This window comes from Magnolia sinica, chromosome 19 (assembly GCF_029962835.1).
Source record: "Magnolia sinica isolate HGM2019 chromosome 19, MsV1, whole genome shotgun sequence".
Taxonomy (NCBI): domain Eukaryota; kingdom Viridiplantae; phylum Streptophyta; class Magnoliopsida; order Magnoliales; family Magnoliaceae; genus Magnolia; species Magnolia sinica.
Window position 1 is genome coordinate 3,847,515 of NC_080591.1, and position 72,089 is coordinate 3,919,603.

The following is a 72,089-nucleotide window of genomic DNA, read 5'->3' on the forward strand; positions in this document are numbered from 1 at the left end:
CCCAAATTTTGTATGGCCCTTCATCAGGCCATGGAGCACCTATCCTATAAGTTTCATGGCCAGAGGGCCACCAAAATTGCCCCGATTCTCCGAACAAGCTCTAGACCGCTCGTTGGCGGGCCACCAGTTCCAAAACTATAGAATAATGTCCGTCTCATTGGGCTTGATGTCCATCGCAGGAATCGGACCTGGGTACTATCCAGAACCGGTCGACTTGAGCCGAAGGACGAGTGCATGAGAAGTGCAAATACCTTAAAGGAAGGAGTTAGAACTTAAGTGAATTGAGTCGTCTACTCTTATGCAAAGTTGAGGATTTCGGACCGTCGGTTTGCGACCAAACTTTACTCGTGGAGTAAGGATATTTCCCTGCTCATATCTGTATAGCCGCGGCCCTAATCGACTATCGGTGACCGTTGAACAAACTTTTAATCATATCTGTCGATCGACGCGTCCAAATGGCGGGCCGATCATATACATACGTAGATCATCATTAGGGTCAATTATCCAATGGTGGGTGTCGACTCCTATGCCCCATAGTGGGCCTTAGAGCTTAGAAGGACCCTCTCATAGGTCTAGTATAGTAAAAACCTAGCACTTGGGGCCATTTGCATCAAATCTGGCATTATAAAAGGGCCTCATTTGGGGCACCCCTCTCCCCATACGAATTTGCTCTAGAGAAAAGAAAGAGAGAAAGAGGAAAAAAGAGGAGAAAGAGAGAACGAGAGAAGGAAGAAGGGAGAGAAAGGTGGGCCCAAGGGAGGTAAGATTTAGAAACCCCTTTTTTCTTTCCTCAAGAAATCTCATATCCACAAATACAAGCGATTTTAATCCGATTGGGGAGGTAAGCACCCATCCTTTTTGTAATCCTTTGTGTTGAACTAGAATTTGTATGAAATCCTAACATGTAAGTGCATTGTCTTAGGATTCCAGCCTATCAACATCGAGTTCGGCGCTTCTAGGTCATTTTTCAAGATCTCAACGATCCATAGGTGCGGACTATTATCCTTAGGTGGCCTAGCACCAATTTTAATATAAGCTTAATGATTTTGTTGGTTAGGTATGATGTATTGAAGAATCTAGAGGAAACCTAGGAATGACATGTTGTTGGAATTGTATGAATTGTATGTTTATTTCTCTTTGATGTTAATCTTGTCTCTCTCATGATCTAGTATATGGATGATTACATGCTCATGTTTGGTTGATTTCTTTTTCTCATATGTATTGCTTCATATTGTGTATGATTCATTTGCTCTTATGTATTTGATCCCTTGAGGTGTAGGAAGTGCTTAACTTCCTCACCAACCCACACCACACACATACACCTTATTCATGATATTAATAGTTTGCTTGCTAGAGAAATTTGAATTGTATGTTAAACTACACAAAAATCAGATTTTGACTGCTAACTGAGGGGAATCTTGTAAAATCACTAGGCTCATTGCATAGATCCGCTTCTTCCACCCTAAATTCATATATGGCATGTTGAATAACTCATTCCAGTTGGTGAGATATGCGCGTCGAAAGACCTCGACAACCCGAGGAGCTAGAGGCCCGCGTTGCCCCACCGAAATTTTCTCGAATTTAGGTCGACTTCAAAAATTCATATCTCCTTCGTTACAACTCCGATTTAGGTGATTCAAAAGCCAAATTGAAGCTTGATGAGTCTAGTTTTATATAAAAATAAGAAAAAAATAAAATAAAAATTATAATATAGTTAAATTTAAGATATTCTGTCGACTATTTAAATTTTATTAATTTAGGATAGCTGTTGCTCTTAGAATTTTAATAATTTATTTACGAATTCAAATGAGATGAAATTTTATGAGATGGCTTTAAACTCAATGATGGAAAATTATCATAAAAATTTTAAAATAATTCAATTACAAGAAACCTTGCAAGAAACGGTGGCATCGTGCAATCTTACAAAAAAAAAAAAAAAAAATCATTAGTTTCAGATAAAGGTCACTTCTAGAATTTTAATATATTTTTTTCTACAACTTGAAATGAAATAAATTTTGTAGAGTGAGTTTAACCTTAATAAGAAACTATTTTTTTAAAAAAATCTATTACTAAATATATAAAAAATGTTATAATGGCCCCCGCCCAAGCGGCCAAGGGGTGGCCCTTTTTGTGTTTTAAACATGTGTGGGGTCACTTGAAGACCCCTCTCCCAGCCCTTCTCTTCCTCATTCCAAAAACCACAACCCATTTCTCTCAAATCCCTCTCCTCATCCATGAATCCATCCCAACAACCCTTCATCAACCTTCCAATTCTTCACAAATCTTCACCAAACCCCTCTTTCTCTTCTCAAATTAGGACTAACATCCGAAGGCATCTAATAGACGAGTTGGATGATACTTACATGTCATGGTGGGCCACACATAGGTTTAAAAAAGGCCGGTACTTATCATACATGCATGCTTGTTTTAAAAGACCCTGTAGACCTTCCTATATTAACTAATAAATAGTTTTCTTAGGTCTGATTTGGGTCCTGTCTAGGTTGAGTTCATTATAATATTTGATAAGATGAAACCAAATGTGGTGACTTGTAATTCATTGATTGATGGATGGTGTGAGTTGGGTAAGACAGAAGTTGCATCGGACATTTTGCTGTTAATGGGTGAGAAGGGTATTTTGCCGAATGAGGTTAATTATACTTCGTTGATTAAAGCCTACTGTAAAGAAAGTGAGATTTAATAAATACACACACACACATGATATAGCTCGTTTGACTCTATCGCCTAATTTGCTTGCTCGGCTTTACCATTTGAGGTGTGCATGTAATAGTTGTGTTGGATTTAGTACTGGATGAGACCATGTCAAGATGCGAGTGTAGTCAATGCGAGGCTCCGCCATAGCCAGCTCCTGGATCCTAGTGTCATATCTCAGGTACTTCCCTAAGTGCAGACTATGAAGCATTCGCACATACTCTCATTGCGAATGAGTCAGCCTACCACCATAGTGTAGTCACGCTATTTTGGAGAGGAGAGTAACATAAGAGAGCCTTTAAGGTAAGCGAATTTGTTACACTAGAACTCAAGAATGTGGTCTATGTGGTTAGTTATAAATGAAGACCTGTTTTCCTTATGTAGACTTAAGATTCTTTTAGCTGCCTTAAACGGATAGTTAAGATAAGGCTTACGATATCATCTTGTGGCTGAGAAAACTTTAGAAACTATCTAGATAATCCTACGTAGTTTCTACAATACACTCTAGAATTTTCTATACACGTAGGAACCTCTTAACCTACAAAATGTGCCAAAATGCCTAATTTCATGGAATAGCCTCCTTGAAATTTCTGGTATATCCATAACATCAGTTAACAGATGAAGATTGATGCCCTGTGGGTTGCCAATGAACCAAGTGTATTTTTTTCCATATTTGAGTTTTAGTATTTTGTTTCTTTTTAGAAAGTACTTCTAACCATGATAGAAATCATCTTGTATGATTAAATTAGATTATTTTTAGTATATTTTTCTACTTCAAATAGTTTCTAGTACTGTTGAACTTTGACTCTTGAATAGGGTTGAGTTTGATTGTTTAATTCTTTCTAAGTTCATATTCGATGCAGACTTCACTAAAATATTGTAAGTTTTCTTATTTTCTTATGTAATCAAGATTCATACCACATTGAGGAGATGATGTTCTTCCTCTTTTCATTCCCGCGGCCTTTCTAGGGTCACCATCCCTTCTAAACCCTAGAGAGAACTCTCCCATTCTAGATCTACTTCAAACCCATCTCCAAAAACCCATCTCAAACCCCATTCACAAATCCAACACTAAACCCATTTCATTTTTTCCAAAAACATTCTCATCAACAATCCATTTCCTTGCCGAGGGAAGTGGCATTCCTAGCAACTGTTGCCTCCTTCTTCTCCATTTCGGTAATTCTTTCCCTCATAGGGAAGAAGCACCCCCACTCTCGTCTGACCTAAAAGAATAGAAGCTTAACACACGAATAATTAGTAGTTTGTTTTGAGTCAGTTAGGACAACTACCATGTATATTGAAGATAATCAAAACTCCTGCTTGATTTGTCTGCTTTTTTTTTCTTTACGTTTAGAGTATCTAGTAATACATGTAAATCCATACTGTAGGATATAACTGGCCATACTAATGGCATTTTGAATTCAATATGAATGTATGGATTGTTTTGGAATTTTCTTATCGTCTTGTGAATGCTTGTATGAATAATTGCTTTACTAGCGTTATTAGCACTCTAAACCTCCCGAATACCTTAGAACTTTCGATTCTTTAAAAATAAATCAATAAATAAATAAATTGTAGTAAACCATCAAGGTGAAAAAGTTCTAAGAGGGGTAGACTAAAATGAGCCAGACTAGCATAAATAGTATACATCCTACCACGCATATAAACTTGAAATTAATAAAACTTAGGCAAATGAAATAATAAAATCATTACTTATTACCCCTAGGAAATTTTGGGGACAAAATTATTTTTAAGGGGGTAAGATTGTAACGTCCTAGATTTTCACTGTTTTGAATTTTCAAAAATTCTTGAAATTTTTTTATGTAATTAACTTATATTATCACTTACTGACCATTAGCACTAAATGTTAGTTTATACATGGGTGGTACTAGTAAAGAACCACACAAGTCCGATTAATCAACCGTTAGGAAGCCAACGAATCCGCCCGATCACTTGAACATCAAGTTTAGCACCATGATTTACTCACATAGGACCCAAATTCTAACCGAACCATCACTAACTAATCAAAACAATTATAACTAAATTAAATTAGACAAAGATTAGCCCAATTGATTAGGCCGGATGGGTCTTGATAGAACCGTGCGGGCCTCCAAGTCGATGGCCGTTTACACTGCTGACGCTGGCTATATCGCAACACGGGAAGGTCAAAAATTATAAAAATTTAGGGAGCATAGATCTCACCGGGCTTGGGGACCATCGTAGACCACGGACCCAGTGGACACCCAGTAGAATCCAGACTTACCAATGTAACCCACCAATGCCAGAATTGGAATCTATCACTGGTAAATAAAATTGGGTTGTCAAGTATTTTAGCCGTCGAATTTCTTTCAAATTTACGATAACGGTCTAATGTATTTGTCTACGCCACCCACAAAATCTGGGTCCCGATCGTGGCATGGTGACCGTTGATCGCGAATCGGACCCGTGCGACCAAACCCCATATCCAATCGTCCTTAAATTTTGCATGGCCCTTCATCGGGCCATGGAGCACATATCTTATAAGTTTCATGGCCAGAGGGCCACCAGAACTACCCCGATTCTCCAAATAAGCTCTAGAACGTTCGTTAGTGGGCCACTAGTTCCAAAACTATAGAATAATGTTCATCTTACTGGGCTTGACGCCCAACGCAGGAGTCGGACCGGGGTATTGTCCAGAACCGCTCAACTTGAGCCGAAGGACAAGTACATGAGAAGTGCAAATATCCTAAAGGAATGAGTTGGAACTTAAGTGAATTAAGTCGTCCACTCTTATGCAAAGTTGAGGATTTCGGACCGTCGGTTTGCGACCAAACTTTACCCGTGGAGTAAGGATATTTTCCTGCTCATATCCGTATAGCCGCGGCCCTGATCGACTATCGGTGACCGTTGAACAGACTTTTAATTATATCTGTCGATCGGTGCGTCCAAATGGCGGGCCGATCATATACCTACGTAGATCATCATTAGGACCAATTATCCAACGGTGGGTGTCGACTCCTACGCCCCATAGTGGGCTCTAGAGCTTAGAAAGACCTTCTCATAGGTCTAGTATAGTAAAAACCTAGCACCTGGGGCCATTTGCACCAAATCTGGCATTATAAAAGGGCCTCATTTGGGGCACCCCTCTCCCCATACGAATTTGCCCTAGAGAAAAGAAAGAGAGAAAGAGAGAAAGAGGAGAAAAGAGGAGAAAGAGAGAAGGAGAGAAGGAAGAAGGGAGAGAAAGGTGGGCCCAAGGGAGGTGAGATTTAGAAACCCCTCTTCCCTTTCCTCAAGAAATCCCACATCCACAAATACAAGCGATTTTAATCCGATTGGGGAGGTAAGCACCCATCCTTTTTGTAATCCTTTGTGTTGAGCTAGGATTTGTATGAAATCCTAACATGCAAGTGCATTGTCTTAGGATTTCGGCCGATCAACATCGAGTTCGGTGCTTTTAGGTCGTTTTTCAAGATCTCAACAATCCATAGGTGCGGACTATTGTTCTTAGGTGGCCTAGCACCAATTTTAGTATGAGTTTAATGATTTTGCTTGCTTAGATGATGCATTTGGAGAATCTAGAGGAACCTAGGGATGACATGTTGTTGGAATTGTATGAATTGTATGTTTATTTCTCTTTGATGTTAATCTTGCCTCTCTCATGATCTAGTGTATGGATGATTACATGCTCATGTTTGGTTGATTTCTTTTTCTCATATGTGTTGCTTCATATTGTGTATGATTCATTTGCTCTTATGTATTTGATCCCTTGAGGTGTAGGAAGTGCTTAACTTCCTCACCAACCCACACCACACACATACACCTTATTCATGATATTAATAGTTTGCTTGCTAGAGAAATTTGAATTGTATGTTGAGCAACATGAGAACATGGTGTTGAATATACTTGATGTTACATTGGTAGTTGGCATGCTATGAGTCACTATTCCTACCCTTGGGTTGGTCAGGAACATGAGGAGAGCGAAGGTGGTTCCGTTGGTAGGACCACCTTGAGGCTAAACCCATGGGTTTGGGCGAGTACGTGTGGGCGGCAGTAGTTAGGCTACATGGGTCGCTTGTACCCGATGTCGTTCCGCCACATACTTGCCTGGGCTCGTGCGGTTTAGTCCACTGGCTGACCCACCTGGTTTGTTAACCTTGTTTGCTCACATATGTATGAAAATTGGAACACCCTACCACCGTTGTAGCCCATCGATACCGGATGAAATATTGATCCACAGACTCGTGAGTCGGGCATGGTGGAATGGGATACTATGTCCGAGCTGTCGGCCTACGCTGGGGTAACGCGTCTCCTCGTAGTGACCACGAGCGATCCCACATTCAGCACCCCCATGTGCTTGAAGTCGGGGATGGGGGAAACCCGACTGGGTCAAGGATCGCGGGTTCTCGGCCTCACACATTGGGGGGCCTTGGCCTCGCAATTAGTTTAAGGCATTTGATATGTGGGTGTATCAGATTCTCAAATCTGCTGGATGAATGGACTTAACTAAGAACCCGGTTAACATCATCATTGTACGACATTAGCTAGGTTGGCGACTCGGCAATCGAGGTCGTGAGGGAGTGTTGACATATGAGATCGTTAGACGGAGCTCTGAGGGAGAGTTGTGGTGAGGGCATACATCATATCATCCACCATACATGTGCATTAATAAAATTAGTTAGGTATTTGTGAATGATTGCTTTTCATTAAATTTCTATTATAATTGATGCTTGTTGCAACTTAAGACTAATAGTACCCACCGAGTTGATCACTCACTCCCACTGGGACGGTGTTTTAAAACAACAACCAGACTCGCCCATAGATGCGGTGATGTAGATTACGTGGAGCCTAGTGATGCGAGTCTCGAGGAGGAGGACGAGTTCCCTTGCTTCCAATTGATGAGCGGGACCTCGTCGGATCAGTAGATGGGTCGTTGGATAGCTGCGCAGGCTCTGCTTTATTCTTTTTGGGCATGCCATTTTTTGTGATTTTGTTGGGCGTCACCTTGTGTGCCCGTTTATATTCTTTTGGACATATATATATAGGTATAGTTGATTTTCTTCCATTTAGACTTGTGTGGTTGTGCTTCATGTTTAAAATTCCAAAATGCGCATTTAGATTGGATTAATCGCATATTAATGAAAATCGTTATAAGTGATAACTCGGGAGTCGAGCGTATGCACAACCTCCGATTTTCAGGGCTGACGTCCAGCCGTCCCGTCCGTCCTTGTCTGCATCTAATCGAGTAAGGGTCGGGGTCCAACAGTGGTCGGGGTCCGTCCGTCCATGGTCGCTGCCCATTGATGGTCCGCTGCCCCCTGGTGGTCGCTGTCCGTTGATGGCCCAACTGATGTATCGAATGGATCTGATGCATATTTGTCCACACATGGTGACTATTTAGCTAGTACAATCCATCATTTCTATATACCTTGCAATTCAGGCCATTGTAGTCCTGATTTCTCTCTTCCTTCTTCTCTCCACGTTGTTACACGCACATCTCTTAGTTTACTTAAACAGTTTCAGGATAAAAATGATTTATTCAAACTCTTTGGGCTGGTAAGTTGTACAACTGGTGCATCTTTTAATGTAGATTTCATGCACAAGCTTTTGGCTTTGCGAGTTTGATTGAATCACTTGCAGCTCTTCCTTTTGGCTATAAATAAGCTACCACCAAAAGCCTTACATGTTGCAGAAACAACCAATAGCATTCCTTGTTGTGGAAAAGGAGCCAAATAATGGGCGAAAGCAAATTTCTCTTGTCCACTGGAAGAAGGTAAGCATCTTGAACTTATGTCCATCAGGGTCTCTGGGATAACTTTTGGACATGAGCCTAGCCATAAGACAGATCCAAAATTCAAGTGGGCCACACAATAGGAAAAGTCATGAGCCAGCAAAACTAATGGACAGTGTGAATGTCACAAGTACATCATGGCAGGCCCATATAGCTACCATCTTCTGGAACATCTAGTAGGCAGGTGTGCTGGCAATTCACATTTATTATTGTCCAAAATTTAGAGCAGCTTAAAAAGAAAGAAAACAAAAAAAAGTTGAATAACATGGTTGAAACTTTCTTGAGAGCACAAAAGTTTTGCAACAGGACCCTATTTGTTAAATTTCCTTGGAACATGTTAGATGGAATATAAGTATCAAGGTATGCTACTGGATGGTATTAACGATTTGTGTTTCCATCTCTACCATTTCATATGATGTGGCCTACTTGAGCTATGCATCTCCCTTATGGATGTTTGGGTGACCTCATTCAATCCATGCCATCCTCTTTCCATTTGGGTCGACACATATAAAGGCGTAGAAGTCATTGCCACTAACTAATACTTTTCGTTCTAAAAGTTACAGGATTCAAAAGAAAAGAGTCAATGGCAGCAAAATCAGTATATAAACAAAGGTGCATTTGTTGTATAGAAATCGGTGTTACCTACTTACCCAGTTACCCTAACTGCGTGGGGCCCAAATTGATGTATTTGCTGCATATCAGCACTGGCCATCTTTTTTTCCATATCATTTTAGGATAAGATACCAAAATTCAAAAAAACTCAAATATCAGGTGAACATTCCACTAAAAACAGTGATGAATGACCATTAAAAACCATTTGTAGGCCACAGGAAAACTACCGATTCGAACCTTGCAAAATTCGATCCGACACGGTTTTCCTGACAAGTCGGACTCGGATCGGTTCAGACCAGCACATATTTGGGTCTGTCCGAGTCAGCTGACTTAGACTCAGTCCCGGTTTTGTCCGAGTTCAGGTTGGGACATGTAAAATCCGGACCTGGTCGGGTTGGGCCAAATTCGAGTATGACTCGGTCCGATGCTCAACTCTACTTATGAATAGATGGGATGGAAAATAAATGTCATGGTGGGCCCTACAAAACTTTTAACGGTGAAAATCAATTTCCCGTTGCTATGTGGTGTGGTCCAGTTCATCTTTAGATATGATTTTTTTTTTTTTTTTTTGATAATGCTCCCAAATGATCTCGAAATATGGATGAACGTTGTGTATATAATAAATACGTAGCCGTGGGGCCATGTAACTTTGATATCTTCGAGCACCACCGATACGCTTGAAGGAAAAAGCAGGGGCATTTTCTAACCTTTTGGCAGGCTATCCGCACAGCTGGGGCTTATTTTCTTGCAAAGTAAAATAAGGTGGGCTTGGTCTCATAAATGGACCATAAATGGGTCGTACAGTCGCAAATTTCTCCGGTATAATTGTCATATAACTGAGCGTAGGCACGTGCAAATAACGGAGTGAAAGAAAAATCAACGGTTGTACAGTGAGAAAGTGAAGAAAATGATGGATATATAGGAATGTCTGATGGATTTTATTTTGAAACATGGTCCACCCAACGTGGGAGCCGCTAGATCATGTGTGGTCAAGATTGACACATCAATCTGCCATGTGTGCTATGGACGGATAACTCTACAGTATTCCAGTTCTGGAAGCTCTACCGTGCAAATGGTGGGTTCCGCCTGATCTAGACTAATCAAACGAGTCCTGATGCTCGCAGCTGCACGAAAACAACGGACGGTTCAGATAAACTCGCCAACTGTTCACATTTGCGTGCCCGTGGCTGGCTAACTTCTAAAGGGCCCATTTTGATCTGGGCCACTGGAGTTGAGACCATCCGTGGTTTGGACTTTGGATGGTACAGATGTTGGGCTACAGAGATGCTAAGGAGGTGGGCCCCATGATGCCTGCCCAAGCTTCTCACCTGCTTCTGGCCCATTTGAACTGATCACACGCAGCAGCCGTATCACAACTTTCTGTACTATGCAAAATTTCCTTCTCAGATGCCACTTTTGTAGGAGATTAGTACTGTCAAGAGGTAGGCCCTACCATGAAGATCACCCCTCTAGAAAATCAGGATGATCCCGCACAATAAGTGGGCCACAGCTATATGTTGAGTAAGACCGTCGGTTGTCCATTGATTCCATGTTCTGTCCCACCTGATGAGTTTAATGGTCTGATTTTTGTTCCAGGTGATCTTCATGGCAAGGCCTACAATTTTAATGGTACTGATGAGATGATTCTGTGCCACAAGTTGCGATCCCTAGCTTGTATACCACCAGTTCTCCTGCCCCTCATTGTAATGACCCAAACTGTTGATCTACAAGGTTTCTCTGCAGAGTGCCATCATGAGAAAATCTCTCCCATCAGGGATCTCTCACCGCAAGCTGGGGTAAAAATAATTTCTGGTCAATGAGATTTTCGTCGTGATGCAGATATAGACCTTCTAAACGAACGGTCAGGATCACTATGTTCTGGGCCAAGGGGATGAGTAGACTGGGTAAGTCTCGAGGTAGTTTTCCAACTTAGAATTCATTTTCATTAAATGGTGGCAACTCATCCATCATAGACGTGGCCCATTTACTATAGTCCGGTACGATGATAATGAATCCAGTGGATGGGACCCAAAAAGTACTTTTGTGTGTTACAGAAACCTCATGGGGTCTTCAAGATATGGTATGGGCCACACATTCTCCGCATGGTATGGGCCACCCACGCAGTCTGATACTGCTGGTCTAGTCCAAGTCAACCTTAGCCTCTGTGGTACTCAGATATCATGAGTTAACTCCAACTCGAGCAAGTTGAGTCGATTCAGCTCCGACTCAGGTTAACCTTGGCTTGACTTAGGACTGAACAAGTTAGTTCATGTGGTCCATTTATTTAAAAATGATTTTTATATGCTCCTTCCCAATGCAACATGAATGGATTTTAATTTCAAAATGCATTGCCAATGTACCATGATAAAATTCACATGGCCGTATAAATGACATTTTATGTCGTTAGCTCAGTTTCATGAACTCTCTTGTCTATTCTCTTCTAAATATTGAAACTAGGGCTATCAATGGGATGTGTCTGGGTTCTCCTTGGCCAAGATTTTGAACCATTCCACCCAATCCCATTCAAAATTTTGCATTTGCTCTACTAGTTCTAACCCGTTTACTAGTTCTCAGTTTTCACATGATAATTATGATAACGATTTCATTGATTATCCTTCTCTTTTATTGAGATAGATTTAATTATTATTATTATTATTTCCATACATGTAAATGTAATTTTCTCATGGCATGATTCGTTGTCCTGTATATGATGTCCATCTCTACAAAAACTCCATAATTAACAATAAAGCAATATACTCGAAAAGTTGAGATTAATTTCTAGGCACATTTTAGAGCATTTACAATCCATTACAATATATTTCTCTAGAAGTCTACATTACTATATGAATATGTAGACATTTATTCCTTGGACAAATCCAAATATCATGGTAACTTTATCCCCTCTAGAACACTTTTACAATATTATAAAACAACCCCTTATAACAAAAGACATAATGCCATGCCTGAAAGCGAATTTCAAAAATATCCTTATAACAAAAGATCTATATACCCATGCATAAAAGAGAATTGCGAAGATGCAACTCAAGTTAGCACAATATTCCAATATTGAAAGTTACTTTCCAACCGATATGAAAATAATCACAGGTGTAACATCAATTGACATCCTTGCAGAAGTTTGTTGTTTGTTCTCTACAGGACAAAGCACTTGCTTGGGGGAGATATGATATGGCAGCGATAGTAGATTGAGAATAAGGTCGAGCACCAATGAGAGAGTTACAACCATATCTTAAACATAAACACTACCATAAATGAAAAAATCATAAAAGATGAGAAAAGTGCACTATTGATAATAACTTTCTCCTTTCATTGGTCTATTTTAATTCTCTCCCCCTCTTTGACCAAGTCAATAAAAACTTGATATTTCTGACTTAGTCTTATATTCGACTTTAGTTGTGATTGATTGGGGCCATTTCTTCCATTTGTGCGAGTAATTAGAGCGTGCAAATATGATATTATAGTCATTTGATCTAATTGCTATTATGATGTAGGATGTGGCACAAATGCATTCTTACTATGGTTGGATCAAAAGAAAGTTAAATAGAAGTGGAAGTATTCTGTTAAATTCAAGCCTAGTCTTACAAAGAGCATGCATAACGTAACTATGCCCCATGCTATCCGGCTTGAAGAAATTCATTCCAAATGAAGAAATTATCATTTAAAGTGTGAAGCATAAATCGACTATAACTTTTGATCCAGGCATTATTACGGGATGCACAACTTATTGATCTTTGTATAGCGAGCCATCTGAGGTCAACCAACCCATGTAGTGGGTCGGGTTGCATCCGTTTCTAGACAAAACACATACTTCATGTTCAAAATTGTAATTTTTAGAAGAAAAAAATTATTATTTTTAGTTATTTCAATTTTTGTCGTATCTACTTATTTTTATAGTTTTAGGATTTTCTTCTTTTTTAAAAGAAATTGTTTATAATAATTTTGAGAATTCTTAGGTAAAGTTTATTTAATGTTTTTATTTTCGACAAATTTAGTCTTTATGTAGATTTTTATTATTATTTTGGATAATTTTGAATTAGGACTTGATTTTTTTTGTTATTTTAGATAATTTTGAATTAGGGCTTGAATTTTCTTTATTAGTGTTGTAATCGAGAAAACTATATAAACATTATTCAGTAAAACTATATAATTTTTTTATGGATTCCAAAACTTTCTTTATATTCATAAGGTTTTACTCACTTGAGAAAGACAGTGATCCTCCTCATTGCTTTTCACGCTCTTCCCTATCCCATATTAGGGAGAACAATAACTTGAAAAACCCACTTATGCTCATTAAAAGATCCAACACATCTAGGGAACACCAGTCCGCGGCATCTACCTCTGATGATCAATACTCACGGTCATTTGAAATCCAACGGTTTGGATTGTTTTATAGGCCATGTTCCATCAAGAGTGGGCCTGATAGTCTGGATTGAAGTACATGTTTGCCACGTGTATTTTTGTACGTGCGAGTGTATGATCAATATTTGGGGTGGAGAAGTTCCTAGAGGAACGCATGACTCGCATGCAATGACATTGGCTACGTACTTTTCTGTCTTTCTCGAAAATCCAACGGCTTAAACACAACACTTCCATGGAAATCTTGCAACAGTGTAAAGATCAACTACAGATTATTCATCTAGAAAGGGACATGATTTACTCGATCATAACAACAAGAAACTGTAGCTTTGAATGCCTTTGTTCCAAAGACCAAGACCCAAAAGTTTCAAAAAAGGAAAAGCACACGTAAAAGAAACAAAACATCAGATGAGTAAGCTATTTATCTCTTCAATCATCTCATAGAAGCCTCTTCTCTAAACATGAATTTTAAAAAAAAGTTCAAAACATCTCTGAAATGGGTGGACGAGATCAGCCAATGAGTAACGCACGCAGTGATACTAGAGATGGAAGTTATTTAACCCCAATCCAAACCGTTCAAATCGTGGGCCGCACTGTTTCTGGGTCATAACCAAAATTTTGTACTGAATGGGTTACTTTAAAGGTCCAGTCGGTGGCTAGCAAATGGACGGGTTAAAATGAATAACAGTTAACGGTCTAAATACGACAAAATGTCTGTCGATCAAAGGTCATGATCGTCCAATCAATTTTGACGCTTTGGATTGAGGTACACGTATGCCACGCCTACAATGTTTGTGTGCATTTGCATTGATCAACGGTGCTCATTCTTCACCAAAGTATAGTGAACAACTTCCCATGCAGTAGAGACTAGAGAGTAAGATCCGTCCATCTCCACCACTCTAGACTAATGGGTTAGTCGTGGAAGGTCCATAGCCGTTCATCACACCTGACCATGATCCTAGTCGAGTCATCGGGTACCCGAATGTATCCTTTCCAACTTCAGAGCAACCCTGGTCCTGCCAATCAAGTGATAAGAGCTTGTTGCTTGGCTTCATTTCCATTGCATTTGAATCATCATTTCCTCCAAACGGGTGCAACAGTCTCTCTCCGTTTTCCATATACGAACTATGGGTCCCATCCATGGAAAACCCAAATGGAGAAGTTAGCCCATGAAGGCTAGATGGGTTGAACCCATGGCCTACTTCTCCTAAACCACCCAAATGGCTCGACTCACTGCTTCCCATGAAAGAGAAATTCCTAGTATTTCCTAATATCGCGTCGAACTTATTCTCCGTGAATTCGACATTTCTATGGCTCCCCAGCATTGAATCATATTTGCATTCTGCAAAATTAGGGTTTCCTAGCATAGTGTTGATATGTGCCACTTGGGGCCCACTAAAAGAGAGGTGGAGATCAGGTGCAGACATGTGGGAGATATCCAGATGTTGGTTGGGAGATTGATCTGTTGGTTTCTTCGTAGCTGTCTTCTTGTTCTTCCTGCAACCGCCTCCAACTGGCACATTACGGAGGGACCCACCTTTAGTCCAGTACCTTCTACAGGTCTTGCAGAAGTATCTTGGCTGAGAGAGACTGTAGTTGTTGTAGTAACAGAATTTGGTGTGTGTAGAATCACAACGGGGACACTTGAGAGCTTGATCATGTTGGGGCCTTAGCCTCCTCTCTAGCATGGGCCTTGGGCATGTGATCATTTCACCGGATGGTGAAGATGAAGAATCCATTCTCCGCTCCTCGTCGACAACGCCCTGGATTGAATGAACAAATTATTGGAATAAGAGTGTTAGAATCAGCACCATATGTGATTAGACAAGGAATGTCTTTTCAGACGTCGATCCAAGTGCAAGTGGGCCATGTTTACAGGTCACAAAGTTCGAGTATGTAAAAAGGTTACAGTCACAAATGTTCTATGTAATTGTACTTGTAGAAAATGACGAGTCTCGAATTTTAACTTAAGCTGAAGGTTTTTAAAGTACTGTTATAACCTCATAACAGCTAATTGAGAAAGTTCTCTCTCTCTCTCTCTCTCTCTCTCTCTCTCTCTCTCTCTCTCTCTCTCTCTCTCTCTCTTTAAATTTTAATGTGCCAGGTTTCAAAAATCTAGACCGTTCATCAAACTCGTCATAACGAAAAACACATCCTGGTGAAACTTGAGGTAATTTGGATACCTGGCGGGCCATGATCTTAAGCTCATTCCAGCAGTTGGTATGCTTTCAAAAGGTATGTCATGAGAGATGCATTAAAATGCATTCCCATTGTCATCCAAACACGACCCGGAAATGTTTTTACCAGACAAAAAATAATGGATGTTTTGATTGCAAGAAATGGTACGTGCCTGGGCATACATTAACATTAAAATGACTCAATTACAGTACTTGCAGTATTTAAATCACAGTCCTAAAATCAGATTGATCAAACAATCCTAACCACTGATTCCTGGACACTTCTTTGTTGAAATTGAGCTTCTGGATGTTTTCATTTTTAACCATCCGGTGACTGCCCAACAATCGAATAGAAATCAAATATGCATAATTTTTTTGTTCCTGATTAAATTGAGACCCATAATTTAATTGGACAGTTTAATTTGAATTATTTATATTCCATGTATATAACTTCTAAGTAATTTATAAGTGCATGGCCATGACACTCTGCCAGAGTATCAGAGGTCTTCTCTTATTTTAAAATCCAGACCAAACCGGCGGGTCAGACCAGTTCAGACCAGTTTGTATTGGGACTGGCCACCAAAATGTGTCAGGTCTGAGTCTTCAAGTGAATGACTGTTTTATTAGAGAGAAACTAATATCAGATTATGCTAATTAGTCTAACAATAGAGGAAGAGCTACATGATCAGTCAAAAGCTCAAACCCACTTCTACTTGAAAACCAAACACTAATAAGATTTCCAGGCCAGACTGTGCAAGATCCGGTTCAATCAGCTGGAATGGCTAAAAGATTAAACAACCCGTAAAACCGGGTCAGGTCTAATCTGGGTTTTAGAGCCCTAGTAATTTTGATGGGTCAGACTCAGTTTCGATGAATGGGCCACCGTTTACAGCCATTGATTGTGGCGCTCTTCCTTTATATAGTAGGCAATACACATAATTTGCAGTGTTGTATTGACTCCAGTAGATAAGAAGGGTGCAACCATCAATTAGATGGGTGTAGATATCAATTCCTTTTTCCAATATAAGATCATATGAGCCCAATCAAATAAGTGAGGTCATGTCCATGTTTCATCAAAGATCAGCAAATTTCTTTACATGATTGGACTTTGGTGCTACCAAAACTAGAAGGAATGGTTGTAACTATCAATAAGGTGGGTGTAAAATAATCACATGAACATAAGGTCTATAATTTCAATAACTAGAATAAAACTTTCTCTTGGGTCTTTCACACCACCACAAACATTTTAAAAAATGTTTGATTTCATTATGCTGTGTTTGGATGCGCAATCGAATTGAATTACAATAAGTAGTTCCATCAATAGCACTGAAAATAGAATACTGATACTTTCAAGTGAAACAAGAGACCACCCAAATTGTGATTTTGTATGCACACAAACACAGGCGAAAGTAATCCAATCGCAATCCAATAGCACGCATCCAAACATGTTGTGAACTGGATTAATGAGACACACACACATATATATGTACCTGTAGCCAATCAGGAGTGTCCATGCAAACTTGGAGAGAAGTGAGGCCCATTCCACAGAACTAAGATGTGTAGAAAGCTACTTTGATCAGCTCTTCAAAAGATATCCATGAACACTTGCAATAGTCACAAGGAAATGAGAAGAAAATGAGAAAATAGGGTGTGTTTGGGAGAATGATAGAGATTTTATAGAAAAAAGGCCAAAGGAGAGAAAGGAGAGATTGTTTAATCAAAGGAAATTGAGTGGTTTGTATGTTAGTGAGGGTGTCAATATGAAGGCCGAAAAAGGTGGCCCAGCAGCACAACAGCAACTGAGGCCTCCGTCGGTGGCTTGTCCTTTGGTGGGTCCCAATATGTTTTTTGGGCCTGGGGTGATCGGCTGGGCTTGGCTGGCTTGGAAAGGTACGGCTTGGATTATATTCTCATATATACGGTAGAGGTGGAAGAACTGGAATATGGTAGAGCTGTCTCTCCACTGTACACGTGGCAGAGTTATTTTCTTTATCGGGTCCACGCATATACTGGCATCAGGATGGATGGTTACATTGTAAAGATGAAACCCATGAGGCAATCCTATCCATTACTTTTAAAACAGTTTATCCAACTGATAATTTGACCGTTAACTGATTCTGTTTCCAACTGTCATTTTAATAGTGAAAGTTCAGACGGACAGATTGTCTAGTAGTTGTAAGTGTTGAGATATAAACCATCCATACAAGGACTGTACAGATGGGCGGATCCGATTTGAAGATCACCCTGCCACGTGTGCTGTAGAGTGATGGCTCTACCATGTTAAGGTTCTTCCACCTCCACCACATCATCTAGACTTCTAGCTGGGGAAACTATATGATGTTTCAGTGAGGACATCAGGATGTAATCCAGCTTTGATTCCTGTACAAGTGGGCGTGGAATGTCAATGATCCAGATCGTTAGTTTGATAGTCCCTCCATTAGATGGATCATGCTCTAGAAATATCCGTGGAAGGGCAATTACAAACATTTGATCTGCACCATTAGAATAGATGGTTGATAATAAAATGCAGAAAGGCCCACATACGATGGAGAGGACTTTCTGCATGCACGTCCAAAGGCAGCATTCCCCAGTAAGGATTGTTATATATCCATCTTGGCGGGAAAACAATATGAAAGTAGTAGTCTGGCAACCATATATAATTACATTAGGGTCCATTATTTAGGTGTGATCGGGACCATTCATCAAGTGGGCACTGTGGATGGAATACAGTCCAAAAGCCACAAACCTTTCTGAGGCCCACCGCGATCTTTATAAGCCATTCAACCGCTGCATGAGGCGATCTCATCTGATGAAGGGAGAAACCAAACATCAGCCTAATCCAACGCTCCTGATGGCCCTCGGAAGATTAATGGTGTGCCCATCCATCCTCATTTTTCCCTGGGTGTGGTCCACTTGAGTTTTGGATCGGTTTGATTTTCTGGATCACATCCTAACATAAGCTTGCGGAAATGATGGGCGGATTGGATATCAGAGGAACATTGCAGTGGGTCCACAAAGATTTTTGTTTCACAGGATACCCCGGAACAACTGTTGTAGGAAATTCAAGTTCGACCATGGGTATCTGTATCATTCCCCACTAGATGAACGCCTTTGATCAGAGATAGTGGGCCTCACGTAAATGAGGATATCTTGCCTGTTTACAATTTAGGGTGCTCCCTCAGGTCACCTGGCCTTTTCCCGTGAGCAGAAGTGCCGAGTACGGGAATCGGCTCGGATCGGTGCGAGGGGCCCGCGCGAGCCGCTCAGCCGTGCGATGTGATTCGCCGGACACGTGTCAACAATCACGGCGCTGCGACATGACAGAGTGGGAATATTTGGGTCCTTGAAAAAGAGGAGTTAACCGAAAGAGCACTCCAGGTGGGCCCCACACCCCCTGATCGAGAGGACATTCTTACTCGCCTCGCGCAAGCAAAGGATAGATTCCCGCGTGGACTGAAAGACCCTCCCATTCCCTCTATTCAGTACGGACGACACGTGCCCCTTTGCCTTCCGATATTCGGGGCCCCGACCCGACAATCGCGTAGTCTCAGTACCAACATTTCAGGTGGTTAGCCGCTTATCTCAACCGCACACGCGCTCCTGTCCCTTGCTTGGATCCGTCCATTTGCTACTTTCACTTTGGGAAATGGTAATACGGAGAGATATTGTGGCCCCTGAAACTGACGTTATCTATCTTGTTTGCTTTTGGGTGGGCCACTGTGCCGCCTGTACGATGGTGTGTCTCGTGTTGTGGTGTCTGTCTTTAGCGTACGGAGGAATGCTAGTTTAGGACTTCAAGCGCTAAACACAAACACAACATACGTGCCAATATGGAAAATATGTGCCGGATCTCGGACGTTCATACGACAGTCCCCATGATGAACGTTCCTTAGCCTAAAAAATCTGCAGGTCCGTTTATCAGGTGGACCACATTTTAAAGAAGAAATGGGCCGTCAGAAAATTGATAACCAGCGGTGTGAGTTACCGTTCAAATGTTAGCCACCGCATGAAAAGTTGGGCTGCGGAAAAGGTGCACCGCAGGAAAATCAATATGAACATCTCGGATCTCTCACACATGTGCCATACCAGTACTTGTGGTGAGTTTGTGCTGGGCGCTTGAAGTTTGGGGCATCTGGTACCGTTCCTCTTTTATTTCATAGAGGTGCAGTTGTACGCTGCCGTCGTATGCTGTGCACAACGAAAGTACCACTTGCATGTGTCCACGGCGGAGGCCATCGTCTATCTGGTGGCCCACCCTGATGGACCACGTGGAAAAAACTGCACCAACAAGACAATTCATCCGTCCAATTAATGGTGTGCGAATGGATGGCTAGAAACAACTGGTGTTATACAGTGCTGGTCCCGACAAAGACGTACATTTGCTTCGTGTTTATTCCGTGATCTAAAAAGTCGATATGATAGGCCCCACCATGTGTACCACATGCACCAAGGTTCTTTCAAAATGGAAAGATCCCAGCCATTGATATTTGGACTCTTTTTTTTTTTTTTTTTTTTATTGAACCTGGACAGTTACTGTAATATTCTCTCTCGACGAACGTTGGCTACCTATTGAAGGATTAGGATTTTTCCCACCTGGGACATCCTTTGTCCATGTACTGTGTCAGATCAACGGTCTGGTTCATTGGACCATGGACTACAGTGGCACAAACAGGAAAATATACCAAAGTATTACATGCATTCTTTGTTGTCAGAAAGCCTTCAATCAACAATTTTTTGGGTTGCTCGACCGGTCGTGGCCTTTGCTCGACCGGTCAAGGGAGCTGCATGACTAGTCATAGCCCGCTCGACTCAAAATCTAATGAGCTCAGTTTTTTAGTATCCGGAATACTCAATCGGTCGAGGGGATTGCACGGCCATCCTTCGACTGGTCGAGATTACGCATATTCGAGTCCGGATCTTGTATGAACTGTGGAAATCTGATGCGGTTTCACAAGGGTGCGAAAGAGAAGTTTTCTAAAACTATAAATAGAGGTCCCTAAGGCTATTCTAATATATTCTAAAGCTTTCTAAAGGGGTTCTAGGGTTATCAAAGGGTGTATCAAGGGTAAGATTTGAGGTTATTTGAGTTAGGTAAGTCCTATCTCTTGTAATTTTCTTTTCATAGTGGATTTCTATCGCTTTGTGCCGTGGTTTTTTTTCCGCAAAGGTTTTCCACGTTAAATCTTTGTGTTCTCATTTGATTGCTTGTCGTTATTGGATTACTGTCCTAGATCTAGATCTGTGTGATTCCGCAGCACAAATCCCCAACATTCTTGGGTAGATATACATCACGAATAATAAGTTTGCTGATTCCACATGTTCTGTGGGAGCGTTGGAAGAATACAGGGGAAGACAAAACATGAAGTGAAAATGGCTAAATAGAAGCTAAAAGAATCCAATTAAAATAAAATACAAGAGGCATGAGGATGATGAATGAGAAAACTCTTGATAGTAATGATTTAGCCTCTATCCGTTATGTCTCATGGATGAGGTCTTTTATAATGTTTTGAGAGAAAACTGCAGTTAGTTTGTGGGTGAAGTTAGAGAACATTTATATAAAGAAGTCCTCAGAAAATCGCTACACTTGACGCGTGGTATAGCTTCAAAATGGCGGATGGTGGAGATACAAGGCTCACATCAGCAACTTTAATAAATTAGTTTGTAAATTGCTAGATATGGAGGAAGTGATGAAAGATGGAGAACAAGCATGTATGTTGCTGAATTCTCTTCCGGCGTCATATGAGTCATTTAAAGACATTATGTGCAGTGCGAATAAAACTCTGAGTGTCGACACTGTTATCTCAGCCCTTCAAGGGAAGGCTATGGGAAAGCTTAACGTCTTCTGAGGCACTATTTATGAGGCATAAAAATTCTGAGCAAGGTATAGGTTCTTTAGGTTATAGATCTAAATCTAAGGGCAAGGGCAAAGGAAAGGTAAAGTGCTGGAATTGTGGGAAAGAAGGACATGTGAAGAAGGATTGTGAAAATCCTAAATCGAAGAGAGAAGATTCTGAGGCTTTTTATAGAGATCAATCTTTGCCACATCGATGGATCGAGTAGATGTGATGGTGATGTTTTTCTCGTGTCTACCGGCCATACGATAATTGTAAGGACGGGTGGATCCTTGACACAGGGGCATCTTTTCACATGATTCCTCATCGGAGTTGGTTCACAAGCTACAGTGCGATGGTGGACCGGTATTTATGGGCAATGACATTGCCTGTAATGTTGTGGTTGTTGTTAATGCGCATCGAGATGTTTGATGGGGTGGAGCGTACTTTGGTCGTTGTGAGACACATTTTATTTGAAGCAGAATTCGATTTCTCTTAGTGTGCTTGAGGCAAAAAGATGCAAGTATACAGGTATTGATAGTGCTCTTAAAGTATCTAAGGGGGCATGGGTAATCATGAAAGCGCAACGACTCGGTAACATGTACTGGTTAATCGAGAGCACTGACAGACGCACTCAACCAATGAGTGTAGCGGATTTCAAACTTGCACATGTGTGGCATGCGGGTATGACCACATGGTTGACCGAGGCAAGAAGGCTAAGACGCGGGACAGGAAACAGAGTGGAGCGGCCACATGAGAAGAATCACATGACATGATCGTAAGATATCGGCGAGGTACATTGATGACTCCAATATCGCGGGGATTCATCTTCTATTCAGATGACTCTAGTTGAGCTTAGTGCTGAGAAGTGAAATGTGACTATGGGCGATGTGATAGATTTATTATACCAGATCGACATATGGGAGCGGGTGGAGCTTAGTGAGCCAGAGAGCGGTTGAATGTAGGTGGATCTTCATGAAGATACAACATAGATACAGCAAGGTTGATAGCGAAGGATTATGCTCGAGAGAAGAGATTGACTTCTCAGATATATTCGCGCCAACGGTATAACAATTGTCTATTAGATCCATGATTGTTCATTTGGTTAACCAATGTGATCTTGAGTTAGAAGGATGGATGTGGAGTTTACACTTCAAGGAAAATTGAAAGAGCGGTCTACATGAAGCAACCAGTAGTTTGAAGTTAAAAGGCGAGAAAAGACTTTGCAGAGGTCGTGGTTCGACTTGTCAGGCATTGGTTTGATTCCTTCATGGTGAGTCGGAATTGATGACATGTAGATCGTCAATTATGACATGTATGCATGTACTAAAGACTCGGTTAAGTGAGACATTCAGGATGAAGGATTGGAGGGCTCTGCAAAGATGGTTCTCGGCGTTGAGACTAAAAGAGGAGTAGGCTTTGGTAATCACGGGAGGAATACCTTATGTGTAGGTATTAATCAAGTATCTGATGGCCAGGTAAAGCCGAAGAGCGTTTCCTATACATCTCTCCTTAAGTTTTCCTCAGGACATGTCTCAAAACAGATGAGGAAAAACAGAATATCTAATGAGCCTTATTCAAATGCGGTTGATAGTGTATGCCATAGTTTGGATTAGATCAGTTATTTCACGGGCTTGATATTGTGAGCAAGTACCCCAACAAACACTATTGGGTAGCGGTGAGATGGTAAGAAGACTACGTATTTCCTTTTGAGAAGACATGACCAAAGGTAGTTGAGTACGTGGATTTTGATCCGGCAGACATGCTCACATAAATCGTTCCTGCAGAGAAGTTCAAGTTCTGTGTAACTTCTTAGGGCTTAGCGATGGCGTAAAAGAAGGACGAAGTGTGCACGAGAAGCGTTAATTGAAGCTATGATATAATGCAGAGATAAGAGAAGATGGCAGCAAGATACATGGTTGAAGATTGAAGGCATGGTGGAGATTGTTGACAGATGCCTTAAATCTGCACTGCTCGACTGGTCGAGAGCCTGGCTCAACCGGTCAAGTGTGCTCGACCGGTCGTGGCCTTTGCTCGACCGGTCAAGGGAGCTGCATGACTAGTCATAGCCCGCTCGACTCAAAATCTAATGAGCTCAGTTTTTTAGTATCCGGAATACTCAATCGGTCGAGGGGATTGCACGGCCATCCTTCGACTGGTCGAGATTACGCATATTCGAGTCCGGATCTTGTATGAACTGTGGAAATCTGATGCGGTTTCACAAGGGTGCGAAAGAGAAGTTTTCTAAAACTATAAATAGAGGTCCCTAAGGCTATTCTAATATATTCTAAAGCTTTCTAAAGGGGTTCTAGGGTTATCAAAGGGTGTATCAAGGGTAAGATTTGAGGTTATTTGAGTTAGGTAAGTCCTATCTCTTGTAATTTTCTTTTCATAGTGGATTTCTATCGCTTTGTGCCGTGGTTTTTTTTCCGCAAAGGTTTTCCACGTTAAATCTTTGTGTTCTCATTTGATTGCTTGTCGTTATTGGATTACTGTCCTAGATCTAGATCTGTGTGATTCCGCAGCACAAATCCCCAACATTCCTGGGTAGATGGACATCACGATTAATAAGTTTGCTGATTCCACATGTTATGTGGGGGCGTTGGAAGAATACTGGGGAAGACAAAACATGAAGTGAAAATGGCTAAATAGAAGCGGAAAGAATCCAATTAAAATAAAATACAAGAGGCATGAGGATTTACATAATTCATATGCCAACTCCCGGGGCGGTAAAATAAAGCTTTCTTCCTCTTTAGAGACAAAAGAAATAAAAATACATGACTTATTTATCTCTCACCCATATAAGATATACTAAACAAGAAATACTGTAAAAAATGAACTAATCAAATTGAACTACCCATCTTTACTTACTAACTTCTTTATATGAATTAACTATATGAAAGTGCATATCACAAAGTATAGAAGTATGCTTCATCATACATGATCATATATATGGCCGTACACGTAAAGCGATGGGGAGAAAAGAAGGAAAGAAAGAGGATCCTTGCTCTTGCATGCTCGGGTAGTAGACTCTCAAGAGTTTCAACACTCCGTCAAGGGTTTGAGTATCCATAGGTGGTGAAATCCCACTAAGGCATGAATGTATGGGGGTGTGTGCGCGTGTGTTTAAAAAAAAAAAAAAGGAAAGAAAGAGATATCTCTCACCAGGAAAGAAACATGTCTTGGTGAGAGACTCACCAACACAACATTGTCCGCATCAACACATGAGCTCATGTGTCATAATAACACATGTGAGATCAAAGCTTTCCATCAGATGATCTACGCTTTGTAAATTTCATGGCGTAAAAAATCAGGCCCTTTCTCATATCAGGTGGACTATTACATATATCAAAATAAATGGATGGCCAGAATAAAAAGGGATCAAAGGACCAAAGGCCCCTTAATATTAACTTAATATTAACTTATGGGATTGCCTGACATTGTTATTAATTATTTTTGTTAAAACTGACAATTTTAAAAATTGATACCTCCGTCATGAATGCATGGAAAATACAAGGTACTTCTTTATTTGTGAGTCACCAATAACAATATATAAAAGGAAATATAGAAAAATCTCATATATAAAATTATCTATACATATATATCTTATACTTTTTAAGTTTTTGAAACTGAAGAATGAATATCAATCATGCTCAAGTTGAAACGTGTATGAAAAATATGACGAGATTAACACAGTCAATACATGATCGAACTTTCGTCGCCCATTGAATCATCACTTTAAATAGTAGGTCATCCCAACTCACAACCATCAAACGGCCATTCACATGTACAACACTATATAATAGGTAACATGCGAAGCCATACATGCTTATATAATACATGATTGAAGTACATCCACAACTAGCAATGGTCTAATAAGAAGGAAAAGATGAATGTAAAAGAAAAAGCTTGATTGTTGTTTCAGAAATGTTGTAAAATGAGAGTGATAGGAAAAAGATGGTGCTCGACAGCAAACAAAAGACTTGATTAACCAGTGGAAGACGTGCTGACATGGTTTGGTTTTAGCACATCAGAGCCGTGAAACTGGGCCCACCATGTAGATTACATAACCCAAAGATTAGGTTTGTCTGGTAAATAGGCAGCCACATATGTTGTTTTATGTGGGCTCTAGGGTAGCTATTTCAAGCTTTAATTCAACGGTGCACACCTCATGAGTTAGATGGTTTTATTTTAAGAATACAATGAGGTACTTCTCAGTACACATGGTCTTATTTACAGAAAACTCACATCTCACACACATGTTTCATATTTGCACATGTGCCCTAGAATTAGCAAACCTCATAGAAACGCTCCTATCAACGGTCCACGTTTAAATGGAGGAAAAGATCTCCGGTCCGACGCACGGATCACCATATGATGAAAGCGAGTCCCATGTGCTGGATGAGCAGACACCCACAGTGAAACATGGGGCACACATGACATGATCCACGCCATTATTTTCCAAGCGGGGTTCACAACCATGCCCAGCAGCCGACCGGGTGATCCACTTCACAAGTTCATGTCTCCCCACTTTATATAATCTTTGTTCGTTTCTTATATTCTCCATTTGAGTGTGAATGGAAGAAGCAAATAGTCTTTGGCTTTTTTGTGTCATTGCAAGTTGCAACCGAAATGCGTCTTTTCATTCGTCAAACCATATTATTTTATATGTGTTTGCTTGGCACGCCTCATATTGTAATGTTTTGGAATTGGAATTTTGGATTTTTTATGACATGGAGACGAATTCATTGAAAGAGAGATCTATTTAGGAAGATCATCCCTCCTAACTTAGGATCTTTCAATATCTATTTATTTAATATGCTTTAGTGGGAGTAAGTAGGTGTACAAAATGTGCTATGTGGGCACCTTTTCAAATGGTGGTGACTGTTATGACGAAGGTAATGATAGTGTTGAAATAATCGGAGATCGAGACCATTAAATTTCACTTAAACAAAGATGGGAATGTTGTGAGATTGTCGATTGCATAGAAGAGTGTTATACAATGAGCATCTTTCTTTGTTTTTTTTTTCCTCATGTTTTCTCTTCTTTTCTCTGTTGTCTTTTACAATAAGTTTTTAATCTCCTTTTATAAACTCTGATCCACCAACTCAACGGTCAGATTAGCAATTTTGCGCAAGGTGAAATGGCCTTCTGATTTGGGAAATATTAATCTTCTTCTTAATCTCGATTTTAACAATTTAAAAACAATTTTGAAGATCTGGAACTCAGCTGGATCAACCAATGAGTCAAGATTCCGACCAGTTGACTCGATGGCCGGATATTCTTTTTAGTTTTCACCAAATCTACTATATTTTTAGCTAAAAGTAAGAAGTTAAAATTACATACACAGTGGGGTTGCCGTGAATATAGAAGAGAAGAAGTTGTCGTGATTCACATTTAAGTGGTTTTTCTACCATGGCCTATACTTCATAGGGCTCACCAGATGGATGATGTAGCTAGTTTAGTGGACCATTGTTCTTTTACTCTGAGGTGAGTGCCAATAAAATAAAGATACCTTCCTTGGCACAAATAAAAAAATACCTCAATTGGTAGGGTAGCTGAGCAGAAAAATCAAATGGATGACTATTTGTATAAAGAGATTTTGATTACATGCCTTTCAAGACGTGCAGTACCATGCACCTTTGAATGGCTTTGAATGGAGTGAATAAAAAATTGCATTGTGGGTATATTTAAAAAAAAAAAAAGAAAATGAAAAAGGAGAAGGAGAAAACAGGATTTAGGAAGGACTAAAAGATTACTTTTATAAGGATTAAAATCTAATTAAGTAATGATTGATAAGGAATTTCTTTTAAAAGTAAAACTTAAAAATACTTTAATAAAAGCAAAGAAAATCAATCAACTATTATTATTACTATTATTACTACTTGATTTAACATTTCTCCCCAAAGGATCAAATTGGTTACAGTTTTAATGACTCGCTGGATAGGCCGAGTCGTATAAAAACTTGCTGATTTTTCTAAAACTTGAGTCAAATTTTTATATGGAAATGATGCTACACCAGTGTTTTTGCCTATTTGAGTCAACTCGCACGAGTTGTTAGTTGACTCACCAGTCTTTCAAACAAAGTAAATAGCATTAATAATAATAATAAACTAATTACAAATGTTGAAAAATATTGCCAAGTCTTAATTTAATTAGTTATTAAGAATACTTTAGTTTAGACAAATTAAGAAAGTAGTTAGTTAGAAAAATTTATGTGTAGAGTTGTAATGTTAGTGGAATTCAAACCTAAAGAGCCTTCTTCCATACGAAGGCTTTGTTGGGGATTTGTGCTACGGAATCATATAGATCTAGATCTATGATAACAAGTCAATGGCACCAAGCGAACACAAGAGAACACAAAGTTTTAACGTGGAAAACCCTTGCGGGAAAAAATCACGGCACAAAACGACAGAGATCCACTATGAAAAGAAAGTTGTTAGTTGACTCACCAGTCTTTCAAACAAAGTAAATAACATTAATTAATAATAATAATTAACTAATTACAAATGTTGAAAAATATTGCCAAGTCTTAATTTAATTAGTTATTAAGAATACTTTAGTTTAGACAAATTCAGAAAGTAGTTAGAAAAATTTATTTGTAGAGTTGTAATGTTAGTGGAATTCAAAACTGGAGCCTTCTTCCATATGAAGGCTTTAAGTTTTTTTTTTTTTTTTTTACACATGCACACGCACCCCATGCACACGCTTACACACGCACACACACACCCCACACACGCACACCGTGGGATTCCATATGAAGGCTTTAAGTTGATAAGTACATGACATGTAAAAGCAGCCTCTCTCTCTCTCTCTCTCACACACACACACACACACACACACATTCTTCTCTCCACACTTTTTGATAATCTTATATATATATATATATATATATATATATATAAAATGTTAAAACTCTCATCTCCTTAACAATATTACTTGTATGATTTTCTATATGGTGTTAAAGACTCTTCTTATAATAGCATACTGACTACCTTCTCCATAAGCAACTTATTTTGTTAAATTAACACTATCATAGTATCAGATTTGATTAATAGATCATTTCAAAATGATCGCTTCTTTTAATCTTAATTCCAATTCTCTTCATCTGATCAGATAAATCCTTCACTTTCTATTTTTAAACTATGCCACAGATTTGTTGACTTGCTTAATTACGTTTAATTTCATTCAAAAAACACTTTCCTAATATAGTTTCTCGTACATGGTGACTAAGGTGTCCCACACTTATTTTGCCAAAGTCAATTATGTAACATAAAAAAGTATATTCGATCCATCAAAAATTTAGATAGCATGTATAACATTCTTAATGTAATTCCTTTAATTTGAATGAATCATCTTCTTGTTTAAATTTTTAAAAAAAAAAAAAGCTCCCCTTCGCTCATTACTAGTTTTGAAACTGTACCTTTCAATTTTCATAGTTCTTTGCTTAAAAACTTGAGAAACAATGGTACTTGATATTGACATGATTGAATGCACCAAACACCAAAAAAAAAAAAAAAAAACCTTGCAAATAAGAAACAACACAATGTGAAAGTGGAAAAAAACTCTATCTATATATCTATATATATATATATATATATATATATAGAAGACCAATCTACTCACCAACGTAGTTCTAATACCATGTAGAAAAAGAATAGGCTCTTCTAAAATGATGGATATAAAAGATCAAATAATGTTTTAAAAAATGCGAAGATAAATAATAATGCTTTATTTTCACAAATACATAATTAGACTCATGGAAGTAGAAGATGTTGAAGTTATGCCCACTCTGAATCATATCCAATGACAATAATATTGATGGTATCTAGTAATATTGATGATATTAAACTATGTATCATACTGATGATGGGTCTACTAGAGATAGATTATAATGCCATATTTAATGTGTGGGAGTATCTTAAAAGTATATAGCATAATTAAATGAGAGGTATTCCTCTAATTATCTTTGAAACTTGAGATTATACATAATGGTTATTAATTAAGAAAGAATTATGAGCTATAACCCTTAATAATACCTTGTTATATCATAAACACCTAGTAAATTATAAGATAGACCTATAGTTATTACATTACTATATAGTAATTTTGTGTGAAGAAATTAATATCGAAACAGGATGGTAGGTATCTACCATTGAGTATGACAACAAGTGTCATGCCCCAGATTCGGTAACCGGACTCACAAGGAACCTGATGGTTGGTTTTGGCTGTAACAGCTTTTGTAGTACCTTATTCTCGGCTCCTGAGACAGGTTCTGATCTTGGGATCCTACAAGGAGGATTTCCATAATAGTATAATCATTTTTTATCCGAGCATACCCAAGATCACATCAAGTACATTTAGAAATAATAAAGGATACACATCATAAAATTCACTAAGAATTTAAACTTTTACAAGCTTACATTAGGTTCAAAAGGACATACATAAGGTAATAAGAAAAGAGAGAGAACTCAGCAACACTGGAGTCCTCAAGCTCAGCTCTACTCCACGCTCTGCTGCTATGACGCCTGCCTAGGGTCTTCTGCACGCATCAATTGTGCATAAGCTTATAGAAGCTTAGAGGGTGGTGTAAGTGTGTGACAAAGGTGCACAGAAGAATAACAGGAGGTACATGGAAAGAAACATGCTCAAGAGAATATCACTATCCTTAACAAGGCTTATCATGAATACGATGCAATGAGTACTGGATGTCATAACAAGGCAATGCATGAAGGGATTTACAAAGCTAATGCTAATGCGATGCAAGTAATGCCAGTGCTCATATCCAAACCACATATCAAGTACATTTCCAATCATAAGAAATCACCGAGGTCCATTACATTGCTGAATGGCTACCGCTGTACACACCCCGCACAGTCAAACGAGAGTAAGAAACCTCACTACTCATCTGTGGACAGCTAATCACCAGCAAGGCTCGATGGTAGCGGACCCATTTACGAGCTGGTCAGACTCAGCCTAGCAATGCCTCCTCACACCAGGCAGGTAAGGTCACACCCCTATCCAACCGGTATACGACAGTGGGAGTCGCAGCCTAACAGTATAAGGCCCTCGTGCGCTCATATATTCCACCCGGTCACAGCGTTGGAGCAGATCCCTGGTATCATGAAAGTTTTAAAATTTTCACCCATGGGCATCTTATGCACCCGGTATGCTCAAGTAATATTTTCGGTGTCTACTCATACGATCATCCACCAATATCCCTATGGAGGTGAGGCCCTGATGAACCAAGGGCGGTATCATCATGAAATGCTACGCCAATGCATGAGTCACACACACAGATCATGTATTAGCTGCAGGCACACAATGTACATAAGGGGAGAAACTCCATCCCTCAATGACCACCACACAATGCAATCAATTCATATAGATGTGCATATGGGTCACAAGAATGTAAGTGTGTTTTCTGTGGAATATGGAATCCTCCGTCCTAAGGAGGGTCAAGGTCTAGGCACATAGACAGGTATTTTAAGAAGAAGAGAAGTCTTCTAGTGGGGGCCCAGTAATTTGGGATGGCCCACAAGCTAAGAGAGAGCCATGACCCTAAAGAGGGACGGTCCTAACCAACCCAAGGTGGGCCTTTAACCACCTATAAAGGCCTCTATGTGCTTATCTTAAGGCCACCAAGGAGGACATCCAACCTCAAATGAGTCCTAAAAAGGTAGTCCGCTACGCATATGATAAGAGATCTAAGGTCTAAGCAATATATAGTCTAGTGAGCCATACCCCAAGCCCAAATCATAGGCCATGTAGTGGGCCCTCAAGTGAGGTTTATGCCCCACTATAAGGATCATGGGTTCACTCATTGTGGTGGGCCCAATGGACAGCCCATTTTCCTAACATATGGGAAATCCTTATATTTAACACAAGTAAGTTGGGCCTCACATCTCGGTCCAAGTATGGATTTATTATAGTGGGTAAGCAAGGGCCCAACTATTTGAGTATTTGGCTCACAAGACCCATCACAATGGCGAGGTAAATATAGGACTCAAGGGCCCAACAGGCCTATCAAAAGTTCCAGCCCAACCAAGGCTATAAGGCCCATTAACTAGAAGACTAGCCTGAGAAGAAACCAATTGGAATGGGCCTTTAATCATGCACTAATTAAGCCCAAAAATAAAATTAAAATGATAAGATAACTGACTAATCCATCCTCAAATCTAGTGGGCCATGCTGCTCCAAAATAAACTCTTATGGGTAGCAATATTAGGCCCATTACCAAATTCCAGCCCACCCATTTTCTTAGGTTGGTTGGAATCTAACAATAAAATTATTTTACAGTATATTTAATCCCTAATAGCCCACACACATCACTGTAGATCCCACCAGATAAGAAGGGGGATATACAACACTTACTTTTAAGTAGGCCATGCCGTTGGAATGCAGGTCCAGCAGCCCAATGTAAGGGCGTCCTATGGTGGGAAATCCTATGGGCCTGGGTATTTGGCCCAAAACTGATCCTAATTGTAGGCCACACCACGGTCGGTACAGGTGCCCGATGGTCCTGAAAATTTACAGGGTGGTCCTTCCATGGGTGGGCCACATTTTCACAAAATTTCACAATTTTTGGATAACTAAAAGTATTTTAATTTATTTTTAGAAAATAGTCTGTCCAGAAAATCAGACTAACCTGGACGTCCCAATGTGGTGGGTTAGTCCGGCCCTTGCCACGGTGTGCACAGGGGTCCATTGGCCCTAAAATTTGGTAAGTGGGTCCTACCATAAGTTGAATAAATCTCCACAAAATTTCAGAATTTTTAAATATTTAAAAATATTTTAATTCATTTAAAGAAATCAATCTGTCCTGAAATCGGACTAATCTATACACTATATTATAGTGGGCCGGTCCAGCCACCACCATGGTGTGTACAGACATCAATTGGCCCTAAAATTTTGTAGGTGGGTCCTAACATGAGTAATCTACGTCCTTATAAATTTTCATAATTTTTAGACAACCAAAAATATTTTAATAAATTTCAGAATTCCAACCTATCCAGGGTGGATTGTTGCTGGAATTGTATCTGTCCGTATGTTTCGGACCACATGGAGTGAGCCTGGACCCACCCAAACCCTTGGAAAATTGGGAGAAAAGGTGGACCTACATCTGGATAATAATTGGGGTCCACTGGAGTGGCCCACTTCTTCAAAAAAGTTAGGTGAATATAGTGTTTTTCTCTATACTGTATTGCTGAACTGTCCAGAAATTTCTGGACAGTTAGCCATCTTTGGCCCAACCCATGGGCCTCAAACATGGGAGGTAGGGTATGGGCCCTATACCACATCAAAGTGGGGTCCACACACTACAAAACCCCTAAAGAAATTTGAGATAAAAATGCCTGCAAATAGGTCTAAACAGTAACTCAAAACACACACTCCAACTGAGCATGAAATCTGGACAGCAATATAGGCTATCCATATTTTAGCCCATGCAAATAAATCAAGGGGTCCATAGCCCTGATTTATCATGTGGGGTCCACCCTAATAGGTTCACAAAATTTCAAACCCATCAAAGCTCTCAAGCCTCCATAAAAATCCATTTTAGAGGTCATCTAAACCATGCATGCATAATTAGGCTTGGACGTCCAATCAAGGTGGGCATGGACGTCCCATCTTTCTGGGGGCCTGGGATGTTGCTGACTTACTTTGGTGGACCACACATCATCAGAGAATGTACAGAAGAAGATAAGGGAAAGGAGGGAGAGAAGGAGCAAGATCGGCCATAGGTGGATGGTTCCGCCACTAATGGGCCACTCACAGACAAATCCACACCATCATTATATCATACACTTATATACAAGCCAAGATACATCAAAATAAATTACTGGATGGTAGGGATCCCTTCCCTACATGCATGCAAAGGCCTAGGTAGCCCATGTGATGCAAGAATTAAGAGAAAATCATCATAGTGGGCCATAAAAAATGGCCCACCATGAAATGGATTGTGAAGGATCTAGGCCCTTGGCCTTCATCGTAGGAGCCATGTAGGGCCTCCACCATGGATTGGTGGGCCCTACATGCTTCCATGCATATAGAAGAAGAAGAGAAGAAAGTGAAGAAGAAAAAGAGATGAAGAATGTTGATGAATCACCCACTTGTAAGCTTATCCTCCTTCTTCCACACTTGGGTTCTATAGCTCCAATGGTGAAGTTTTAATGGTTGGGATGAGAGAGAGAGAGAGAGAGAGAGAGAGAGAGAGAGAGACCATAATGGGTTTGTAAGAGAATCCATCATTACCATAAGGAGGAGTTTACAAAGTTATAAGATAGACTAGGCCTCTTGGTGGTGTTTGTGGTTGGTAGTGTTAGTTATGGATCTTTGTGTAGTGTGTGGGTAGTGTACCTTGGAACTTGTGCCAAGGGAGATGGTGGTCCATATGCATTCCACCTAAGTGGGTCACATGATCAATGGTCATATAATGAAATGTACACAACTTTTGATCTACATATCGGATTTATGCGCGAGATGCGCCGTTGGAACCGCGGCGACGATTTGGTCGCAATGGCATAGGTCTCGGGTCAATCTGAGTCAGGTCTACGTGACCGAATTCAAGGATGATTGCAAACACTATCCGAGGGTCACGGGTTGTCGGAATTTGACCGGTAGGATTGCGAGATTAAAATAAACGAGATGCATACTCACACACACACATACACATATACGAACTCGGGTCGGGTCTCACAATAAGTTATATGCCTCTGCTATATCTCATATAAGAGTGAGTATGTTATGGGAACAGGATCCTGATGTTGGACCTGTCAGGCATTTGCATTAGTAGATCGAGTTTAAGTCTCTTAATTGAGACTCCTATCATACTTAAACTATAGTCGACTTGAGGATTGCAACTTTAATTAATACTTTGAGTTGAGAATATGTGAGTAGTTTAGGTTATAAAGTCTTGATTATATGTGTTTTGGCTTTAGTGCTGTCAATGGGCCAAGTCCTGAGGTTGGCTCGGGTATGGATTTTGAACTGTGCATTATGTGGCGTAGCCGGGTGCATCAAGGTCCAGTGACTGTTCATGCTATGTTCCCCACCATGGATCCTCTTCATTTTTTGCCTCATGCCTGAAGATAATCTGGAATAATGGATGGACAGCGTGGATATATAAAATACATACATCAAGCAGGCTCCTACCGCAAGAGTTGCTATGTCTTGGGTGAGGCCAGGGCCGCCAGCTTCTTGGGCTTTCTGGCATAGACCACATTAGGCCTGCCTTGGGCTTTGTCTAAGAACCTGCTAGCCTAGCCAATCCCAGTCCAGCCCGTCCCATATGGTCTCAAGGGCATTCTTGTCATATATCATATGTGATGGGACACACCTACGAACAGCCCAGATCTTGCACAAAAGTGGGTGGACGGGCTTGGGCTCGGGCCATGCATTACCATCAATTGGCTGGATTGAGTATGTTTGTTTGGGGCCATGACCAAGCAAGGTTGGGCTTGGATGGATCTTGATCTGCTTGGCCCAGCCCTTTGACAGCTCTAATTTCAGAAACTAACAGGTCCTTTGGGCCCAAATTCTACCTTTTTGTTTAAAGGCGTCCAGCCGCATCCCAGCCGATACAGGTGTGGCCATGGTTTGTTAGTCGTGACCATTAATCTCTCAGTCTGGTAATGCAACTTCTCCCTCCAAATGTTGCAAACCTGTCGATCAGTAGCTCCATTGGACCAAATGGTCCCCTCCCGCAGTCTGCCGTTTTCAACTTCCTGCCTCAGTGGGTGATTGATTTGATTTTTTCAGGGGGTTTCTATACTTCCGAGGTCCCTGCCCACCCTTTCTGGCCGCCTGAACCTTTTGGGAAGTTCTCCCTCAAATTTGCATGGCCCTTAGTGCATGATCACAAGCCGTAGATGGCCTGGGCCAGGTGGGTTTGGCACTGTAATCTGCTTCCCAAGATCTCCTTTTTCGTGTGGCGGCTTCTTCAGGGTGCGGTTCCGGTTGATGAAAGGATTAAGGGCAAGGGTGTTCAACTGGCCTCTAGGTGTTCTTGTTGCTCTCCCGGCCAGAATGCCAACTCGTCCGTCGAATCCATCCACCACATTTTTTTGTCCAGCGAACTGGCGTCCACGGTGTGGAATTCTTTTTCCTCTATCTTCGAGTTGCAGTTTCCATCTTCTTCTTCGTCGGTTAGGCATGTGCTGAATTGGTTGACCCCGTCCCACCCTTCTTCCCCGGTTCATATGCTTCGCGGTTTATCTCCTTCTCTAATTCTCTGGGAGTTGTGGCTTGCTAGGAACCAGGCCAGATTCAAGGAGGTTAGGCCAGCGGCGGCTTCCGTGATTGCTAAAGTTAAGTGGTGGTTGTGGGTGTGGGTCTGCTCATCCGGTAGCTCTCCCCACCATCTCCTCCATTGGAGGTCTATGCTTGGGTTCCAGGCGCCCGTTTTGCCATCTTTCATGCCCCTTATCGTCAAATGGGCTCGCCCCCGCGCGGGTTCGTTAAGCTTAATGTGGATGGGTCGTCCTTGGGTACCTCGGGGAGTTCAGGCGACGGTGGTATTTGCAGGTGGGATGATGGTGGTTTCTGTTTTCCCTTTGTGGCAGGGTATGGCATAGGGTCTAATTCTAAGGCGGAGCTCAAGGCGGTCTATAATGGTATTCTGCTTTGCCTTCAGTTCAGGTTCTCTAGAGTCCAGATCGAGTCTGAATCTCGCCTAGTGGTCGCTCTCCTCAACGGCACCATGGAGTCCTCTTGGAGATGGAACCACTGGATGCAGAGGATTGATAGGCTGAGGGCTAGTGGGTCCTTCTCCTGCAGCCACATTCTTAGAGAAGGCAATGGTCCAGCGGACGAGATGGCCAAGATGGGGGCCTCTCTTCAGCAGTTCATTGTGTCGACTCAGGTGGCAGCGCTCCCACCCAAGATCAAAGGTCTGATCTTCCTCGATAAGGTGGGCCTTGGGGCGCTCCGGGTCTTAAGGTCGTCTACGTCTCACCCTTGTTGATAGTGGTTTTGTTTTCTATTTTCTGTTTTATGATAGGCGTTCGCCGGGGTATCTTTTTGTCTGCCTAGCCTAGGCCCGAATGAGTTGTATATGTTCCCATTGAATATATGAATGAATCATCTTCTTGTTTAAATTTTTAAAAAAAAAAAAAGCTCCCCTTCGCTCATTACTAGTTTTGAAACTTTACCATTCCATTTTCATAGTTCTTTGCTTAAAAACTTGAGAAACAATAGTACTTGATATTGACATGATTGAATGCACCAAACACCAAAAAAAAAAAAAAAAAAACTTGCAAATAAGAAACAACACAATGTGAAAGTGGAAAAAAACTATATATATATATATATATATATAAAGACCAATCTACTCACCAATGTAGTTCTAATACCATGTAGAAAAAGAATAGGCTCTTCTAAAATGATGGATATAAAAGATCAAATGATGTTTTAAAAAATGCAAAGATAAATAATAATGCTTTATTCTCACAAATACATAATTGAACACATGGAAGTAGAAGATGCTGAAGTTATGCCCACTCTGAATCATATCCAATGACAACATTGATGGTATCTAGTAATATTGATGATATTAAACTATGTATCATACTGATGATGGGTCCAATATAGATAGATTATAATGCCATACTTAATGTGTGGGAGTATCTTAAAAGTATATAGCAAAATTAAATGAGAGGTATTCCTCTAATTATCTTTGAAACTTGAGATTAGACACAATGGTTATTAATATAGAAAGAGTTGTGAGCTATAACCCTTAATACCTTGTTATATCATAAACACCTAGTAAATTATAAGATAGACCTATAGTTATGTCATTACTGTATAGTAATTTTGTGTGAAGAAATTAATATCGAAACAGGATGGTAGGTATCTACCATTGAGTATGACAACAAGTTATATGCCTCTGCTATATCTCATATAAGAGTGAGTATGTTGTGGGAATAGGATCCTGATGTTGGACCTGTCAGGCATTTGCATTAATAGATCGAGTTTAAGTATCTTAATTGAGACTCCTATCATACTTAAACTATAGTCGACTTGAGGATGCAACTTTAATTAATACTTAGAGTTTAGAATATGTGAGTAGTTTAGGTTATAAAGTCTTGATTATGTGTGTTTTGGCTTTAGTGCTGTCAATGGGCCAAGGCCTGAGGTTGGCTCGGGTATGGATTTTGAACTGTGCATTATGTGGTGTAGCCGGGTGCATCAAGGTCCAGTGACTGTTCATCCTATGTTCCCCACCATGGATCCTCTTCATTTTTTGCCTCATGCCCAAAGATAATCTGGAAAAATGGATGGACAGTGTGGATATAAAATACATACATTAAGCAGGCTCCTACCGGAAGGGCTGCTATGTCTTGGGTGACGCCTCCATATAAAATACATACATCAAGCAGGCTCCTACCGCAAGGGCTGCTATGTCTTGGGTGAGGCCAGGGCCGCTTTCTTGTTGGGCTTTCTGGCATGGACCACATTAGGCCGGCCTTGGGCTTTGTCTAAGAACCTGCTAGCCTAGCCAATCCCAGTCCAGCCCGTCCCATATGATCTCAAGGGCATTTTTGTCATATGTCATATGTGATGGGACACACCTACGAACAGCCCAGATCTTGCACAAAAGTGGGTGGACGGGCTTGGGCTCTGGCCATGCATTACCATCAATTGGCTGGATTGAGTATGTTTGTTTGGGCCCATGACCAAGCAAGGCTGGGCTTGGATGGATCTTGATCTGCTTGGCCCAGCCCTTTGACAGCTCTAATTTCAGAAACTAACAGGTCCTTTGGGCCCAAATTCTACCTTATTGTTTAAAGCTGTCCAGCCGCATCCCAGCCGATACAGGTGTGGCCATGGTTTGTTAGTCGTGACCATTAATCTAATGGTCTAATGACCTAGTTCAGTTTTGGATGTGCAATACGTGTGCCAGTCCGCACCCCGTCTAAAAGGGTAGCGGATTGCATACTGAGTAACTCTGTGGGGCCCACCGTGGATGTATGTGTCTTATACCCGTGCTCCATTCATTTTTCCAGATCATTTTAGGACATGAGCTCAAAATTGAAGCATATCCAAACCTCGAGTGGACCACATCACAGGAAACAGTGGGGATAATGACATCCACCGTTGAAACCTTCCTAAGGCCCACGGTGATATTTCTTTGTCATCCAACTTATTTATAAGGTCACATAGACATGGATGAAATAAAAACACAAATATCAGCTTGATCTAAAACTTATGTGGCCTGCAAGAGGATTTCAATGGTAGTCCTTCAATTCCCAGTGTTTCAAGTGTAGTCCACTTGAGCTTTGGAAATGATTCAATTCTCAATGCATCCCCTAAAATAAGGGGTACCATAGTAGATGGACTTCGTGGGTAAGATTCATAGGCCATTTTGTGGCCACCAACGGTTAGTTCTGTGTGTGAGCCCACCGTGATGTATGTCACAACGGTAATTTATATTTTTCTATTTTTGCCGTCCATCCCTTTTCTCAGATAATTTTAAGATATAAGAAAAGAAATGAGGAGTATCCAACGCTCAGATGGACCACGCCACAGATGACTTTTGTATATGCTTGGTACATCTAATGATCGATGCATTTAATGCAACCAAGCTTATTGTTTGGTGTGGTCCACTTGAGCGTTAAATCTGACTCTTTTTTTTTTTCTTTTTGCAAATTTCTTAAAATGATCTGACAGCAGAAATGGACGGCGTGGATAAACAGATACATCACATTGGGCCGCCCACAGAACTGGCCGTTCGGGGCTAGAGACGGGCGGGCGTAGGACGCAATCCGCGTCCTTCGGTTACTCATACACATGCACACAGCGGCCATACGTATGACAAAAAAACTTCTATTTAAACGGTCCAAATCATCGACACCACTGTAGATGGCCCATAAATGAAAATTTTCAAACTGTGTGGATAACCTAACTCTCCTTTCGTTGAATATCTATCGCACAGTACAAATAATAAGTAATCATTGGTCCGGATTTTAAGTAAAATATTCCCATTATGTAGTCATCATGACCGTCAAAAACTTTTAAGTTTTTTCTTATGCAAAATCTAAAGTATATCCAACTATTTCTACGGTTCAGATTCATGTGAACACAAGTAGGATAGGTATATGTTGGATGAGTGCAGGAATATATCTTATATACTCCGCCAACGTATCAGATGACCTTTCGCATAAAAGTATAAAATCCCTGGGTTTTCAAGCCCGTTTCGTCGTTCCCAAAACCCTAGCTCTGCTCCTCTCTCTCGCTGCAGGTGGAGGGGAAAAACCACTGACCAAAATGGGGTATCTCTCTCTGTCTGTCTGTCTCTCTCTCCCTCGTGGGAGATCTAGGCCGTACGATTGGTATAATCTTCCTTGTACATGACCTTTACCAAACATGAAGTGGTCCACGGAACTATGTGTTGAGTTGTAGACCGCTGATCGTTGTATTCTAACCGTCCATCTTACTAAAACACGTGTGGGCCACTTGATGAATGGAGATACCTGATTTAAAGGGCAGGGTCACGCTCAAGTTGGATCTGCACCTGATGAATGGCTGGGATCTTGTGCACACGTACCAGTTGCGAAATTCGCCTTCAATCCATTCTCCTTCATAGCCCTAGATTGGACTTTCTCTTGATTGTATGCTTAGATTTCGATCATTTATTTGCTTTAGGTCTTGTTTGGATCCGTTGAAATTGGAAAGTGGAAAATCGATTTCTTTGGAAATAATATTCCCAGGAAAATTACCCTTCAAACAAAATCCAGGAAAATTAGTGGGAACGAAATGCTATTTCCACTTTTTGTTTTTCTAACATCTTCCCTTGGAAATTGTTCTCATTTTCCACTTATGATCTTCGGCATCCTGCTTTTCCATGAAAAGTTTATGACTTGTATGGATATCAATAAACAAACACGATTCATGACCCATCTTTGTAAACCGGAATCAGTGAAATTGGGGAAACACCAAGTTCTGTGAGTCCCTGACATGGTCATCGGTGGGTTGTTTGCTCATCGAACAACTTTCAAACATACTTTGCGTGGCATCATCTTTGACAACAGTACGTCATCTAATTAATTCTCGCCACATCAGGGACTCACCATAAAGGTAACGGTGGTGGCCGTTATGGCCATCGTTACCGTTACGGAATACCTTGGTCATTTTGTTAATTAATCTTGTTGTAATTGATTCACACCATTCATAATGTGTGGCATTGGTCTGATGGAAAGTATCTAATGGTCTGTATGAAAATGTGATGGTGCCCTGCCAACAGTGGGGTGAATCTAATGGATGGTATGGATCAGTGATTGGGATGTCCACATCTAATATCACGGCAACCAGGTGGACGGGCAGATTCTACCAACTTGAAATAATCATAACTGGAATTTGCCTGCCCAGCCCTCCTATATGAATGTCAAGGAAGGTGACCACAACTTGGTTATTTCCACTGCATTGGCCTGACAAATGCAATTCTATTGGATAGTGTATCCAAATGCACCCCAAACATCCCCTATCATCTTAAAGTTGCTTGTACACCATGCTTCAAGAAACAGGTGCCATGCCTAGCCTGCTTCTGAATTGGCTATCATGATTCCTGACTCCAAATCAAAGGAGCGCCCATTTCCATCCTCCCCCTTTCTATACCATACGTGGCACGTGTGTGTGTGTGTGTGTGTGTGTGTGTGTGTGTGTGTGTGTGTGATAATATTCACTGATTGGAGTCAAACATGAAAGGGTCGTGAAACAAAAATCACAGTGATAGTGCAATCCTAACCATTTAAAAAATTGATATAGAAAAGTCAGTGAAATCCAGTCTGAAAATTTTTATGGTATTTTTTTACATGGTTAGAGATTCCTGTTCATCGTGATATTCATTCATTGGTCCATCAAGCCTTGCAATGCGTGAATGGTTGATCATGAACCAAATACTACTAAGAGAACAAGTACCAATCAAATACTAAACAAGTGTTCTATTTATGATTTTTTGTAGTAAGAGCATAAATACTAAAATTACAAATTAGTTTCCTCACATCCCGAAATAACCATGAGCCAAATGCAGTATTATACCTCACATCTCTCATATCTTTCTTTTGCATGGGCTTGATCCTACACATTTCATGCATGCTTACCTTTACACCTTGTGTGCATGAACCTAAGTATGCTTTTTTCACCCATGAAATCTGTATGAGGTAAATGGTCAATCTATCGCAGGAAGACTCATGGTATGGGAGCTGGGCGCAAGCTGAAAACACACCGTAGGAGACAGAAGTGGGCGGACAAATCATACAAGAAAAGCCATCTTGGTAATGAGTGGAAGAAACCATTTGCAGGCTCTTCCCATGCCAAGGGAATCTTACTGGAGAAGATGTATGGTCTCTGTCCCACTCAGCTCCTTATTCTTCTCTTTGTTTCCATGGCTTGCGTGAAATTTCAGTCATGTGACTTTTTCCCCCTTGCAGAGGTATTGAAGCCAAACAACCCAACTCTGCCATCCGAAAGTGTGCTAGAGTTCAGCTGATAAAGAATGGAAAGAAGATTGCTGCATTCGTTCCCAATGATGGTTGTTTGAATTACATCGAGGAAAATGTGAGATGTGAACTAAACCATTCTATTTTCGTCTTGAATCTTGTTTAGTGGACTCGCAGCTTATCTTGCTGGTCACACCATGGAGATGCCCTGACCCAGAAATGAGGCCCACATGCTCATCGGATGGGCCACATCGCTTCAAAAGAAATGGAAGATTAAAAGAAAAAGACTGACCAACGGTCTGCACATCAAATTGACACCACCTTTGCTCCATGATGTCTTCTTTACTGCAGGGCCTGCCTGATGAGCAGCTTCTACCATGTACACCTGTCTGGGTCTGATCTGCTCATCATAAGCTGGGCCACACATGTATGAAAGAAGTAAAGGAAGAGCAACAAAATTGACCTATAATCAATATTTGACATGCCTGTGTCTCCCACCAGATGAGCAAACTGGCACCATTTTAGGTGCAGGTAATCCAAACTGCATGCCCCACCTGATGACTGTTATGATGGAAGCCCCTTGAAAGTGCATCTCTAGTTTCCTCTCTAGAAAGGTCACTTGAGCTCTTCTCCAATGATCATCTCTTGCAGGATGAGGTTCTGATTGCCGGATTCGGGCGAAAGGGTCACGCTGTGGGAGATATTCCCGGAGTGAGGTTCAAGGTGGTGAAGGTTTCTGGGGTATCGCTGTTAGCACTCTTCAAGGAGAAGAAAGAGAAGCCGAGGTCTTAAACTCCTTTCTCTTTTTATTTCTTAGTTAATATGAGTTTAGCAAGCTTACTAACTTTCACCAGATTGGTATTTTTGTTTTTCCATACGCCACCATTCAGGAATGAATTTGTCAGATATTTTTCTTTGAGAGTTTTTATCCAAAAGCTAGACTACTATGCTGCTGCTCCGTAATTCTGTGAAGCCTTAGCGGGTATAACATCTGAGATCCGCATGGGGCAGGCCTCAGCATGTAGATGACCTGGCCGAAAAGGGCAGGGATTGGGTACTCCGCCCATCAGGACCTAGCTAGAGACAGAGGGTCATGTCTGGGACTCTGTGGCTCCTACCGTGATGTATGTACTTTTATCCACTCCGTTCATCCATTTTGACAAATCATTTTAGGTGATAAGCCCAAAATGAGGCAGATCGAATGCTCAAGTGGACCACGCAACAGGAAACAGTGGGAATTGAATCTCTACCGTTGAAAACCTCTTGGGAGCCACGGAAGTTTTGGATGGCAAGCGAACATAACGGTTGGGGTCATTGTCACCACTCTTCCTGTGGTGTGGTCCACTCCATCCTTGGATCTGCCTCTTTTTTGGGCTCATGCCCTAAAATGATATTTCAAAATGGATAGCACACATATATATCATGGTAGGCCCCACAGAGCCCCTGACAGGACCGTCTATCTCTACCTAGGTCCTGGTGGGGGTAGTACCCAATCCATGCCTGTCCAAGAATAGTCTAGTTTCTGATGCCTGAATGCTTAACGTGGAAATTTGACCAGTCTTTTATGCATAATGTATGTTTGTTGGCCACAAACCCATGATAAGCTTGCGGGCTGTATTTTTGGGCCAGATGATCGACACTGTGGGTCCCGCCTGATGCACTAGTTGGAGATTACTGAGGCTCAAGTTATAGACATGGCATCTGAAAAATCCAATTGAAACATGAATCTAATTACAAATTCACATATGAAATCCACAAAAACACAGTAACATTCAGTGTTTGTGTGCCCATAACCATCTGTCTAACAACAAAAGCTTCTGTGGAAGCTTTTGCATTTCTGTGATTGCTTTGGTGTCCTGGATGCCATTCTAGCCACCGTTGGAATCTCTCCAACATTTCCTTCATCTGCGTGCAGCAGCTTTCAAAAGGCAAATGTACTTACACCCTTGAGTTATGCACATCTTCATAAAAGAATGTTAGGGAGCGTCTCCGTTGTGGTGTCCCTCTCCCACATCTTTCCAATTTTCTTGATTTTCCATCTTGTGCAAGTGACCGCATGAGGTTTCAGTAATTTGATGGACTATTTAATGAATGTGTTGTGCACCAGGCATTGTGGAAAAAACTGCTGGCAGAAATTTCTCACCGTGGCTCGAGTCTTTGGCGGGTATGGTTTGGGCCAAGCTAAATGGGTAGTTGGCCAGTCTTGGTTTAGAAATGTGGCTTGAGTTAAACCCTGCACAACCCGATCTGCCCATGTAGCTTATTAATGGTCTGGCCGGCTGGATGACCCGACCAACCCACAACCAAAAACATATGGTAGATGAATGTATGTTTTGTATGAATCCATTGATTGAGCGGGTGTGTGCATGATCCCAATGCCTAGCACGGTCATGCCCAGTTAGGTTGGTCAAGCATTGCCAGGATACAATAGTTGTGTTGGTCGATTGCTGAATTGCTAGTGGGGGGCCCAGGCCACAGGTTCATTGCTTGTAGATCAGCTACCAATCGATGAAGGAATGGGGAGAAGAGATGAATGGTGATGAAGGAATGGGGAGAAGAGATGAATGGTGAAATTTCACTCCGGACACTAATGAAGAGAACCAATCCGGGTGCCGGAGGGCTCACAGGTCCTGATCGGTGTCATGGAATTGGGGGAAGCAGAAAGAAATTATAAAAGCAGATGCCCTTGTACATGTTTTAAGTAGACCCCGCTTGATGAATGGGCCACATCTCCTGGACTCCTACATGCATGCCAGGTTGTTACATTTAATCAGAAGCGGATACGGAAGCTAGATAGGGCCCACTGTGATGTTTGTGAGATATCCATCCGTTTTTTCAGATCATGTTACGACGTGGGATCCAAAACTCAAGTGGGCCACACGAAAGGAAACGGTGAGTATTGAACATCCATTGTTGAAGCATTCTTTGGGCTAATATTACTGTGTTTTCAGTTCATCCCAGTAGGAATGACCTTATGAACGATATGGATGGTATATAAACATAGCAGTAGACCTAGGGAGGTTTCAATGGTAGGTATTTCCCTGCCCACATTTTCCTGTCGTGTGACTCACTTGAGTTTTGGATCTGCTTCATTTTTTTTTCCATGTTCTTACATGATCCAGTAAAATGGATGAATAGTGGATATCTCACAAACATCACAGTGGACCCCACTTGGAAGTTCTTGTGAAAGCCTTTTGGCAGGCATTCCGCGTCCCGTTTAATCTGCAAGTGGATTAGGTGGTGACCCCAACACCTCTCATATCCCGGGCAACCAGACTCTATGGGGTCCACTGTGATGTATTTTATTCATGCTTTCCCGTTTCTCTGGCTCATTTTTAGAGCATGAGCCCAAAATTGAAGCATTTCTAAAGCCCAAGTGGACCACACCACAGGAAACAGTAGGGATTGAAAACTTCTTGGGGTGGTGCATAAAAGTTTTGGATCAAGCTGATATTTGTGTTTTCCATTCATGCATGTGTGCTTGACCGAATAAGCATCACAGTGGGTCCAAGGAAGATTTCAATGGTTGACGCAACCATCCCCATCGTTTCCTGTGGTGTGGTCCACTTGAGCTTTGGATATACTTAAATTTTGGTCTCACGCCTTATAATAAACTGACAAAACAAATGAACAGCGCTGATGAAACAGTACATCATGATGGGCCTGAGAGAGTCCCATCGACAAGGATATCTGTGGCGTTGGCTCGTAAGTAGGGCTGTAAATGGGTCAGCGGACCTGATGGGGTACCCAAACCCAACCATATCCGAACCCATTTAGTAAATGTGTGGGTTTGGTTTACGTTGCAAGGAACCCATTTCAGACCCAATAAAAATGATTGCATATCTTGACAAGTAACACGAGAAGACAATAAATTCACCCAAATGTCAGGTTGAGAATACGAGGCACCACATAATCCAAATTGATGAGCCAAAGATGATGAGATTAATGAATTAGGATGTACAGGAATTGCGTGTGATAGAAGTGAATGATGATTGCAAGGGGTTGGTGAATTGGTTTAGAGTTGAATCATAAGGTACATGACTTGTTTAAAATTTTAAATTATTAATTTTATTTCTTAAATTTTCAAATTTTATAAATATTTTCTTTTTGAATAATATTTGAGTTAATTTTTAAGTTCTTGGATAAGATTTGCATCAAAATTCAAGATGTAATCTACATAAAGGAGAATTCATGGAGACTGCACCATGGCCAAAGTGGAGCAACTTAACAAGTATAGATAATCATCTAACCTAAGCCATTATTTATATTTTTTTTATTATGAGAAGTTGCTAAATTATTATTATTATTATTAAATAATAATTTTTTCATTAATTGACATTGATTAATTTTTGATATAAAATTAAGATGGCCCAAATTTATTAGATTCATTTATAAGTAGGTTTGTTCAAAGTGTAGATATCCCTTAACCAGACCCATCACACCCGACCCATTTATAAATGAATTTGAGTGGATCTTCTTCTATTAGACCATGCGCATTTATGATGTAGAGCAGGTCGTGGACAGTTTCATGGTTAAGATGGATCAGAAGAGGCCCGATCGGAATCGAAAGTGATCCGGACCGTCCAGACCTTAAAATGGACATATCTCGCAAACCGAAATGAGTTATTCGACATGTCATATATGATTTTGGGTAGGACAAGCTACTTTAGCCACCCAACTCGGCATAGTCGGGTTACGCAAGCTGAATTGGCGAGATTCCTCCAGATTGACGGTTGAATTTCCATTTTATTTTCATTTTTATTATTTATAGTAAGTTTTAGTTTGATTATAACTCTTCATCTGTTGGGCTTTAGGAGATGCGCCCAACATGAGAAGTGCTTAGAATAATTAGGAGAATCGCATGGTGAAGCCAAATAGGACACTTACTATTTTTGGCTAAAAACCATGAGGTGTAGCAGAAATCATTATCATCTATAAATAGTAAGTTTACTATTTATAGTAAGTCTCGATTTCTAGGACTTTTAGTTGTAGTTTAATTCCGAAACTTCTTCCCTGGCTTAGTATCCCTATTTAAATGATTGTAAACTCGTATAATTGGATCATCAATCAATTTACGAATTTTCTATAATTTATTTCTATTTTTCCTTGTGTTTTTTCTCGTGGATTCGAGAAGTCTTTGTGAGGAGTCTAGAGAAGCTCCATGGATTCGAAGTAATTATCCTTAAAGAAGATGGTGATCGACCTCATCACGTTCATCCTTGTGTCATTTTATAAACGGGTCTGATTGGGTTCTCTTAGACCTGACCCAATTCCACCCATTAAGTAAAAAGGGTTTTAATGTAGAGCTTGTCGCAAACACTTTCATGGTAAAGATGGACTAAAGAAAGCCCGATTGGAGGTGGAAATGATCCAAACTGACAGAACCTTAAATAAGTCGTATCTTGCTAACCAGGATGAATTTTTCAACATATTATATATGATTTTTGGGTAGAAGAACCTACTTAAGCCAACTAACCCCACTATGCCAGGTTATCCATGCCGAATTTGCGAGATTCCATCAAATTGATGGCCAAAAGTCCCATTTAATTTCATTTTTATTATAAATAGTAAGTTTTAGTTTAAGTATAACTTTTGATCCTTTGAGTGGTAGAAGTCGTACCCAACATGAAAAGGGCTTTTAAAAGTTAGGAAAATAACGTGGTTAGGCCAAATTGGACAATTATTATTTTTGGCCGAAAACCATGAAGTCTACCAGGAATAGAGGTCGTCTATAAATAGTAAGTTTACTATTTATAATAAGTCACATTTTTAAGGTGTTTGTGTTGGAATCTAAGTCTAAAACTTCATCCTATGTTTGAGTTCCTTATTTAAAGATTTGTAATTTTGTTTTTTTAATTATTGATCAAGTTATTTCAAATTTATTATAAATTATTCTTATTTTTATCCCTTGTGAATTCGAGAAAGCTTTGTGAGGAGTCCAGAGAGCTCCATAGATTCGTAGTAGTTATCCCCTGAGGAAGACGGTGATCGACCTCATAACGTCCCTCCCTGCGTCAGGTTTGGGTCTAAAATTTGAACCCGTACCCATTTAGTAAATGGGCGGATATGGTGTTGGCTATCCACCCCAAACCGAACCCTTTACAGCCCTACTCACAAGCAATGCAATTAATTGGATTTTGGAGCCCTGGGAATTTACAGCACAGGTGGACTAATCCAGACCAATGTGCTGTTGGGTCCCACTGCAGTTGGACCTGCGCTGAAAATTTCCTCAACAGGACAATGGTAACCTTTCGATTTCTGGCCTACAAATAGATGGTTAATAACAAAATACAGCAACATTCCAGATTGGTGGCCAAAATCTTCCAATCTGGTAGATTTTCAGGGAATTCTACATCCACCGCAGATTCAAAAGACCAGTGGCCAGGATTACCACACCATGGGACCCACCTATGAAAAACTCATTTTCCAAAGAACTGATTCTAAAGCATAAAAATACAACCTTTTCCTTTTTCCTCATCATCCCAAATCTTCATATATAATCATCACAAAAGCTCTTTATACGACCGGTATTTTAGCTTGAAAGCGATCAGACAGCGCCAGGCTGAGATTCTTCCATGCAGCTCATCAATCCGTCCTCCGACTGTACTTTTCTTCTCCCGCCAGTATACAAAACATTCAAATGATTTCTTCGTCGATCATCATCGATTAAAACAAAATCTGTCATTGATTAGATGCATTGTTTTGATTCCTCACTTTCTCTCATTTCTAAGCATTTCAATGTCCTAATTTCCACAACAAAAGGGAAGAATCTCCTTTTCTTTATTAAAGCAAAAGCCTCTTCTTTACAAACAAATCAAAGCAAAATCACTTATCCTAGTACAAACATTTTCGCCGTAATTATAGTGCAAACGAGTTGTGTATGACCCACCATGATGTGTTCATAACATCTACTTCGACCATCATCAATACCATGTCTTGTTTGGCCCTGTCCCTAAAAATCAGCCCATTCCATAACTCAGGTGGGCCACACAAGCATGAATAGATGAGATAGGTCGGGCAAGCCTTCTCGAGTACTTTTCCATATATTGCCTGGCTGCCTGAATCATGGATTGGTATGATTTCTTGGGCCATGGCCAAACATGGTAGGGCATGCATGATGGTTGAAATGAATGTCATCCACACATCATGGTGGGGTCCATAGAGGTCATTTGCACTACAATTGTGGTGAAAACGTTTGCACTTGATTATTCCCTCCCTCCCTCCCCCCCTCAAATACTTCTATATTTCTCATGTTTGTCTTTGTAGACACTCAAAGCATAAGCATGTAGGACACATCTATACCAAGCTAAGAAAACCCATTTCCTCCCATTCATCGAAAGTGGGCCACCGCTGTTAGAAATGTCGACCGCCCAGCCAGTTGTGGTGTACCCAAATTCCATGTTAGCCGAACCTTCTTCGCATTCTAAGGGCTCATTTGGGCCAGTTTTCATAGCATTGTCTGTGATCATTGTCCTAGCGATGCTCGCTTGCTGCCTAGGCCGGCTTTGCTCACGTCGGTTCTCCCATCCGAAGGCCAAACACGGTCGGGCGGCGCATGGGAAAGGTGATCTCGAAGATGGGTTTGAGATAAGTATGCCGACGGCCCGACGGGGCGGTAACGGAGAAATCAGAGATGCGAAACCAGCTGAAAATGGAGGAATTAAAGAAGTACGTGGTGGTAATGGACATATCAGAGAAGCTAAAATAGCTGAAAATGGAGGAATGAAAGGAGAAGTTAAACCTGTTAAGAATGGTGAAGGCAGGTCGAGTGCATGAAAATAAGTATCTTTTTTTTCTAATTGCGTTTGATTTTGTTTCTGTTCTATATGTGTGCATGGGTTTGGTATTGTGATGTGTACCATCAACGACTAAGATTGAATTGAAGAATTTACATGTGTTTTGAACCGTCGATTAACTGATCGACTGTTAAGTGGCCCATCACAAACAGCTTAGGTCTGTTTGGATTCAAAATTATTTTCTTTTTTAATCTTGTTATTGGAAATTTGGAAGCTGGTGGGCCCCACTACATCACATCCTAATAAGCCTGTCTTCTTCTCTGGACAAGTGCAATCGTGATTTGTTGATCAAGGGTCCACCTGATCTTTTAGTTTGCCAAGTACTTCTTTCTATGAATCAATATCGACCGTTCATTCCGTCCACTTTCTGCTGATGGGCCATGACCTTAAAACCTTAGCAATTTGAATTTTCACCATTGAATGTGGATTGCTTGTTTTGTTAAACATGCATTTTTTGGGCCATTTATTAGATGGTTAAGATCACAGGATTGCTACAGCCCACTGGGTGGGGCCAGTGGTTTGGTAAGCAAATGCGTCAGCGTTGGAATTGAATTGGGTTAGAGTGAGGAGTTCGTTTTGCCTTTGTCCCGAGTCGTGACTCAGGATAATTAGAAACACTCGCCTCATTAGGGCCCACATGTCGAGATGGTCTTTTGATCCGTCTACTATGGATATGATGCATTACGGGACCTGAGAGGAACTTACGATGAATTAATGATCCGTAGCATAATTAAGCATAGCCCATATGGGGCTCCAAAAGGGTGTCTATTGGAGGAAACGGATTAGCTACTGACCCTGCCACTAGCCAATGGCTAGTGGTTGATGTTCTGTGGGCCCACCTTGATGTATGTTTTTCATACATGCCGTCCACCCATTCTTCCATATCATTTTATGGTATGAGCCCAAAAATAAAGTTGATCCAAATCTCAAGTGGACTCTACAGTATGGATTTAAGAAATATATTATCACTTGGAGCTAAATTTCACGCGTCAATAAATTTTGTTGGTCGTTGTGTGATCGAGGGAAGCAGATTAGGAGAGAGCCAGATCTTACCTAAGACTTTGCGGCCCTTATCATGGGGTTTACTTTGATGTATGTATTCTCTATCCATTCTGTCCATTCGTTTTTTAAGATCATTTTAGAGAATGATCCCAAAAATTAATCAGATTCAATTATCAAGTAGAGGATGGTTCAAGAAATAGTAGTAATTGAACACCCTAGTATTAAAAACCTCTTAGGGTGCAAATTAATATTTTATAGATTTTATTTGCCATCTAATTTATTAATTAGTTCACATAAGCCTTGGCGAGGGGAAAAAACAAACATCAGCTTGATTCAAAACTTTCAGGACCCAATAATGGTCTATAACCATTGTTTCCATTGGGCCAACCCATGGAATTCCCAACCTAGGTTGGGTTGGGTTGAGGTAGGGTTGATGCATAGGAACCTTGGATTGGATTAGGGTTGAGCACCAACCCAACCCAACCCGCCGAACTTTTAACCCTAACTCTACCGAACTTCTAATTTCAGCTCACCTGGCGAGAAAAACTTTAATACTATGACGATTGGGATGGATGATACGCAAGCACATAGAAATTACTTAAAAATTGTACATTTATAATACAAATACTCCCAAATTAAAACGTCCACATTATGTCTAGTACTTTAGATGTATTTTGGACATTTAATATCAGATTTGTGGACATTTATTGGAAGGTTAAAAAATGCAAGATATCCAAGAATCAGCGGTTAGGATTGTTCAATAAATTCGAGATTTGGACTGTAAAGAGACATGGGTCCTACAATTAATCGCTTTAATTTGAGTAAATATATGCCCACGTGCACCATTTCTAAGTACTTGCATATCAAGCGTCATCCGCAGCCGGACTATCAAATAACTCACCAACAAAATTTCGAAGAGTTTGCTAAACCCACCGCTACCTAGGAGCATACTCATCCACACATAGACGCACGTCCCATTATTGTACGCATGTGTGATCAAAGCCTTCCATCTGCTGGATACAATGCTTAGATATCCCTCCTCAAAAAATCAGGTCGTATCACTCATAGGCTATTCCACATCGAATTAAATAAACGGATGGTTGAGACAAATTCTAGCTGTCCATTTCTTTTACAAGACCGTAGCATGTCGAAAAAGTGAAATTGCCTGAATTTTACACTGAATACGTAAAGCATTTTACCCACCCGATGGAAAGCTCTGATCACAGACATGCACGGTATTTTAGCACGTGTGCCTGCAAGCGGTTGAGATGCACCCCAACTTCAAACAACACAAAATCTAAACAAACTACAAAAGCATTTTCGTCCTTCTATAAACATTCTTACAGAAAGACAAAATTGACCTTACATTTTCTGATCTTCCCTTTCCAAACCACACAACCTTCCAAGGTTAATTAGACAGTAGAAGGTCTCAAGTCCAACCAGTTGTACCACAAATTATGGTCCACCCAGTATATAACTTCCAAAGTGTTAAATGCACGTGACATCCAACCCTTCCAATAGGTTGGTCCCACCATTACGATCATCTAAATGCAAAATCAACCCTATCTACTGATTAGGTGGGCCACACCATAGAAAAAAATGACTAGTCATTGCTAGATAGAAAAATATAGATGTGGTCCATTCCGTAAGTCGATATGGCTGAATTTTTCATAACGTGATCCTCATGGTGGGACCGACCTATTGGACGGGTTGGATTTCTCATGCACATGAAAGGTTGGAATTTATCTACTGGGCGGACTGTAATTCTGTTCACACGGTTGGATGTGAGACCTTCCCAGGTAATCAGGTAGACTATTTTTTTGGTAATTAACACATAAGCTATGGGTTACTTTCGTCAACTCACCACAAATTCTTTTTCTTCGCTAAATGCCCTTGACGTGATGAATTCCAGTGAAAGACACCCTACCAAAGCCCAAATGGCCCAGCTGATACAATTCCATCCATACCCTCTCAGCTTCGAAGCTCGCACCACCCTCTTCATCCACACGTGAAAATTCCATTCCCCGTTCTACCCCTACCTCTTTCTCAAAATTTCCATTTTTCTCTTTAACTTCTTCCCTTTCTACCCCTCTTCGTTTCTTCCCACCTTTCTTCTTTTCCACCAAATGCTCCTTCTTCTTCAATAATCTCATACATCTCCTCCCTACCGTCCATGGGACCTTCACCAAGGCTAGAATCATCACGTTAACGACTGCACACGGGCAGCAGCAGACGGCGATGCAGTCCGCAACGAGACCTACCGAGCATGATCGGATGGTCTCACACGAGCATTCGACTGGCTCGGATGCTTCTTCGGCTACGAACCGGGACCGTCTAGCTGTTACAGCCCTTGATTTTTCGGTGGTGTGGCCCATGTGCTGAAATCTGATGTGGGTCTTCTTCGATTTGCTTGATCGGTCACCGGAACCTGCGAATTCGAATATAGTAGAAAGCTTAGAAATCTCTCACTCTCTCTCTCTCTCTCTCTCTCTCTCTTGTTTGGAATGTAATAAGAGCTATTCTGTTTACGTCGAGAATCGGAGCTGTTCATGCATTTACCATTTCTTTGTTAAGTTCATGTATTTAGAAATTAATGAAAAGTCCCTACTTTTAGCAAAATGACATAAGCTAGTTCTCAAATGACCCAAATAACCTTCAATGCTCACGATTTTATCTGATATTACTTGCCTTTAGAAGAAGATATGGGTATTTTGTCGGTGAGGAATTATATGGCATGCACACGTGTGTTGTACGGTGTGCCAGTTCTCAATTCTGACAAGTGGGGCCTTGGATTGTAATCTAGACCGTTGATCTCTTGCATTCCTGAAAATCTCCTCCATAGAATATCTTAATCTTTCGATTTATCACCAACACATAGTGTTTACAAAATCAGCTGAAAGAAGTCCTAGATTGATCGATGGGATCTTCCAAACTGGGAGATTCTTTGAGGGTGGCCTATCAGGGATGGGGCTCAAAGACCCATGGTTTGGATCACCTAGCCATAGGCGTCACTTGTCATCATCTAAAATTCACGCATACTGTTCAAAGACGCGTGACTCCAATTGGATATAATTCATACGTGAGAAAGGCTACTCTGCCCGAGTGTGATGGTTGATAGGTGGGCGCCATACATGTTGTTTACACCTAATTTAACTGTGATAGATCCAATGGGTGGTAAGACAACACCTCACAGCATCACTTTACAAGGGAATAAGATGAGATCCTCACAATCAATGCAAATGACATGATTTCCTCCTGGAGTATAGGGAAAACTTTAGTCACATGTCATCCATCCGAGTAAAAGTTGTTACGTGACATATAGCAAAGCAAAAATATCCGTAGGTTCCCTAATATTTTTAAGAAGACGTTAATGACCATTATTTTAGCCGGCGGTGAATTTTATCACAATATATGATAAAAGCTATGTGAAATTGTAAGTAGAAAGCTTTAATATGCACCGTGCCTAAGGTGATTACTTATGATGTTAGTAGAGGAAGCATACCAGCCTCACAGCTCAAGATGCAAATAATCAGGGCATGCAAGATTGAGAGAAGATTGGACTAATGGTGAGTCAACTCAAACTTAGGGTGATCATGCTAAAACAATAAATTTAAGGAAAAATTAGATATAACTATAAAGGTTCTGAATCGTATGATCATAGAAAAGATCTCCGAAAGAAAGAAATTCCATAAAAAGACAAACCCTTCTCTTTATAAATCACTTGATTCCGCGCAGCTAAGTAATTATATAGTCGGCCCACCTTTTTGACATTAGAACTTAATTTTTCTGTTTCATCATATAAGGTCATGAGGCATTTGGTTCCATATAAGTTAAATTGATTTCCAACACGCGTGGCAAGTGCATATCTTACAAAAGATAGAATATGAGCCAAACACAAATAACTTAAATTAAACTGTCCAAAACATGCATGGTCCCAAAGTTAGATTATAAGCCAAATGTTTCATTTATTTAACCTTTTAACTGAGGAATTGGTGGACGTTTACACAATGGTTGAAATTAATAATAATATGCAGTCTAAATCCAAAAAACAAGTGTTCATTAATCAAAGTAATGCATCCCTCAATGGATCTGATTTTGAGGTGATGAGATACCAAGGTAAGTCCAATAATTTTAAAAGTTTAAATTTGATTAATAAAATGCCACGTATGCAACTTCTGAGTGCGTGCGTACCATCAACCATCACGCTATGCCGGAGTATTTAACATTAACTATCATTTTGAAAATGTGGTGTATGAAAATACCCAATTTGGTGAGAGGCTATTCTGGTCCTTTGGCAGGTTACTGAATTTGACCTATGGAAATTTCAGCACCAATCGTTTTCCATTCGATGCAAGTCTAATTAAAGGACATCTATTTTAGGAAAAATTACTGAAACCACCCACCGAAAGCAGGTAGAAATGTTTTTTGGTAGGGTCAAATTGGCAATATGGTACTTTTACAGCACTCACTCACTTCCGTAGCAAAATGACAATTATACCACTGCTTGTCTATTCTGGGAATTGCTATTGCCACCCAACTGACTGATATATACACCCAACCTTTCTACTTTTGGTAATGGGATGGTGCTACTTTTCTACCATCCTATGACCGAAAGTGCTGACGTTGGGTGTTATAGTGGGATTGACTGTATAGGAACCTTACCATACACATAGTTTCATTTGGACTCGTTTGCATCCGCATTACCTATCTGGACTGTCCATTAGGTCCAGTATGGTCTTCATAGGCCCCCCTTTAAAAATTATACAGATCAGATGATCCAAACCATCCAGTTGATGGCTTGCAGAAATTTATGGACAAGATTGTTTATTAAAGATAGGTCCAATCACGGGTGTTTATAACCGTCTGATTTCTGTGGTTGTTATACAGTAATGAAAGAAGATTATATTATATCTGATGGATTGTCCATGGCGGTGATGTGAACGATTACAAGTCCAAATGCAACTACGTGCATGGCAAGGTTTTTACACACGCACAACCGCTGATCATTTCTTCTATGAAGTTGGACAGTGAAACTTGGTGTATACGGTCCCAATTAATTAATGAAGATGGGGATAGATACATGCCGTCCAATGGTCAGGCCAATTTTTCATGTGAGCCATAGCCTATACTGGTACTATTTTAGAGCTGAGAATGATCAGATGCAGTGGCTGTATCATAAGTTATGGTACAGCCATTCTTTTCCAGCCAGAATATGACCTGCGTAGCCTATCCGATCCGTTCAAAAGGCGGCCCACACTATGGTGATAACCTAACATGAAAATCGGGGTGATACACTAATCAAGCGGTACACCATGGAAAATTAATGGACTAGCAATGTTATTAGTCAGGCTACTGGTGTGGCCCACCCAGTGAGTTTATCGGGGTGATTTTCATGTCAGGTGATAATCATGCTGTGGCCCACCTTTTTCACGGATTTATGATATTCCACGCATGGGATATGTTGGGTAAGAGAAAAAGGATGCATCCGAGATAATGACATAGCCGCTGTATCATATAATTTCTGTGTACAACCACCCCCCAAGTCACCTATGTTGGGTTGGTTGTGGAAGAGACTTATTTGAAACACTGACAGGGTATAGTAATCCATGATCACGGATATGGCCATTCTACACACATGTAACTTAATCCAGGCGTCTGATTTGTGGCTCATGTTACGGATTCGACAAAATTTAGAAGTTGCGCTCATTAAATGATACTAATCGTTTACACTTATTTCTAGCGCCTGACATATTCTAATAAAAAAATTGTCATGTGGTGACATCACGTATTTGCCACACATGTAATATGTACTCACATTTAAGGAAAATTTTAGTTGATTTTCCTTTCACGTCACCCTTTTTGTTATTAATACGATGGTACATATTCCTATGGATGCCTTCAGGGGATGCATCGTTGCATGCCATGTGATCATTATCAACACACCCATTTATGAGGTAACGTACCGGGCATGATTATAAACAAAGGTGTACATGAGTTGAACCGAGACTCAGCTCGAACTTGGCTTGGCTTGGTTCTCGGGCCTAACTGGCTAGCTGGGCTCAGTTCGGTCAACAGTTTGGGCCAGTTCAATCCCCAAATTGAACTTGTGTAACATTTTCACAAACATATGGAGTACGCTTTCAATTTCTTACTATATGTAAAACAACAGCAACTGTTTATACGTATTTCATCAAAATCAAGAAAAAAAAAATGGTATTTTTTTCATATACATACCTCCTTTACCACCAGCTGACACTTTGTTGAGTCATTTCATCAAACACTTGGTGAGCAACATCAACATCAAAGTAATCGAGTCATCGAATTAGTTCGATTCAAGTTAGGGTTCGATCCAAGTTGAGTTGAGCTTGGGCAAGCTCGAACTCAGTTTGAAATTTTTTCGAGCTCAAAAAATTAGCTCGACTCGGTTCGAACTCAGTTTTGAACCGAGTTGAAACGAGCTTTTTCGAGTCGAGTCGAGCAAGCTAACTGAGCTAAATCGGTTCGTGTACAGCCCTAACTATAAAAAGACTTATCGAAAGAATGAATTTATTACAAATCTGATGGAAATATTCTTGATGAGACGGTCTCTCACAATCTTTCCAAAATGTGAGATATTTTCGTAAACATTCGGAGAGACAACAATGATCAAGAAGGTTTTGAACATCAAGATAATATACCTATGTCCAGTCCAACCCAGCTTGGGTCTGAACCTAAGTTGGGAGACGAAATATTAGCAGTTAATTCTAAACCGTCCATTGATTGTAGCAAAAAGAATAGGAGAACTGGATAAGAAGGTTAGTATGTCCAATGATAACATATCGGATAGATCCAGTCTGCCCAACAATGTGGAGATCAGAAGAGATAATAGAGAGAGATCACTTAGATACCTCTAAGGTCGAAATTCAATTGAGATCAAGAGATTGAGAGATTAAGATGTGATGGGTCTTATCCACCTATCTTTTTCAGCATTCTAAACTATCTCGCAGTGAATGGTAAAAATATTGGAAAATGTCTGGTCTAAACTATCCAACACTTCAAACTGAACAAGGTGGGCTATCAATAAAGATGTTGAGTGGTCTGGTTTGATCTGAATCCAGCCCTTGACCTATTGTCTTGATTAATTTTGGGGAAGCGCATGGGCTAGTGTACCACACACCACCCTTGTGTTGATGTCACAAAGTTTTGTGGGTCCCATCACGAGGTATGAGTTATATCCAAACCACTGTCCGTCCACTCGGTGAGCTCGTCCTAAGGTTTGAGCCCAAAAATAAGACACACCCAAAAATCAAGTTGACCACATTATGAAAAGCAGCGGAGGATCGAACGCCCTCAATTGAAGCCTTTTTGGGGTCAAAATTTTTGGATCAATACGATATTTGGTTTTTCTTTCTTCATCGAGGTCTATGTGGCCTTATGTACAGATTGGATAGAAAGTAAACGTTACGGTGCGCCCTACGAATGTTTTAACGGTGAAAATCATTGTCCCCACTGCTATTTGTGGTGTGGTCCATTTAAGCCTTTAAAATTACTTATTTTTGGGATCAAGATCTAAAATGATCTCACCAAATGGATGAACGGTGTAGATATGATAAATACATCATTGTGGGCCCATGTAACTTTGATCTCCTTTGAACCGTTCGTACAACCCGGAGCTGGAGGAGCGTCAGCGCTCGTCTTCGCACGACACGTACCCACACCGGCCAATCCGCTTCCAATGCTGGGGGCTCCATCTCTGTACACGTGCCACCTACCTCTCATACCCAAAACGTCCGAATAGTGGGACCCACGTAGATCGAAGGTAACTGAAATGATAAAGTGATAGTACGATCCTGACTGGCTAATTGATGAACACGTACTAATCTACTAAAAAAACTCCATTAATCATCTATTGATCCAGACCTTTGATCTTCTCAAAGGGATTCTCCAAAAGTATTCGAGATAAGAGATTTCTAATCCATAGATCAGTGTCTTTCAAGTACAATGAAAATACAACAACGGTCCCTTAAAAAATGGATGAGGCGCCCTATGCCAAGCCCAGCCCGGTCGGTCCTTGAAAAATAAGAGATTATTATAATCCTTATCTCACAATCTCTTCTTTAGAATTAAATAATAATAATAAAGAAATTTATAATTATCTGTTAAATACAAGAAGTCACTGGTCAAAGTTGCATTTTCTTATAAACAATGATCACATGCGTTGCAGGAATCGTAATTACCATAAGTTTGAGTTGTTTGGGTTCCAAACATGATATGTGGATGCCATCCAACCCGTCTATCATATCTGTCCCTTTAGGCCTCATCCCAAAATCCATCTCCATCCGTAAGTCAGGTGGGCCACAACAAATGGAACAATGGAGACATTTTGGAGCGGACGCCCACCACCTTAAAGCTTCAAGATGGAATGTGGGATCCATAATGTTGTGTAATGTCATCCAACCCAGTCATCAGGTGTGCCCCACCGCAGTTAAGGGATAAACCCAAATTGAACTTATTTTAAAATTTAAGTGGGCCATAACAAGTGAACTATGGACATGATTGTACATTGCTACCTATGGTGTGTCCCAAATAGGGATGATTCTTGAGATGTCTGGTGCACATGAGGTTCACAGGTGGGACCCATGTGAGTAATTACCATGTGTTTTAATGCATGTGATTATTCCCCTTATCGTATTTAAATAAATTATAAATGAAAAGATTTCATTTTGAAATTTTCCTTCGAAAAGGAAACAGGATCCACATTGAAAATGGATGAGAAATGAAACAACCTAAAAAAGGTTTTCATCTATAGATAGTGGTGTTCAACAACATTAAAGTCGGAACACTTTGAAGGGGCCCACATGCACGTGGGTAAGGAGCAGGGGCACGTTTGTTTATGGGGAAAATTCTAGAAAATAATATGAATTCCCTTGACATGACAGTTTCCAAATTTCAATTTGTTTTAAAATTTTGTTTGTTTATGGGGAAAATTCTAGAAAATAATATGAATTCCCTTGACATGACGGTTTCCAATTTACAATTTGTTTTAAAATTTTCTTACCATCTTTCATTATTTTTAGTTTGTTATTCAATCAAGGTGAAAAAAAATAAAAATAGATGGATGACTAGCTTTGTTTTTTTGAAAATTTGGATGATTGTTTGGGTGTTAGTTTATCATTACAAAGATAGCTAATAGTCTTCATTTCCAACTTATTTGTTAGTAAGAGATGTTTAAGGTCAATTGCATAACTTTGATGAGTGAAGGTCAAGGAGACTTGATGATGTAGGGCGGGTCGCGGACACTTTCATGTCTAAGATGGACTATAGAAGGCTCGATCGGAGGCGGAAGTCATTTGAATCGTCAAAACCCTAAAACAGAAATATCTCGGAAGTTAGAATGAGTTATTTAATGTACTATATATGATTTTGGAGTAGGAGAAGCTACTTTAGCCACCCAACCTGCTATGCTGAATTGTCCACACCAAATTTACAAGATTTTATTAGATCGGTGGTCAAAAAATCATTTACTTTCATTTTTACTATTTATAGTAAGTTTTAGTTCGATCATAACTCTTGATCCATTGAGCTTTAGGAGTCGTGACCAACATTAAAAAGGCTTAAAAATTTTAAGAGAATAATGTGGTTAGGCCAAATATGACACTTACTATTTTTGGCCGAAAGCCATGAAGTCTAGTAGAAATCATAACCGACCCATAAATAGCAAGTTTACTATTTATTGTAAGATATGTTTTTAGGAAGTTTGATTCCGAAACTTCTTTCTAGGTTTGAGATTACTATTTGAAGGGTTGTAATTTCATTTTTTATTTCATTGATCAATCTATTTTTAAATTTATTAGAATTATTTCTATTTTTCTCATGAATTTGAGGAATCTCTATAAGGAGTCCAAGGAAGCTTCATAGATTCAGAGTAATTATACAGAAAGACATTGATTGACCTTATCACATCCATCCCTGCGTCACTTGAGCTTCATTATTTTCCAAAGGCTTCTTTGGAACGTGGGGTTAGACAATAACATATTGTATTAGGCAGGATATATATTTCCTTATGTGTTTAAAATTGATGAGAAAGATTGAATTAATCTATGCATTTCACTTTCCAATCCCAATAAGAAATACTACTTGATTTCCAATGGCATTTGAAATGGACTACATCTGTAAGCCCTACGATTTGATTCATGTATTTTATCCACACATTGTACATCCATATACATCCTTTACACATGACACATGAATTGTCTATAAATATGAACATCTATCTAAAATCTGATTTGTTAATTACAATTCTAGCGTCCCTCAAATATTAGTTTCATGTAATATGGTTTTTTTTTTTCCTAAAGAAAGAATTCAATCCCAAGGAGAGGTTAGATTGTCAAAATACCATGGTATTTTGAGATGGGCAATCATTGTGTTAAATCCATATAATGAAATGCAGTGCATCCTTCCAAACCCACACTAAATGGGGTTGCTAGGATCGGAAATAATACCATACTAAGGAAAGCCAGTCGGTTACAAAACTTGAGATCTTCTCCCATCCACCCATTGATGTATCCAATAGTCATCCACCATTATAATCGCCCCATCAGTGTGATTTTTGAGAATGGGTCCATTCTATCGTTTGTCTTATGAAATGGACGGCCTAGATCTCATACTCAGTGTGCAATGTGTGGTCCCAAAAGAAGTGTTCACGCATTAGAAATCCTTTCAGTGACTAAATAAGCAGAAAACTCACCTGTAGCCAGGTGAGTCATACAGCTTCCTAGGTGGGGTCAGGCACAGTTGGAAAGTGGGCCCCACTTGATCCCACTACTCTTTAAAGATCCAAATATAGCTTAATGGGCCGGTTCGGGTCATACTCGGGTTGGGCTGGCAGGCTATTGTACGCAGTCCAAACCCGGCCGTTTGAGAAACGGGCGTGAATTTTACGGTTGAGCCAAGCCCAAAAGTCCCACGCGCCAGCCCACACCATCACACTAACAAGTGCACTTTAGCCGCACCGCACAGTGAACTTCTATCTTACGCTGACAATGCTACATTCATTTGAATTCTACAGGTGGGTCGGGCATTTCAATGATCGAGACCATTCATATGATGGGCCTACAAAATACAACCCGTCAGACAATCCTAGCCGTTGCACTGCTGACCGGGAAAAGAAAGCATAAAGAGCTAAATATAGCCAACAGTCCATATTAGTCCACCGGTTGGATGGCTTGGATCATTCGACCGGAAAAAAAGACCTTTACTCCATCACTCGTCCAATGTGGGGCCCACCAGCTGAATGATCTGTATCACTTAAATGTGGGCCCTATCATCACGGAACGCTGATTCAGGCAATTAAAAGACATCTAGTTAAGAGAAATAAATCAGTCTCTTCCGTACCTTGTAACGATGACTGAAATCACGACAGCCCAATCCACCGTTCGAGCTCCTGGCTTCGAGATCATCAAATCAGCGGTCCTGATTGATCGAGATATTCGAATTTCGGCCATGGAAATCGAGAGATTTCTCCGCGGAAACAGAGAGAGGCTCTTCGATCCGATCTGAGGTTCCGTTTCGACAAGAGCTCTCAGCTTTCTGCAGCATATATCTTGATTTTAAAATCCCATTTTCATTTCCCTCTCTCCATCTCTATATATAAATCCATTTTTCGGTTTTTCCATTTATGCCCTTCGAGCAGGGGTAGAAATTTACCGAAATACCCCTGATGTCTTCGAATTTTACCATGGTTAGAAGGAGAGCTCGGATCGCCATGAATTCATGTTTCCCGATGACAGCGAATATGGGAAATTGTCTCTTTGTTTTTTGTTTCATGTCGCCATTTAATATTTTTGGGAATCCAATGATAGTTTTACACCATTTAGAAAATGGTGGTGACTCTTCAAATGTATGTATGGATTAGTTTCACGGCTATCTAAACCGTCCAAATAGATGATCCAACCGTTTATAGAGCATAATTAAAATTCTATCTGAGAAGATAATTTTCATCATCTGATCTCTGCCTTCGAATTTAAACCACTCACTATTTTCCTACCATCCATCCGATAAACGCTAATCGGATTGCTTATCAGTATGATTTTAGAGATATGTTCTATTCACAATGGGACCCACAGTATCGATCTTGATTTATTTTATATCAGTGCCACATGTCACATGTGTAGAGCATTAGTCACCACCAGTTTTTAAATGGTGTAGAACTAATACAGGACTCTAACGTCATTTTTCATCTTTATGAGTTATTTGATACACTGGCGGAGTTTTACCATTCATACACATTCATACAGCTACTTACATGCGACATTCTTTTACTCGATCCAAACCGTTCAAAGTGTGTGGCCTACTTCGGATTTGACATGTTTCATTTTTTAGATCGTTGAAAAGTTTTCGATTTATCAGGCTAATTTTTTGCCACAAATCGAAAGGTTGTGAATAGTTGATGGCCCAATTACGTGGGCCCCAGTGTTTGAATAGTTTTATACCTTTTATTGAGATTGTATTTATCGGGTGCACCATGCACCACTGCTTATAATAGTGAACTCCCGACAAAATTGGGCACGTGGAATATTGGTCCATGATCCTGACCGTTCACTATCGTGTTCTACTGATCTCAGCTGCAAAAGAGAATTTTCACTGGCGGGGCGATCTGATTCATCTGATGGCTGAGAAATGTTTGCAATGGCCAGCCACTGTACGGAGAGAAACTGGCCATCGGATGAGTGGGGCACTCCAATCCCTACCTTTTGAAGATACTAGTCCATCCAAATGTGGGACCCACTTCATGAAATGTCTCGTACTGTTGTATCACGTGCCAAATGTAAATAGAGCATACTGTGAGGAAATCGGTGCACTCAGCGCAGGTTATAATCTCTTCTTTTTTATTTCGCCAATTTCCGATAATAACCCTGCGTGTCTCTCTAACTTGCATTGCACGTGAGAGATCGTTCCAAACATCGAGACGTCGTTGCGTCCGTAAATTTCCCCATCCAACTGTCATGGTGGTCCGGACCATCCATCAAGTGGCCCATCGTGTATTGGCCCCGACCCAAAAATCTTGATTATCGGATAATCCTAACCGTCCGACTGCAATATTGTCAATGGATGGCTAAAATTAAAAACTGAAATGACTCCCATTCAATGGCTAAAAATAAAATAAAATTCCCATGATCGTTGATAGGACTGTAGAGACTTTCGATTGTTAGGCATGCTTTCTGAATGCACGGTGGAGATATTCTCTACAATGAGTTTTAGTTTCAGGTACAATCAAATGGCACCTAGTTGCACTCAATCTGAACCGTCCGTGAGATGCAACTTTTCTTGAGCTACTACCCAAAGTCACCTCATTCGGATGAGATGACTCTAAACATGTTTACGTTGGCTCTTTTATATAGCCATCCATTTTCCCAATCCATATATCGGATGGTTATCATTGTCCGACAAGAATGATTCTTTGAATTCTTTGAAACAGTAAGTTATCCAATGTAGATGAACGGTTGAGATTGACGATTGATCCTAGTTCGTATTGTCGATCTTGGCCCTCCATTTTGGGATGCTATTGATCAAACGGTTCAGCTCATCCGATCCATGTGAATTTCTCTTGGCAACATATGAATTGTGGGATAGAGTAAATGGACGGTCCAGATTGATTATACTGATGGAATCACATGTCCAATACAAGGATGTACTTGAAATAAAATCACGATCTAATCTGACCCATTTGTTTGAGAAGAGGCCGCTGTCGACATTACCGTCAGCAAAAATTTAAAAGGATTTTCAGCAAGGAAACACTATCTTATCTGAAAAGATACCACAAAACTGGAAGATTCTGCGTACTTCGTTAAATTCGTGGGCCCACCTGTGATCAAGGCCGACGATGGGATCATGTACTAAAATGAGCTTGAAAAATAAATGGACGGTGTGGATAAAACACATACATCTTGGTGGGGCCCACAGTACCCACGTCGGTGCTGTGTGCTAGACTACCCAATCTGAGTCCACGCTCTGGATTGCAGATGACTTCGAAACCACCATAACGTCGTGATCAGAGCCGTTCAAATAAGGGCCTGCAAAATGCAACGTACGACCATTTTTAATCCTGCCGACAATTTTCTCTACCGTTAATCGAATGGCTGTGATCATCCAATCATGGTTACTTTTTGGTCGTGCGCAATCGACGGTAGGTTTCTTAGATCCAACGGTCATTCTTCATCATAATCGGGTTGACTCGACGCCACGTGGGAATTCAACAATGTCTTAATGCAGGAACAATTTAAAATTTATTTCTAGGCCGGATCCACCGCATAGGCTTTGTGGGGCCGACCGAGATGTATGCATGACACCGAATCCGTCCATCATGTTCACCTCACATCATGATATTATGCAGAAATCATCACGGTCAATTCCTTAGAAAAAATCATGCTATCCATGATAACCAAAAACCAGGCTGATCGGAAGCTCCGGTGGACCACACCATAGGGAATATTTGAATGGGACGCCGACCACTAAAAACCTTCCAGATTGTGTGTTGACCCACCTGTTGTTTTTATATGCCATCCAATCCATTCATAGGATGCAATCAGCCAGGATAAATTAATGGTAGGAATATATGGTCATTCCAAAAACTAAGTTGGGCCACACCCAGTGATGTATAGGTTTTAGCCATGATTTTACATGGTGTGTCCCACATGAGTTTTGGATGGGGATGATTGTTGGCGTCAAATGACAACATGATGTGGTTCACATGATGTACGGATTGGATATCAAGCATAAATCAAGATGGCCCCACTCATCACAAAGCCCTGTAGTGGATCCAGCCTGTTTTCTTTATATAATCAGCTGTACGTACTCAATGGTCCTGCTTATCTTCCATCGTTGGTCAAAGGTAACGTCCGTCTTCCACGTCAGCCTGCCTTTTAAAAATAGGAAGTGCTCAGAAACCTGACAAGGGATAACATCAGAGAGATTGGGCCGAACTGGGCCATCCTGTAACATCCTGGATTTTCACTGTTTTAGATTTCTAAAATTCTTTTAATTTTTTTTTTTAATTTAATTAACTTATAATATTACTTATTAACCATTAGCACTCAATGTTAGTGTATGCAGGGGTGGTACCAGTAAAGAACCACACTAGTCCGATTAATCTGCCGTAGGAAGCCAATGAATCCGCCCGATCACTTGAACATCAGGTGTAGTGTAACATCCCGCCCAACCACAACAGTGTCTTGGGACGTCCACATAGGATTTGCCACAAGACCGTTCGTTTAAAGTACTCGTAGCGAGGTATCACAAATAAATTAGACCAAGATTTGCCCAATTGATTAGGCCAGACGGGTCCTGATAGAACCTGGTGTGGGCCTCCAAGCCAGATGACCATTTACAACTAGCGACAGCCCGTGCGGGCTGTACCGCGACGCGGGAAGGTAAAAAAATCTAAAAATTTAGGGAACCATAGAGCTCACTGGGCTTGTGGACCATCGCGGACCACAGACCCAGTGGACACCCAGAAGTGGGATCTAGTACTGACTATATGCACCCCACTTATGTCAGGACCGGAATCTGGCGCTCGCAAATGAATCTGAGATACAAGGTTATCCAGCTGTCGGATCTCTTCAACATTTTTAGGGGAGGTATAGTGAATTTTTCTACACCCGTCCACAAACTCTGGGACCCGATCATGGAACGGTGACCGTTGATCGCAAATCGGGCCCGTGCGACCAAACTCCAAATCCGATCGTCCCCAAATTTTACGTGGCCCTTCATCGGGCCATTGAGCAACTATCCTATGAATTTCATAACCAAAGGGCCACCAGAACCACTCCAATCACCAAAATGGACCCCACAGGGCCATTTGAAGATCGGAACCGTTTACTCAAACCCCATAACCATTCATTCGTTTGTTTTTCAAATTTTATATGGCCCCTCACTAAGCCATAAAGCACCTACACACTAAATTTGGTGACCAAGGGGGTGTTGGGTCCGCCCCAAAGCCAATGAGGAATCCTAGAGGGCCATTGTGGGAATTCATTGAAACTTAAGGCCAGAGGGCCCAAATCTAACGGACCCTTTGCTAACTAATCAAAGCAAGCATGACTAAATTAAAGATCTAACCGGGGCAGAGTCAGATAAGGCTCGGATCTTGAATAATAGACCAAATCAACCCCATTACTCTTTTAGCCTAAAACCGACGGCTTAGAGTAATCATGACTGAATCTCCACTTTCACTAATTATGAATAGGCCACACTATGAACATAGTTAATTCAAACCCTAATCATCGCCCATGAGAAATCTTAATACCTAATTCATTCTAAAAATGCCCCGATTTCCCGAACAAGTTCTAGACCGCTCGTTGGTGGGCCACTAGTTACAAAATTATAGAGTAATGTCCGTCTTGCTGGGCTTGACGTCCATCGCGAGAGTCGAATCTGGGTATTGCCCAAAACCGCTCAACTTGAGCTAAAGGACGAGTGCATGAGAAGTGCAAATACCTTAAAGAAAGAAGTTAAAACTTAAGTGAATTGGGTCGTCCCCTCTTATACAAAGTTGAGGATTTCGGACCGTTGGTTTGCGACCAAATTTCACACGTGGAGTAAGAATATTTTCTTCCTCATATCCGTATAGCCGCTGCCCCGATCGACTATCGGTGACCGTTGAACAGACTTCTAATCATATCTGTTGATCAGCGCATCCAAATGGTGGGCCGATCATGTCCATACATAAATCATCATTAGGGCTAACTATCCTACGGTATAAATCAATGTGTACACCTCATAATGGGCCCTAGAGCTTAGAAAGACCTTCCTATAGGTCTAGTATAGTAAAAACCTAGCCTTTGGGGCCATTTATGCCAAATCTGGCATAGTGCCTCATTTGGGCACCCCTTCTCCCCATACGATTTTGCCCTAGAGGAAAGGAAGAGAGAAGAGAGAAAAGGGAGAAAGAAGAAAGGAGGAAGAGAGGAAAAGAGTGAACGTGAGCAAGGTGGACCCTAGATCGAGGTGGGGCCCAAGGAAATCAAACCCCACAACTTTCTACCTCGTTTCCAAGAGAAAACCCTCCTCCGCGACCTCCATTTCATTCCGTTGATCGCCTAGGTAAGATCCATCACCCATTTTTCTTGAAAACCTTATGATGAGGAGGGGTTTACATGAGATTCTAACATGCAATGCTTTGCTTTAGGAATTCTGGCCAATCGACCCAAAATCCACACTCCTAGGTCGTTTCCAAGTCTTCAACGATCCATAGGTGCGGACTATTGTTCTTAGGTAGCCTAGCACCAATTCTAGTATGAGATTAATGATTTTGATTGCTTGGATGCTATATTTGGAGAATCTAGAGAAAGCCTATGAATTTTAGGTTTGTTGAAATGATATGGAATTATTGGATTGACTCTTGTGATGATTGTTCTTACCTCTCACATGATTTGATGTATGGATGATTACATGTTCATGCCTTGTTTAATTTTTCCATGTGATGTTGCTTCATTGGATACATGATTTATCACTCTTACATATATGATTTCTCAAGATGGAGGAAGTGCTTAGCTTCCTCACAAACCCACACTATCACATGCACTTTGTTCTTGATAATGTTCGCTTGCTTATAGGAATATCCATTCTTGTATGGTTGAGATGTCTGTGAATATGATATTGTTATGCTTATTGATAAGTTGGTTAGTTGACATGTTATGGGTCCCCTCACCCTCCTTGGGTTGGTCAGGAATTTGAGAAGTGACGGTAGTCCCATCGGTTGGACTATGCTATGGCTAGACCCATGCGTTTGGGCGGGTGTGTGCGAGTGGCTGTAGTTCGACTACATGGGTCCTTTGTGCCCGATGTCACTCGCTTCATGCTCGCCCGACTCGGCTGGTCTAGCCTATTGTCTGACCAACCTTGATTGTTAACCCTGCTTGTTCACACTTGTATGGAACCTGGAACACCCTACAACCGTTGTAGCTCATTAATAACCCACTTGAAATTTGGTCCACAGCCTCGTGAGCCGGACATGGTGGAATGGAACACTGTGTCCGAGCTGTCGGCCTATACTGGGGTACCGCGCCTCCCCGTAGTGACCGCGTGCGATCCCTTTCTCATGGCACTCCTCATATGCTTGAAGTCGGGGATGAGGAACCCGACGGGATCACGGACCGCGGGGTCTCGACCTCACATATTGGGGGGTCTTGGCCTCGCAACCCGTTTAGGGCATTGATACGTGTGGTGTACCAGATTTCTAAATCTGCTGGATGAATGGACCTAACTAATCACACGGCTAACATGATCATTGCATCGCACTAGTTAGGGTGGCGACTCGGCAATCGAGGTCGCACTGAGGGAGTGTTGGCATTGGCGATCGTTAGATGGTATCGCACGAGGGAGCGTTGTGGTGAGGGCATGCATCATGTCATGCTGCATACATGCGCATTAATAAGATTAATTTGACGTTTATGCTTGACTGCTTTTCATTAATGTCATATTATAATTGATGCCTGTGATAACTTAAGACTAATAGCACCCACTGAGTTGATCACTCACTCTCAATCTGGGACGGTGTTTTAAAACACCAACCAGACCCGTTCATAGATGCAGGTGACTCGGGGCTTGAGGAGTCTGGTGAGGCGAGTTTCGAGGAGGAGGACGAGCTGTCCTACTTCTAGTTGATGGACGGTTCTCCGCCAGCTTGAGAGGTGGGATTGGATCACTGAGCAGGGGCTCAATTTTATTCCTTTTTGGAGTTACTATTCGTTTGCGATTTTGTTGGGTAGCATCTTATGCAACCCATGTATTCCTTTGAACATGTATATATATATATATTTTTATATTTGTATTCAGTCTCTTTCATTTTAGTGGACTTGTGTGGATGTACTTCATGTTCCAGAAGATTCCAGGCTGTGCATTTAGATTGGATCGCATATTAATGAAAATTGGCTATAAGTGACCTCGAGAACTCGGGAGTCGAGTATATGCACGACTCCCGATTTTCAGGGTGTTACACATCCTGATGGGCCTTTGGGAACACTCAAGCCCGTGGCTGCATTCCAATCATTCTCATGTGTGGGAATTTAGGTCCACCCCTCGATTACCGTACATACGATCAAAACCAATCCCCATGATTTGGTGATGTCAAACAGTGGCTAGAAAAAAACTATAATATACTGATAATCTAAGACCCAAAAAATCCAAATTCGCATTTTTAACAAAGCAAAATGTGGTAAAAGGGGGAAGTGAAAATATAATAATAATAATTTACAGTTTCATTTGAATCTTCACCACTGGTGGTCCAAATTGAGGTGGTACTTGCGATCATCATGGACGGCCATGATGATGATGATTGGTGGGGCCCATTTCCAATTGACTTAGCTTTCATTAGAATTCGTCACTAGCTTGAGCAACCGATTCCTAACTTGTCGGCTTGAATAGCTTCAGTAGCCCTTTATTGGAATGCAGACGCGTCATATGTTAGTTTTATCAGAGTTTTGGCGGGGGTGGGGGTTGAAGGTTCTATGTGGTCGAGGTCATGGGAACTTCTCATGAGGTTGAGCTGTGTGGGCCCCACTGTGATGCGTGTCAACCATCAACACCGTGAATTTGATGGGTCCCCTTTACATTAAGGGATACCCCAAAAATCAGCCGTATAAGGAACTCAGGTGGGCCATACCAACTAAAACCATATGAAGACATGCCTAAAACTTATAAAAGTACTTGGCGGGGCCCACCTGAGTTTTGGATGTGGCTGACACTTTGTCTAACATCTCATCCAAGTGGGACACACACAATGGATGGTATTGATTTATGAACCACATCTTGGTGGGCCCAATAAATGATTATAAATGTTTTAATGGGAGTAACCCCTCTCAACTGTTATATATGGTGTGGCCCACCCAAGTCATAGATTGAGTTGATTTTTAAGGATGTGGCCCACCATGGAATGGTGCATCTGATTGATGGGGTAGATATTCAACACACATCATGGCGGAGCCCCCAGAGCCTGACCTTATGGGAAGTTTCCATGAGGACCTCATAGTACCATTTTCCCATATATGTATACGGTACTATGCGGTCGAGCTATGTGGACCCCACTGTGATGTGTGATGGACATCCACCCCAATCAAGTGCACCCTTTTCTTGGTGGGCCATGGGCTTAAAAATCAAGCCAATCCACACACACACACACACACACACACATATATATACACACACACACCTATCCATAGCTCAAGTGGTAGACTGAGTAAAGGATACCTCATTTCAACAATGAGGTCTTGGTATTGATTTCTTAGTGGGGGTGGCTAACCGTGAACTGACACTGGGGTGTACTAACAAGCTAACAAATATACACACACACACACATGTATGCTCACCTGTGCCATGTCATGGGTGTCTAATCCGAACAGTCCATGTGATGCGGCATCCTATGAAACCCTAAGGGACCAATTTATACCATATTCTAAAACTTTGGTGGGCCATAGCAAAGAGATGTAAATTAAGGGAGAAAACTGTGAGTTTCATGGGGTGTTGCATCATGTAGACCATTCAGATTTTGGACTCACTTCACGTATAATGAGTTCTCAAAAAGTTGCACATTTGGCTATATATATATATATATATATATATATATATATATATATATAATATGGCCCACCTGAGTTTGTTGATTTTTGGAATATCCCATAATCTAAAGGGGACCCATCAAATGCGGTGTTGATGTTCGACGCACATCACGGTGGGGCCCACACAGCTTGACCTCATGAAACGTTCCCATGAGGTCAACCTTATAATGACGTTTTTTGTATATATATAAAAAGAAGAGTGCGAGAGAATTAAGATTTTTAATTATATATATTTTTTGTTTTAGTGAAAAAAAAATGCATTATTGTCCAATTGATACGGACTTACCGTGGAACCACTTCAACATCTATATTTCTTGCCTTTTGTTTTGATTTTAGCCTTTGGCTTTTTATCTAGCCATTTTCTTTTACGTTTAGCTTGAGCGGGTATTTTTCCCCGACGCCTTAACCCTATCCAATTCAAGCCCATTGGTACTTACATCATGCAAATTGTGAGTTGTCTTAGCCAGGCTCTTATCCCTAAGCCTTGGTTTTACACAGCCGGTCCAACTTCCAAGCCATGGCTGACCCTATAAGTTAAGGAGAAAATTATCAACGGTTCAAGATAGTTTGATTGCAAAATTTTCCTTTTGACATCCTCCATCTACCATCACTTCCATCCAATAAATGCTGTTTACACATGGTGGGAGCCACTCATAAGTCTCTTAAGCCATTTCATTCTTTTTCATAATGGTTGCGAACTTGACGACTGGACCAGGGCGTTCATCATTTGCCTGGATGCTGGGCCTAGATTTCAAGCCCCAACCCATCACTGTCCCTGAGGGTTAGGCTACC

General features: G+C 40.8%; 5 protein-coding genes across 5 annotated transcripts in view; 2 read left to right on the plus strand and 3 right to left on the minus strand.

Moving 5' to 3' along the window:
- Positions 1-13,874: 13,874 nt before the first annotated feature.
- On the minus strand, positions 13,875-17,359 carry LOC131235213 (dof zinc finger protein DOF5.6). The gene is made up of 2 exons (XM_058232358.1): positions 17,133-17,359; positions 13,875-15,228 (listed from the first exon to the last, which is right to left on the minus strand). The coding sequence occupies exons 1-2, from the start codon at positions 17,181-17,183 to the stop codon at positions 14,365-14,367; spliced, it is 915 nt and encodes a 304-aa protein (XP_058088341.1). The 5' UTR covers positions 17,184-17,359; the 3' UTR covers positions 13,875-14,364.
- A 22,293-nt stretch (positions 17,360-39,652) lies between these two features.
- LOC131235274 (small ribosomal subunit protein uS12) lies at positions 39,653-42,871 on the plus strand. Its single transcript, XM_058232410.1, has 4 exons — positions 39,653-39,742; positions 41,652-41,807; positions 41,900-42,026; positions 42,560-42,871. The coding sequence occupies exons 1-4, from the start codon at positions 39,738-39,740 to the stop codon at positions 42,698-42,700; spliced, it is 429 nt and encodes a 142-aa protein (XP_058088393.1). The 5' UTR covers positions 39,653-39,737; the 3' UTR covers positions 42,701-42,871.
- Positions 42,872-48,924: 6,053 nt separating this feature from the next.
- Positions 48,925-49,895, plus strand: LOC131234692 (uncharacterized). Its single transcript, XM_058231623.1, has one exon. It carries the CDS (start codon positions 49,268-49,270, stop codon positions 49,682-49,684), a length of 417 nt encoding a protein of 138 aa, XP_058087606.1. The 5' UTR covers positions 48,925-49,267; the 3' UTR covers positions 49,685-49,895.
- Positions 49,896-52,088: 2,193 nt separating this feature from the next.
- Positions 52,089-53,196, minus strand: LOC131234986 (uncharacterized). The gene has a single exon (XM_058232038.1). It carries the CDS (start codon positions 53,079-53,081, stop codon positions 52,590-52,592), a length of 492 nt encoding a protein of 163 aa, XP_058088021.1. The 5' UTR covers positions 53,082-53,196; the 3' UTR covers positions 52,089-52,589.
- An 18,744-nt stretch (positions 53,197-71,940) lies between these two features.
- LOC131235152 (cinnamoyl-CoA reductase-like SNL6) overlaps positions 71,941-72,089 on the minus strand; it is an 11,154-nt gene continuing 11,005 nt past the window's right edge. Inside the window, exon 5 of the mRNA XM_058232289.1 lies at positions 71,941-72,089. This exon is cut by the window's right edge and continues 440 nt beyond it. The gene's annotated coding sequence lies outside the window, so the exon portion shown is untranslated.

Bases quoted from the DNA above. Each gene is read 5' to 3' on its own strand.
- LOC131235213 (XM_058232358.1), bottom strand. From the start codon at position 17,183: ATGGGCCTCACTTCTCTCCAAGTTTGCATGGACACTCCTGATTGGCTA. The intron at 15,229-17,132 runs GTACATATATAT...CATTCAATCCAG, and splicing joins ACACTCCTGATTGGCTACAG to GGCGTTGTCGACGAGGAGCG.
- LOC131235274 (XM_058232410.1), top strand. The intron at 41,808-41,899 runs GTATGGTCTCTG...TCCCCCTTGCAG, and splicing joins GGAATCTTACTGGAGAAGAT to AGGTATTGAAGCCAAACAAC. The intron at 42,027-42,559 runs GTGAGATGTGAA...CATCTCTTGCAG, and splicing joins TGAATTACATCGAGGAAAAT to GATGAGGTTCTGATTGCCGG.
- LOC131234692 (XM_058231623.1), top strand. From the start codon at position 49,268: ATGTCGACCGCCCAGCCAGTTGTGGTGTACCCAAATTCCATGTTAGCC.
- LOC131234986 (XM_058232038.1), bottom strand. From the start codon at position 53,081: ATGGGCCACACCACCGAAAAATCAAGGGCTGTAACAGCTAGACGGTCC.